The sequence below is a fragment of the Humulus lupulus genome, chromosome 6 (genome assembly GCF_963169125.1).
Source record: "Humulus lupulus chromosome 6, drHumLupu1.1, whole genome shotgun sequence".
Lineage (NCBI taxonomy): Eukaryota > Viridiplantae > Streptophyta > Magnoliopsida > Rosales > Cannabaceae > Humulus > Humulus lupulus.
This window is the reverse complement of record NC_084798.1, coordinates 131,401,679-131,473,767: the sequence shown is the minus strand read 5'-3', so window position 1 is coordinate 131,473,767 and position 72,089 is coordinate 131,401,679. Positions and strand designations below refer to the sequence as shown.

General features: G+C 36.9%; 2 protein-coding genes and 1 non-coding gene across 3 annotated transcripts; 1 reads left to right on the top strand and 2 right to left on the bottom strand.

The window, feature by feature from the left end:
- Positions 1–51,503: 51,503 nt before the first annotated feature.
- LOC133785465 (uncharacterized) lies at positions 51,504–52,832 on the bottom strand. Its single transcript, XM_062224695.1, has 2 exons — positions 52,551–52,832; positions 51,504–52,463 (listed from the first exon to the last, which is right to left on the bottom strand). The coding sequence occupies exons 1-2, from the start codon at positions 52,830–52,832 to the stop codon at positions 51,504–51,506; spliced, it is 1,242 nt and encodes a 413-aa protein (XP_062080679.1).
- Positions 52,833–53,606: 774 nt separating this feature from the next.
- On the bottom strand, positions 53,607–54,767 carry LOC133785464 (uncharacterized). The gene has a single exon (XM_062224694.1). It carries the CDS (start codon positions 54,765–54,767, stop codon positions 53,607–53,609), a length of 1,161 nt encoding a protein of 386 aa, XP_062080678.1.
- LOC133787719 (small nucleolar RNA R71) lies at positions 54,124–54,233 on the top strand. Its single transcript, XR_009872721.1, has one exon. It is a non-coding gene; the product is annotated as a small nucleolar RNA R71 (small nucleolar RNA).
- Positions 54,768–72,089: the final 17,322 nt, after the last annotated feature.

Here is a 72,089-nt window from a genome sequence, read left to right as displayed (position 1 = left end):
TTGAGTTTGTTTTCTGGTGTTTATGTGTTGTGATGTTGTTCATTTCGATGTTTAGGTTGAATTGGGACTTGGGTATACTTGGGTGATGATTTGGGTAAGTTTTGGCTCGGCTCTGTTCGTGTATGAGCGTCACAGCTCTGTTCTTCCGTGCCGTGGCACTGGGTTATATTAGGACAGGGGAGCCGTGCTTGATGTCGCGGCCTCTATAGGGCAATGCTGTGGCGCTAGGCCATTTTCAGGGCGTGGGATTTTGTGTTTTTAGGGTTTTGGCTCAGGGGGCTCCGGGGACGCTTTTGCCACCTTGTGTGGGGAAACGGGAGGTCCCGAGAGCACGAGATTGGTTCCAGGGTACAATTATGAATTGGTTAGTAACGAGAGTTTTACTTGTGTGTTGTGACTAGGTTTTCAGCGAGGCTCGGGTTAGAGGACTTTGCATGGGATTTCGGAGCTCAAGAAGCTTGGGACGCAGGTAAGAAAAATTGTTGTACCCGTAGAGCAGGGCGTGGCCCTGTAGTTTGTATTGTTGGGCATGACCCTATGTGATTGAATTGTAGGGCGTAGGCCTATCATTTATGTTTGGTGTATGTTTAAGTAGTTATTGATATTATGCTATGTATGCTTATTTGTGAATGAACGACGAAGGTCAGAAATGGCAAAGGCCGTGAATGGCAGGAAGCTGGGTACGGCAAGGGGCCGGGAACGGCGTCAAGCACGTGGAGTGCAAGGCCGAGTACGGCTAGGGGCCGGGGGCAGCGTTAAGCACGCATAGTGCAAGCCATTTGGGTGAGACCCTTCTCGGATGCATGAGTCATCCTCCAGTATAGACCGCAAACCCAGGGCCAAGTAAATTGCCTGGGACGGCATGGCTACTATATGTTTAGCCTGTTGGCGAATTTGTTATATGCTGAATGATGGATATGCATATGTTGATTGTTTGTGTTGAGTTTTCTTGCTGGGCTTCGACTCACGGGTGCTCTATGGTTCATGTAAGAGCAAGGGAATGGTCGATCAACCATGAGTACAAAGAGAGTGAAGCGACGTGTACATGTTTGGCCTGCCCGGCTGCCATGGCCAGGGGTATTTTGGGAGATGTTAATTAATAATTAGAGTCTTGTCATTTAGTCGACTTTAATCATATTTTTGAGTTGTAAATATTTCTAAACTGTAATTTTGGGATCCCAAATGTATAACGATTTATAATTTCAATGAATGAATACATTTTCAAATTATAAGACTTTTATTACAGTTTAGTTACACTTTTAACTTAAAACCTTGATTAGCGAGTTAATTGCACGTTTAAAACTCACTAAGTAACGGCTCTAAGGAAGTAGGGCGTTACAAATATCATTTGGTAAAATTAATTTAATTAGTTTTACAACCCAATTGAAAAATATTGATTTTGATAAAAATACAATTTTAAAAATAGTGAGTGGGAGAGGGAATTATGAGAATAAGTGCCATGGTCTCCATTATTAATTTAACACTGAGAAGCATAGGAAGGGCCTCGTGTCGCCTCTGTTTATGGCCTCCCTGAGGAAAGACTTTCGAATATGTTTATTTTATCTCAAGGTTTACTTCTCATAAGAGAATAAGATTAGTGATGTATTTTAAGTTTGACTGACCCTAAGGCACACTATTGAGTTGAGTCATTGATCGAAAAATAATGGGCTCCACTACGAAGATGTATTTAGGCTTTCGAGCACGACTAGTGCAGCTTGACCAAACTAACGATAATTCATAAGTCACAAGAGAAAAAGGAGTTAATAAGTTTTCACTTATGGAGTTGAGATTTGTCTCAAGATTAATTTGTGATTAGTCTAACCTACCCTATGGTGGTCCATTAATTTTCAAATTAATCTATCGTGGACTGGTAACTTTTTTTTTGTGTTATTTTATGTATTGAATTCATGCATCATATTTATTATTCAAAATATAAACTGATATTTATTATATGCATTAATTCATTATATTTTATTTATTTAGCAATATGTCCAATCCAAACCCTATAACAGCTTTACTTGCTAATGAGAAATTGACTAGTGATAACTACATGAAATGGAAATCAAACATGAACATTGTTTTTATATGTGAAAACCACATGTTTTTCCTAATGAGTAATGTTCTAAGGTTCCTGCTCTCACTGTTGCCAAAACAGATAGAGAGAAGTATGACAATTGGATCTTATCTAACAATAAGACCAAATTTTATATGCTTGCTAGTATGAGCGATGTGCTCAGAAAGAAGTTTGAAACTGTTGAAATAGCCTATGAGATTTGGGAATCTCTACAAGGCATGTTTGGCCAACAATTTGATAAGTGCAGACATGATGCTACCACAAGCTTCATGAGCATGAAAATGAAGAAATTTTTTGATGTCAGAGAACATGTCCTAGACATGATCAACATATTGCATGATGCATAAATCCATGGTGCGACCATGGATGAGAGAACTCAAGTGTGATATTTTAATCTCTCACACCAGCTTTTGCGGCATTCACTACCAACTATGTTATGAACAAGGTTGAGTACAACATGACCCAACTGCTGAATGAGTTGAAAACTTTTGAATCTCTAAACAAAAGTTCCACTAAAGTTGAGGAGGAAAATGTTGTTGAATCCAATCCTTCCACTTCATATGGTAATTCAAAGAAGAGGAAGGGTAGCTAAGGAAAGGACAAGAAAAAGGACAAACAACCAGAGAATACCAACAAGTCTTCCAAGAAGAATAATTCAGCAAAGGACTCCAAAAAGAAGGCACTAAAAGGAGCATGCTTTCATTGTGGAGTTGAGGGTCATTGGAAAATGAATTTTCCTAAGTATCTGGTTGAACTAAAAGACAAAAAGAAGGGTAAATTTGATTGCTTGTTTTAGAATCTTGTTTAGTGGAAGGTAATTTTTCATCTTGGATAGTTGATTCAGGAGCCATTAATCATGTTTGTTTTTCTTCGCAATGTCTTAGTACTTCGAGGAAGCTAGGTCATGGAGAGGTGACCATGAGAGTTAGAATGGGATAGGAGATTTCTGCAGCTGAATTTGGAAAAGCTTGCCTAGTTTTTTATAATAATAAATTTATTTTGTTGGACAATGTTTATTTTATTCCTAGATTTACAAGAAATTTGATTTCCTTATCAAAATTGCAAGAACAAGGTTCTAATATTTCTTTTCATAATACTTCGATTGTTATTTAAAAATATGATTTTGACATTTGTTTGCAAAGTCTGAAGGTGGACTTTACAAGTTAGAGTCCAATGTCGAGCATGTTTATAATTCTGAATTATTTAAAACTGCAAATCCTAGATCTATTCAAAGACAAAAGACATATTCTGATAGTGAAGCATATCTGTGGCATTTCAGATTGGGACATATTGGTCTAGACAAAATTAACAGACTAATGAAGGATGGTCATTTAAGAGAACTATCTATTGGTTCTCTCCCAGTCTGTGAATCCTGCCAAGAAGGCAAAATGACCAAGAGACATTTCTCTGCTAAAGGTTCAAAAGCCCCAGAACAACTTCAACATGTACATACGAACATTTTGTTAGGAAAATATAAATTGTCTCAATGGAAATGGTAAGACAATATTACAACTCTATGCAAAATATTACAATAGACAAGGATTGATTAAATAAAGTGTTACAACTCTATAACTGAAAATACAAATAAAAGGAGAAGGAGATGTAAGATGATAGAAATAGAAAGTACAACTCTATTACATAAGGATACAAGTAAACTAGAAGTGTTTGAACAAAGGAAATAAAAGGATTACAACTCTTAAACAAAAGTTCAAGTAAATAGAATAAGAAGAAAAGAAGAAAGAGCAATAAAAGAAAATAAGAACAAGAACCAAAACAATAAACTCTCACTCACACAACCAAAGTGAAGAGTGTTGGGGATCACCAACTTGAACAAGGTTTGAAACCTTTGTCCAAAAGCTTATTTCCCCCTAACTCAAGCACTAAGGGATCTCTCACAGATTATAGGAAATGATTTCTGGAATAATCAAGCCCCAAGGTGTTTCTAGCCAAGTGCTCTAATGGATAGAAATGTTGTGTCTTTCAAGTGAGCTATAGGATCCTATTTATAGAGTTTAGAGACACCCTTTGAATTTCAAATTCCACCAACCCCCATGGCTGTTACCGATGTTTAAATGGATTAATATGGAATTAAAAATGAGATTTGGGAGTTATTTGGGTTTTTTGAGCCATTCAACAAAGATTGAAAAAACTAAAAAATTGGTCAGCTTTGGCCTGTGGCCGCGGCCACCGACCAATTTCAGCACAAAAAATGTGTTGTTTTTCCAAACGGGTCCAAACCCTCCCAAATGATTTTGTAACTCCCAAAACACATTATTGGGATTAAAATCATATCTCTAACAGCCATATCACATATGACTTTATGAAATTCATCTCAATATTGTGTAACAACAATTTTACACAATAAAGGGTAATATTTGGAAGTAACAAATTTGTAACACCAAATGTGTTACATTATTTGGATATATCTCATATATCTAAATATTGTAACTCTCTATTATATGTTACAATATGTGACACACTTTGTCACATTTATTTAATCTAAAACATTATATTATAATATAATATAAAATTACATTATATTATAAAATAATATAACATTCCCCCACTAGATTAAATAGTTTATCTATTGTAACACTTATTTAATCAATCATTATATTTTGAAATATAACATATCCCCCATTTGATTAAATAAGAACTCTCTCTTATAGGAGTCATTGCATTAGTGCATAAAGCAAAGTGTTTTTCAACTTGAACTTTACTATAGTGTAATTATCACAAAATTTGTCGAAAATTAGGTTGCACCAGGCATTGAACCATTTTTTCATGATGACAAATCAGTGATAACACACACACCTTTGCGATGTTCACTTGAGACCTCTATGTCTCGCTTTGCACCGTTAATGGCCATGTGCACTTTCCATTCAAGGGCGTTCTTGAGAATACTCCCAATTCTCATGAGAGGCAGCACCACCCGTAGGTCCATATAGGTAGAATTCTTACAGTATTTCGTTACCAAAATACTTGTCTTTACAAGACTGAATTCTATTAAAAAACCTTTCGGTTTTAACCCTCCACTTGGTAACACACAAGTACTCAATATCTCAGATGGGACTTGTTTTGAGTACAACTAATATTCACTTGATTGACTTGTTGTTACCTATTGAACCTAACACTAGTTGAATAACTAGTGTTAAGATAGGTTACCATCAATCGTGAATCTCTTTAGGGAGTTTAAGTCCCATCCCTCGTGATGATGCAGCCACTAAATCCCTCGTTAGTGGCTTAGTGAATGGATCCGCCAGATTTTCACTTGTTCTCACATAGGATATTGAGATGACTCCTCTTTGAATCAATTCTCTTACATATCCATGTCTTAGACTAATATGTCTAGACTTCCCATTATACACTCCGCTGTATGCTCTAGCCAATGTCGCTTGGCTATCACAATGTATCGATATAGTAGATACATTAACTTTGATTAGGGGAATCTCTATCAACAGATCCCTTAACCATTCAGCCTCTTTGCCGGCAGCAACTAGAGCTATGAACTCTGCTTCCATAGTGGAATGAGATATAGAGGTTTGTTTCTTGGAACCCCAAGAAATTGCACCTCCACCAAGTGTAAATACCCAACCAGTTGTGGACAAGTTGTCCCCAAGATTGGAAATCCAACTTGCATCTGTATATCCTTCTAATATCGAAGGAAATTTGGAGTAGTGAAGGCTTAGTCCTTTGGTTTTCTTGAGATAACCTAGGACTCTTCCAATTGCCTTCCAGTGATCCATACTTGGATTACTTGTAAAGCTACTAAGTTTACTTACCGCAATTGCTATATCAGGTCTAGTACACTGCGCAGCGTACATTAGACTCCTTATAGCACTAGCATACTCCAATTGAGTCACCGCTCTTCCTTCATTCTTCTCTAGTTTTACACTATGATCGAATGGAGTATTGGCATCTTTAACCTTGAGATGGTAAAATTTGTTCAATACTTTCTCAACATAGTGGGCTTGCCCTAACGCAAAACCCCCACTATGTTTCTTTACTTTGATACCGAGTATGGTATCAACTTCTCCAAGATCTTTCATCATGAAGGTTGGTGATAGAAACCTCTTCGTTTCTTCTATCCCTTTCATGCTATTACTTAGAATAAGCATGTCATCCACATATAAGCAAACAATGATCACATATCCCTTACAAGTTTTGGAATACAAACACTTGTCTCCTTTGTTATGTCTAAACCCATTAGACATGATGGCTTGATCAAATTTCTCATGCCATTGCTTAGGAGCTTGTTTCAATCCATATAAGGATTTTACAAGTCTGCAAACTTTATGTTCATATTTTAGTAGGACAAACCCTTCGGGTTGTTCCATATAGACCTCCTCATTGAGGTCACCATTAAGGAATGTCGTTTTGACATCCATTTGATGAGCATACAAGTAGTGTATAGAAGCTAAAGCGACCAAAATTCTTATGGAAGTTATTCTTGCAACAGGCGCATAAGTATCGAAATAATCGATACCCTCTTTTTGCCTAAACCCTTTAGTTGCTAATCTAGCTTTAAAGGTTTGGATAGTGCCGTCAGTGTGGTATTTTCTCCTAAATACCAACTTACACCCAATTGGCTTAGACCCTGGTGGGAGGTCTACCAATTCCCAAGTGTTATTGGAAAGAATGGAATCCATCTCATCATTGATGGCTTCTTTCCAAAATGCACTATCTCTCGATTGCATAGCTTCTCTATAAGTCTTAGGATCATCCTCAACGAGAAGTACAATAGGAATTTTCCTAATGACTTCCTCTCTATTTCCTTCTACCATGTAGAATGAAATTCGTTGAGAATCTATCTCATCCATTACTAGACTTTTATGATTTTTAAGCCTTTGACTTCTTCTAGGTTCAAAGGGTTGCTTTACATCCTTTTGAGAATTTTCTTCTCGAGAATCAACTTTGGGTGTAGAAGCTTGAGAATTGTTCTCATATAACAAATTCTCCTTTAGAGATTTTGAAGCTTGAGAATTGTTGTTGCATAACATGTTCTCAAAGAATTCAACTTCTCTAGATTTAATCACAATATTAGACTCTAAGTCTAATAGCCTATAAGCTTTACTATTGTTGGCATAACCAACAAAAGCACACTTTATGGCTCTTGAACCTAACTTTGTTCTATTAGGTTCATTTTTCTTGCAATATGCAAGACACCCCCACACTTTGAAGTACCCTATGTTGGGTTTTCTTCCTTTCCATAACTCATATGGAGATATCTCATTTTTCTTCATTGGTATTCGATTAAGAATGTGACAAGGGGTTAAAAGCGCTTCACCCCATAAGTTGAAGTTCAACTTAGAAAACACCAACATAGAATTTATCATCTCTAGATAAGTCCTATTTTTCCTTTCGGCAACATCATTGTGTTGTGGTGTATAAGGTGCAGTGCACTCATAAATTATACCATTTTCTTCACAAAATGTATTGAATTCATTAGAGAATTACTCTCCTCCTCTATCACTTCTTAGCACCTTAATCTTTTTATTTAGTTCATTTTCAACTTCTAATTTATACAATTTAAAAATGTCAAAAGTTTCATCTTTATGCTTTAAAAGAAATACATAGGTATATCTACTAAAATCATCTATAAAAGTAAGAAAATACCTTTTACCACCTCTAGTTAAAACACCATTTAATTCACAAAGATCACTATGGATTAAATCTAGTAAATTAGATGATCTTTCTACACTAGGAAATGGTTTCTTAATCATTTTCTCCTTAACACATGTTTCACATTTACCATAGTTTTTAATATTGCATGAAATCATACCACATTTTACTACTCTTTTCATGGTTGAAAAACCTATATGCGATAGTCTAAGATGCCACAAAAATAAAGAATCATACTCAACAATATAGGCGGAATTAGCATTTTTATTGATAACATTGAAAGTTACATCATTGGTGCACAATTTAACCATTCCCTCACAAGAGTACCATTTTCCCAAGAATACATTTGATTTGGTAAGTATAAGTTTACCGGACTCAAAAACGGCTTTAATGCCGAGCTTGCCAAGCAAATCACCACTTACCAAGTTTCTACTCATTTCGGGAACATAAAGTACATTCACTAATGTAACTTTCTTGCCGGAGGTGAAGTAGACTTCAATAGTACCTTTGCCAAGTACCTTGGATTTTCCCTCATTGCCCATTTGTATCTCATGGTTGCCCTTTGACTCTTCAAAGGTCTTGAACAATGATTTGTCATAGGTGACATGGACGGTGGCACATGTATCATACCACCACCCTTTCACCTTGCCTTGGACCGCATTCACCTCACTAAGGGTAGCAACTATGTTTTCCTCTTAAGTTGCGTTCACCTTAGGTCCTTGTTGGTCTTTTCTATGCCTAGACTCTCTAGCATAGTGACCCTTTTTCCCACACACAAAGCAAGGACCTTTCTCGCCCTTAAACTTGTTTGGGTTGGTTTTTGGACCCAAAGGTTACTCATTACCCTTTTTCCCTTTGTTTTTGGGATGTTTTGGTTGTGACACCGCATTTGCTTTGGAAGTCTCTCCATTAGATCCCTCCACAAGTTTATCTCTACATATCGATTCCTCTTCGATTCGAATATGTTTTTGGATTTCCTCCAAAGAATAATCCTGATTTTTATGAAGGATTCTTTTCCTATAGCTCTTCCAAGTTGGTGGTAATTTAGCCACTATAGCACCAACTTGAAAGGCCTCGGGAAGCTCAATCTTTAGCACTTTCAATTTGTTAACAATTATTTGCAATTCATGAATTTGAGGAAGAATAGGTTTATCACCAAAAAATTTGAAATCGAAGTATTGAGATATCAAAAACTTTTTGGTACCTTCCTCTTCCGCCTTAAACTTTTTCTCAAGTGCATCCCATATCGCCTTGCCCGATTTGGTCTCGGTGTAGAGGTCATAGAGCCTATCGGATAGGGCGTTGAGGATATGATCCCTACAAAGAAGGTTGTCCTCCTCCCTCTTCCTTCTCTTCTCCACCTCCTCGGGAGTGTCTTTGTTGGATGGCTCGGCTAGAGGTGCCAAGGATGACTCAAGGATGTAGGCGATTTTGAGAGTGATTAAAAGAAACCTCACCTTGTCTTGCCACCTAGTAAAATTGGATCCATCAAACCTATCCAACCTTACTAGGTCTTGGTTCATGATCTTGATGGTTTCCCCTTCCATTGAAACAAAAAGGGTTAAGCTTTTGAATGTTAGGAAAATATAAATTGTCTCAATGGATATGGTAAGAAAATATTACAACTCTATGCAGAATATTACAATAGACAAGAATTGATTAAATAAAGTGTTACAACTCTATAACTGAAAATACAAATAAAAGGAGAAGGAGATGTAAGATGATAGAAATAGAAAGTACAACTTTATTACAAAAGGATACAAGTAACTAGAAGTGTTTGAACAAAGGAAATAAAAGGATTACAACTCTTAAACAAAAGTACAAGTAAATAGAATAAGAAGAAAAGAAGAAAGAGCAACAAAAGAAAATAAGAACAAGAACCAAAACAATAAACTCTCACTCACACAACCAAAGTGAAGAGTGTTGGGGATCACCAACTTGAACAAGGTTTGAAACCTTTGTCCAAAAGCTTATTTCCCCCTAACTCAAGCACTAAGGGATCTCTCACAGATTATAGGAAATGCTTTCTGGAATAATCAAGCCCCAAGGTGTTTCTAGCCAAGTGCTCTAATGGATAGAAATGTTGTGTCTTTCAAGTGAGCTATAGGCTCCTATTTATAGAGTTTAGAGACATCCTTTGAATTTCAGATTCCCCCAACCCCCATGGCTGTTACTAATGTTTACTTGGATTAATATGGAATTAAAAATGAGATTTGGGAGTTATTTGGGTTTTTTGAGCCGTTCAACAAAGATTGAAAAAACTGAAAAATTGGTCAGTTTTGGCCTGTGGCCGCGGCCAGAGACATTAGTTGCCGCGGCCACTGGTCTCTCTCCCACAGGCCGCGGCCACTGATTGTTGGTGGCCGCAGCCACCGACCAATTTCAGCACAAAAAATGTGCTGTTTTTCCAAACGGTTCCAAACCCTCCCAAATAATTTTGTAACTCCCAAAACACATTATTAAGGTTAAAATCATATCTCTAACAGCCATATCACATATGGCTTTATGAAATTCATCTCAATATTTTGGAACAACAATTTTACACAATAAAGGGTAATATTTGGAAGTTACAAATTTGTAACACCAAATATGTTACATTATTTGGATATATCTCATATATCTAAATATTGTAACTCTCTATTATATGTTACAATATGTGACACTTTGTCACATTTATTTATTCTAAAACATTATATTATAAAATAATATAACACGTTTGTGGTCCACTAAATGTCCAAGATAGAGGAGGTTATGAATATTTCGTCACTTTGATTGACAATTATTCAAGATATGGTTACCTACACTAAATGCAAAGGAAATCTGAGACCTATGATAAGTTTAGCGAATTTTGAGCAGAAGCTTAAATGCAATTAGGTAGATCACTAAAGTAATTCGACCGGATCAAGGTGGAGAGTACTCAGAATATGAATTTGAAGCCCATTTGCGTGAGCATGGAATTCAATCCTAACTCACTACACCTGGAATGCCACAATAAAATGGTGTTTCAGAAAGGCGAAACATAACCTTATTTGATATGGTTAGATCGATGATTAGTTTCTCATCATTGCCTTTGACATTCTGGGTGTTGTCCATATTTTCACCTCCAACACGTGGTAACCCCCAGTGGCTGGCTCGGACGTTCATGAACATCATTCGGGCATGTTTCTACCTGAGGCCTCTAGTCAGAGTAGGGGTCCTCCTAGGTGAGATGTTGCCTCTAACAGTGGGTCGTTGGTGCATGAGTAGATTACTCTCTGAGGTTTGTCCTCAGAGATGGAGGATCTCCAGCTCGAACAATTAAGGCGAGGGCTCTCGTCTCCCAATTATCTCATAGGTCTGAGGTTCTAATTCTCAGACCTAAGGTAAAGTGCAACGTGTCAACAAATGCAGGTTTTCATAGCCGGAAGATCATCTGACAACCTTGATGGGTGATCCATCAACAGCGTTATCGAGTGTACGACTCGACAATTTGCACTCCCACGACACCGCTTGACATGGAGGTAATTACAGCACGTCCTAATAGTAACGAGGGCATGTTCCCTATAAAGTATGTGTTTTTCTGCAGTGGGCCCCACAAATCTCGCTTGGCCTGTGGTCTCTATTCAATGCAGCCAAAAGCATTGAATTGGTATTAATCCCCCAATAATGGGAATAATGTGTATTAATTGTCTAATGATTAGTATTAATGAGTCCCAGCCTCTATAAATAGAGTTGGGAGTCTCATTGTAAAGGGTTCGGTTTTTTAGAGAGAAAACACCCTGTACTCAGAGCAATCTAAACACTGCTTGAGAATACACCATTGGAGTTTGCCATGATAAGCTTCCAATCCTCTTAATACCAGAGACTCGTGAACTAGGGTTCTTTTATAACTTGAAACGCGTAAAAATCTTTGTGTTCTTATTGCTTATTTCTTTAATCTCTCTTCTTAAGGTTGATAGTGAAAAAGTCAGTCAACACTAGGGTTATGCAATAAAATGTGCTCTATACATACTCAATGTTGTTCCATCTAAGTCTGTTTAGAAAACACCATTGAAATTATGGAATGGTACTAAACCTAGTTTATGCCATTTTCGTATATGGGGTTGTCCTGCACACGTGCTTAAGGAAAGACTGGGAAGTTGGAACCACGCACTGAAGTATGCATGTTTGTATGATATTCAAAATAAACAAAAGGTGGTATATTTTATAGTCCTAAAGATAACAAAACGTTTGTATCTATAAATGCAACTTTTCTAGAGCATGACTATATAAATAACCATAAACCTCAAAGTAAAGTCTTACTTAAGGAAATGGTCTCAAATAAACAAGACCAATCCCTAGTAGTGGCAAGAGAAAAACGGCCAGAGGATATTGCCAGTTCTAGTCAGAACAATAGAGAGCTTCGTCGTAGTGGGAGGGTTGGTAAACATCCAGTACGCTATGAACATGAAGTTTAGATGCTTGCGTCTGACACAAACAAAGATGATCTATTGACTTATAGAGATGCAATGGAAGATTTTGACAAAGAAAAATGGTTAAACGCCATTGACCTTGAAATGGAATCAATGTATTCCAATTCAGTCTCGAATCTTGAAGATCCACCTGAGAATGTTAAACCTATTGGTTGCAAATGGATATTCAAGAAGAAAAGAGGAGTAGATGGGAAAGTAAAGACTTTCAAAGCAAGGCTAGTAGCAAAGGGCTAGACACAGAAAGAAGGATTTGATTATGAAGAAACTTTTTCACCTGTGGCCATGCGCAAATCTATTTGCATACTCTTGTCCATAGCTGCATGCATGGATTATAAGATTTGGAAAATGGACATTAAAACAGCTTTTCTTAACGGCTGTCTTGACGAAACCATTTACATGTCTCAACCAGAAGGGTTCAAAGTTAAAGGTCAATAGCAAAAAGTTTGCAAGCTTCTTAAGTCTATTTATGGACTTAAACAAGCTTCAAGATCTTGGAATCTTAGATTAGATGATTGGTTTTGAACATAACATTGATGAACCTTATGTTTACAAACAAATCAAAGATAAGATTGTGGTATTCCTCATTCTTTGCGTTGATGATATTGTACTCATTGGGAATGACATAGAAACATTATCAAAAGTAAAGAAATGGTTAGTTGAGCAATTCCAAATGCAAGACTTGGGAAAAGCAAAATATGTTTTGGGAATTCATATCTATAGAGATCGAAAGAACAAAATTTGGCACTATCTCAATCAACTTATATTGATAAAGTGCTAGAACGCTTTGGTATGCAAAACTCAAAGAAAGGAACTATGCTTACCTGATCAGGAGTTAAATTGTCTAAAGAACAATGTCCACAAACACCTCAGGAAAAGGAAGACATGAGACAATATCCATATACCTTTGCAGTAGGCAGTCTAATGTATGCAATTGTATGTATTAGACTTGACATCTGTTATGCAGTAGGGATAGCCAGTCGTTATCAATCCAATCTTGGATGGAGTCATTGGTGAACATTAAAGAATATTCTCAAGTATCTTAGACATACTGGAGATTACAAGCTTGTGTATTCAGGTGGAGACCTTAACCCTACTAGATATACTTATTCTAATTTTCAATTAGACAAAGAGAGTTGAAAGTCAACATCTGGATCATTTTTCACACTTGGAGGAGACGTTGTAGTTTGGAGAAGTATTAAACAATTTAGTATTGCAGACTCCACCATGGAAGCCGAATACATAGCAACTTGTGAAGCAGCTAAAGAGGCGGTGTGGCTCAATAAGTTCCATATTGATATGGAAGTTGTTCCAGGCATGGATCAGCCACTTGTTCTGTGCTGTGATAATAGTGGGACAGTAGCTAATTCAAAGGAACCCATAATTCACAAGAGGGGAAAGCACATCGAGAGGAAATATCACTTGATCCGAGAGATAGTCAACCGAGGAGATGTTGATGTCTTGAAGATTGCCTCTGAAGATAATCTTGCATATCCGTTCACAAAGATTTCATCTATTAACTCTTTTCAGGGTCATGTAAGAAGCATGGGGTTAAGGGAAATGCCTCATTTTCTTTAGGGAAAGTGGGAGATTGTTGGAAATTGTTCCCTTAAAGCAATTGTAGTTGACAATAGTTTTAATGAAATAAATGAATAAATTGAATTATTGTATATATGCAGCTTATGTACTATATTATTGATAATAATATTAAGTAAATATCAAAAAGTTCCCCAGTTCATCTATGTGGTCTCAATCTCATATTGGTATGAGATGATCGAGATTGAGATAATGAACTTAAATAGTTGGCAGTAAAATAAAGTTATAGAATCTTTAGATTAATTACTGCTAGTACGGTCCACTAGTATTATGAATACATATGACCTAGATCAGGGTTACTAGTGTAGTAGGACACTTTAGTGGAGGTTGTATGCATGCTAAGAGTATGTAGAACTGGACAAGATGTGATTTAAAAATACTTGTTTGAATACCATTTCGTAGTATTGTAAAACACATCAACTGATGATCATATGTTTTAAGGTATTAATGGTGGACCAAGTAAGGGACATGACAAGAAGCCTGCTGTTGCTACTGAGGACGCTCCTAGAGAAGCTAACTTAGCTTCATCCTCGAAGAGCAATAAGAGGAATAATAATAATAACAAGAAGGGCAAGGCTAAACCTACTGCAAAACTAGCTGGAGGTGCTGCAAAACCTGCTGGGGAAAAACTTTCTTCTAACAAAACCAAAGGAGCATGCTTCCACTGCAAGGAGACTGGGCATTGGAGAAAAGACTGCCCAACTCTCAAGGCTAGAGGAACTCAAGGTAATCGTCAATCTTTTGTCTTGGATGCATGTGTTTTGGAAGATGATAATTCTGTATGGATTATAGATTCTGGATCCACTAACCATGTGTGCACTTCTTTGGAGCTACTTAGCAATTGGACGCTAGTAAAGGAAGGCGGGCTGAAGCTTTGAGTAAAAAATGGAGCGTTCGTGAATGTTGAAGAAAGAGGACAGGCTCGTCTAAATTTTGGAAATAAATATTTTGTTTTAAATAAAGTTTATTTTATTCCAAACTTTAATCATAATTTAATTTCAGTTTCTTTATTACATCAACAATATTTTGCCGAACTTTCACAAGTTTTAATATATCAATTTCATTGAATGGATATGAATTGTGTGTTGGATTTATGGAAAACGGGCTATACCATTCATGACCTATTGAACCCTCCGCTTTTAATAATGAGTTATTTAAGGTAGCTAGATCTCGGACCGTCAAACGACAAAAGATCGATAACGATAACATGATGTATCTTTGGCATCTTCGACTTGGTCATATTAACTATGATAGGATCAAAAGACTAACAAAGGTTGGGCCTTTGTGGGAACTCACTGTTGGGAATAGTGCCCTTAAAGTAATTGTATTTGACAAATGTTTTAAATGAAATAAATAATTAAATTGAATTATTATATATAGAATATGTCCGACATTATATGACAATATTAAGTGAATATCATAAAATTCCAAAATTTATCGATGTTGTCTTAATCACATATTGGTATGGGAGGATCGAGATTAAGATAATAAACTTAAATAGTTCGCAATAAGATAAAGTTATGGAATCTTTAGATTAATTACTTCTAGTACGGTCCACTAGTATTATGAATACATGTGACCCAGATTAGGGTTACTAGTGTAGTAGGACACTTTAGTGGAGGTAGTTTGCATGCTTAGAGTATGTAGAACTGGACCAGATGTGATTTAAAAATAGTTGTTTAAATACCATTTCGTAGTATTGTAAAACACATCAACTGATGATCATATACAAATAGATCTTAATCCTGAAGTTACTATGAACTCCTGTATATGTCATTTGATCCTTTTATTCATGCGTTACGGTTTGTCAGAATGATCAAGCTAAGAACTATTATTTTGGGGACTAAATGATGTATATGGATGGGGACAAAGATTAAAATATATGGAGTCTATACCTTCTTATAGATTGAATGATGATTCCTTGTTGGGTTGGCTTTTGGAACTGAAAAGGTTATTGACATCAAATACATAATCAGATTATAAATTAACCTTCACTAGTAAAGTTGATGGTACACTAGGAATCAAGATATAATTAAAAGGGTAGGCGGTAATTTAATTCCCACTTAATTAAGAATAATCAATAGAGGATTAATTTGTATGTAATCATTATATCAATGGACAGTTTATGGTTACAATAAAGTACTCAGTGAATATATGTCTTTAATTCTCAAGAGTTCAATCTCATATCTCTAGTGGAATAATCATGAGATTAATAAATATGATTATTAAATGAAAGAGTTTTGGTTAATAATATTTTATTTATTGAAGCTTGGAATTATTGGTCCATAGGTCCCCGGGAAACTCTATCAACACTAATCAAGGTAAGAGTTGATACAATGGTCAAACTGTGAATGAGCTATTTGAGAGAATATTTATTCTTCAGGATAAATGTGCAATTATATGATAATTGAAGCTGCACAATTTAATATTGCACTTGTTCAATTTTCAAAATTGAGTAGAAATAGAAGAAATTGATTTTAATCAATTAATTTATTTTAGTGTGAATAGATAAATATGGATAGTCAAAATTAGTTTTGATTTTTATATTTATTTTATTAATAATAAGATGATAATGGAAATTCAAATTTTGAATTTTGAAATTTAAGTTGTTATATTTTCCTTAAAAAGATGATACCTTATTTGAATTTCTAATTATTAATTAATTAAAATAAAAAACACATGAAAAATCAAAACCCATTTTCAGGGATATTGCCACACGCATAGGGCTTGGACTGCTCTATGGATGTAGCACTACTGATGTGATCAGTTACTTTTTTTTTTTTTAATTAATTAATAAAACATTTAAAAATGAGTTTTAAAATGGAATGTAAGACTTTGTCTTTCATCATTAGTATTATTATTAAAGTTGATTATTTTTTATTTATTGTTATTATTATGACAATAATGTCTATATATTCTATATGATAGAAAATAGAAAAACAAGTTTTTACAGAGAAGAAAAATTGTCATCTTTTTCACAAAAGAAAAACTCTTTCTCTCTAGCCTATAATCAAGAGTCTCATGTGTTGACAATACTTTTGATTCACAAAATTGATTCTTCTTCTCCATTTGTTTACCCACATCTTGAGGTGTACAGAACGTTTTGGAAGATCTAGGTGTTAGTACTCTAGCGAGGATAGGAAGATCGAAATATATATGAAAAGTTTCAAGGATTCTTGATAGTCTACAAGAGGTAAATCATTTTGTATTATTTTTACATATACATATTATATATTGATTAACATATTGCATACTAAAAGATCATCATATAAAGTTGTTTATATGAAAAAAAAAATTGTTGTATACAATACTACCATTACCGTAATTTCCACTGCGCACTAGGAACTGTTCCTAACAGTTATGACAATAAGTCTCATGGTCTCCATTATTGGTTGAACACTGAGAGGCATAGGAAGGGTCTCGTGTCGCTTCCATTTGCGACCTCCTAAGGAAAGGCTTCCAAATATGTTTATTTTATCTCAAGGTTGACTTCTCTTATGAGAATAAAATTAATGATGTATTTCATGTTTGTCTAACCCTAAGGCACGCTCTTGAGTTAAGTCGTTAATCGAAAAATAATGGGTTACACTCCGTAGGTTTATCAAGGCTTTCGAGCACGACTCGTACATCTTGACTAAACTAGCAGCAATTCATAAGTCAAAAGAGAAAAAGGCATTTTTCAGTTTTCAATTATTAAATTGAGATTCGTCTTAAAATTAATTTGGAGTTAGTCTGACCTACCCCTAGGCTTGTCCATTAATTTTCAAATTAATTTATGGTGGATTAGTATTTAATTTGTTTTGTGTGTGTTTTTATATGTTGCATTCATGCATCATATTTACTTTTCCAAATAATATCAGGTATTTATTATATGCTTCAGTTCATTATATTTATTTATTTCCAACAACAATGGTTAATTCTCTTAATTCTAATCAAGTACTTGAAAACTTGGGAATCGACACACACCCCACTGATAGAATCTTGGAAAGGATTTCATTTAGTCTTAACCGCATAAGAAGATGGTATAGAGGAATTCACATAGTACTTGGAACACAGAACTTGTACGGAGCGATCTTTGATCCACCTTCAGAGGTTCCAAGCTTTTCATCCAGCTTTGATGAACATGAAAAATAATGTGAATGGATGACATTGAATCACCTTACACATCAATGCATGTTATTGACCATGCATGGCAACATTAAAGAAAGATATATGGTTATTGAAACTGCATACGAGATGTGGGCCTTGATAGATAGTGATACTCTGGCATATGCTCAACCTTTAAGATACGGGGTAAATTCGATTAACTCAAAACTCTTCTTTACTAATTTGAATGGTTGATTCAAATTATGCCACTAATATTATTTTTCATTTGTTCTTCTTTTCATGGAAGCATAATTCTTTTGAGAAAAAGAGTAATGGCATTGAAACCAAAGCAAAGAAGAAGTGATGGAGATGATTTAATCAAGAAAAGATTAGTTTAGAAATTTATTTTGTTTACATTAAAACAATTTAAATTTTTTAGTCATTTTCAAATAGTTGATTTTCATTATGAAAGAAACTAATAAGTTCTTTTTTTAAATTGGTTCTATAATTCTTTCTAGAAACTTTATTTTAGATTCCTTTATTGATGAGTGAACAAGTTTAATATTTCTTTTAAATAATAAATTTGGTTGTTATTTTTGAAATATATTTGTTCTTCCCATTTCATCAAATATGAATTATTCATTATTGTGCACATCATAGATTTAATAAATATGACATATTATTCCGACAACAAGAAAGTGAAACATATATGTGAATTATTTTTTAGAATGGTTTATAATTAAATAGATATATAAAAAAAAAAAAAAGGCAGTCTTTTATTATAACCATTTATTGGTTCTCTCCCTGTTTATATAGTCTATTAACTAAAGTTAACCAAAAGAGCTTTCTCTAATAAAGGCTCAAAAAATGACAAAATTGTTTAGCTAATACATAGAGATGTATGCTGAACATTTTGAATGTTCAAAGCTAAAAGAGATAATGAATATTAAGTCAAATATTGATTGACATTTATTTAAGATATGTTTACCTTTGTTGAATGCAAGAGAAATTTCTAGAAATTTTCATGCAACATTCAAAGTAAAGTCACTTAAGACATTTTTTATCTGATCAAAAGCAAGTCTAAACTCGAATTTTGAATTTAAGTAATTTGCATCTAAACTTGGAATTCAAACCCAACTCACATACTACTAGAATGCTAAGCAGCATTAATATTTTGAAAATTGAATGTAATCATAACAGATAAGATTAAATAAATGATGAGTGATCATTATTGTCTTTATTATTTCTATAATTTTGACACTTATTATACTCTGTACATGTTTGATTGTACATCATCAAAGACATAAAAGTTAGGATTCACAAGTAGTTATGTGAATAATTGAATGCTTTCCATGAAGTCATTTAGTGAAACAATTTAATAATCATAAAGAGACATCAAAAGTGTTTGTATCTCTTAAATGCTGCTTTAATGAAGCATGATTATTATAATCACTATATTTCTAGTTAACTTGTACTAGAAATAATGATTATAAGTCAAGTAAGTGAGTTACTGATAATTAACAATGATAAAACCAAAGAATATCACAAATTTTGTAAGGCTTTATTATAGTGGGAGCGTTAGTTAGTAACTACTCCGTTACCAACATAAAGTTCAGTTGGTTGTGTCTAACACATTCTAACTATGTTTTATTCACATACTATTATGCAATGAAAGATTCTAACTGAGAACAATGGTTGAAACACTATAAATCTAGAAATGGAATTTGGAATTCCTATGAAATCTAGATTCTTGAACATCCAACAAAAGTTCATTAAACTTCAATTTGCAACATGATATTCAAGATGAAGAGGAGAATAGAGGAAAGTATAGATTGTTCAAAGTAAGGTTAATAGTCAAAGGCTATAAACAGAAAGAAGAAATTTATTACTCGAAATAAATACCTTCTACTGTAACCAAGTTTAAATATGTTTACATACTCTTATCCATTACTTTTTGCATGGATTATGAGATTTATTAAAATGGATGTCTAAATAGTCTTTTCTGAATGGCTGACATGACAAAACAATTTGAAGATCTCAACCAGAAAGATTCTAAATAAAAGATCAAAAAATTTTTTTTTGCAAGGCTTCTTAAATCAACCATTGGATTTTAACGAGTCATCAGATCTTAAATATCTTGGATTTAATCAAAAATTCTATTGTAATTCTTATTCTTCATGTTGATAACATTCTGATCATTGGGAATGATGTAGAGAAATTATCAAAAGTAAAGAAATGGTTAACTGAACATTTCTAAATATTTGATTTGGAAAAGCCAAATAAGTTCTATACATTGAAATATTTAGAGATTGAAAGAACAATCTTTTGGTACTGTCTCAAGCAACTTATATAGATAAGAAATCTTCCCGGTTAGGAGGGTGTATTATCTAAAGAATAATGTCCATTTATTCTTTTACAAGAAAAGAAGGATATGAGACAATATTCCTACAACTCAGTGTTGGATTGTTTAAAGTATTGAACGTTATGTGTTCAAATTAACATTTGTTAAACAGTGGGAATAGTCAGCAGTTGTCATTCCAAATTTGGATTGAATCATTGAATAATTATAGGGACTTGATTTTCTGAGTATCTTGAATATAATATAGATTATATGTTTATGTATTTAGGCAGTGACCTAAATTCCCAAAGGATGAACTAATTTTCAATCAGGTAGAAATCTTCAAAGATTGCTATCAGAATCAGTTTCTATAACTATGACGGAAACACATTAATCTGGAAATGTGTTGGACATTTCAGAATTGTAAATTCCACCATAAAAGTCGAAATGTAACAGCTACTAAGCAGTTAAATAGGCAATTTGATTTAGTTGAGTTCTTTACCATTCTGGAAAGGGTTTCAGACATGAATAAGCTACTAGTACCTTTTTGCGAAAGCAATGGAGACATTTATTCTAGAATAATTGAGAAATCATGAGAGAAGAAAGCACATGAAATGAAGTAACATTTAATTAGAGACAATTTTACATAACTGATGTAACGATCTTGAAGATAGCTTCAAAACAGTTTCTTACAAAACTGTTTACAAAAATTTTGTTAGAAAGATTCGTTTAGGATAATGTGAGTGACACATTGAGAGAGATGCCTCAATTTGCTTTAGGGCAGTGGGAGATTGTTGGGAATAGTTCCCTTAAAGCAATTGTTGATGACAAATGTTTTAAATGAAATAAATAAATAATTGAATTGAATTATTATTCATATATATAGACTATGTGAGAAATTATGTTGATAATATTATTTAAATATCAAAAAATTCTAAAATTCATCTATGTGGTCTTAATCTCATATTGATATGAGAGGATCGAGATTGAGATAATGAACTTGAAACAGTTCGCAGTAAAATAAAGTTATGGAATCTTTAGATTAATTAATACTAGTACGGTTCTCTAGTATTATGAATACAAGTGACCTAGATCCGGGCCACTAATGTACTAGGACACTTTAGTGAATGTACTTTATATATAGTGATATATAGAACTGAACCAGATGTGATTTCTTAATACTTGTTTAAACACTGTTTCATAGTATTAATCAAACACATCAAATGGCTTAGTGAAATGTCCTATTTATAGAGTTCTGAAATAACACTCTATCTTACTTCCCAAGTGTTTAGAAAATCTTGGATTTGAAAGATTTTAACCCTAAAACCCTAATGTTTCTCTCTAGAACAAACTTAGCAGCTTGGAGGCTCTAAAAAAAATGCTTGAATGATGAAGAAAATGGCTTAGTGAAAGGTCCTATTTATAGAGTTCTAGGAGTGAAACTAACTCCTTTTAAAATGAATAAATAATTGAATAAAAATTGAATTTTCTGCACAACAGATGCCCAGAACTCGGTCAAAAATGTTCAAGAGAAAGTCCAAGTTGTTGAGGGCTATTTCTAGCTTGGATTCCACGGATTTTCAAAAATTCAAAAGGGAGCCGATATATCGCCCCTATAGGAGATATATCGCCTGCCCCATAATCTGGAGCCTCCGTGGTTTCGTTCGTGCTAAGTTTACATGTTTTCCTTATCAATCATAGGCGATATATCGGCCCATATAGCTGCGATATATCGGCATACACATATATATCAAACACGTTTTTGCACACTTTCAGCACACTTGAATTTTTTTAAACCACTTTGACTGGGTAAAATGTGATCCTAATAGCTGAGTAAACATACATGTGACAAGTGTCACATTCTTAATTATTCTATCAAAACCTTAGGTTATAATAAATATCATTTCTAGGACCAACTATATTAATCAAACCTTATGTTAAAATTAATATTTCTAAACTATAGGCTAAACTTATAAAATCCATAACTATCTCTATGAGTTTCCAACTAAATCCCGGCTTGAACCAATAACCACGAAAATTAAAATACTACAGCACAAGCTACTACTATCTAGCTAAGTAAAATTATGAGACGCTACAATTCTCCCTTACTTAAAAGAACTTCGTCCCTGAAATTTTCTTACCAATCAATTCCGGATACCGTGCTCGAATGTCTTCCTCCAATTCCCATGTTGCCTCATGTTCTTTACTATTTCTCCATAAGACCTTGGCTATTGGAATACTCTTAGACCGTAATTTCTTCATCCCCTTCTCTAGGATGCTAATTCGTCGTTCCTCGTAACTCAAGTTTTTCTGAAGTGCTAACATATCATACTTGAGAACGTGGGATGGGTCTGACATATATCTATGCATCAACGAGATATGAAACACATTGTGGCTATCTGCTAAAGCTAGTGGTAGGGATAATCTATATGCTACTGGTCCCACCTTTTCCAATATCTGAAAAGGACATATAAACTGGGGAAATTTTTTGCCTTTCCTCACAAACTGCTTCACTCCTTTCATGGGAGATATTCATAAGAAGACTTGATCTCCGACTTTGAATTCCACATCTCGTCGCTTGGCATCCGCATAACTCTTTTGTCGACATTGAGCAGTGAGCATACATTTTCTAATAAGCTCCACTGCGTCTTGAGCCTCTTTAATAGATTCGGGTTGTCTTTCTCCTACCTCGTCCCAACGTAACGGTGATTGGCATTTCCTTCCATAAAGTAGCTCATATGGTGCCATACTAATCATTTCCTGGTAGTTATTATTGTAGGAGAACTCTATAAGTGGCAAATATTTATTCCACGATCCTCAAAAGTCTAGTACATAAGCGTGCAACATATCTTCTAAATTTTGTATGGTACGCTTGGACTGACCGTCGATCTGAGGATGAAATGTCGTACTGAGACTTAGCCTTGTACCCATGGCTTGCTGCAAGCTTCCCCAAAATCTTGATGTAAACACCGATCCTCTATCGAATACTATGGTCTTAGGGATTCCATACAGTCGTACAATTTCTCGAACATAAATGTCTGCGTACGAGTCCGTAGTGTACATAGTCTTGACAGGCAGGAAGTGAGCTGACTTGGTGAGTATGTCTACCACAACCCAAGCAGAGTCATGTAGCTTATTTTTTTGTGGTAATCCTGTCATGAAGTCCATGGCTATGTCTTCCCACTTCCATTCCGGAATACTAAGCGATTGAAATAAGCCTGCAGGTCGCTGATGCTCCGCCTTTACTTACTGGCATATTAGGCATTTGGACACATACTCTGCTACGTCTTTCTTCATTCCCAGCCACCAATATAATGCCCTAAGGTCGTGAGTCATCTTGGTAGACCTCAGGTGAACTGAGTATGGGGTAGTGTGTGCCTCTTCTAATATCTTCATCTTAATTCCATGGTCATTCAGCACGTATACCTGGCCCTTATATCTAAAGAACCCCTGTCCTGATATAGAGAAATTCATAGTCTTGCCTTCTTTGACTGCAGCCATATGTGATACTAACGTGTCCGCATGCCCTTGATTGATTTGTATATCCTCTTGTAAACTTGTCTGGATGGCCAAGTTAGCTATTTGACCCATGACTAGTTCTATCCCGGCGTTAATCAGCTCTTGCTGAAGCGACCTTTCAATTCTGGATAATGCTGCCAGATTTTCGTAACGCTTCTGTCTTAACGCATCTGCAACTACATTTGCTTTTCCTGGGTGGTATAGGATTGCACAGTAATAATCCTTTACTAGTTCAAACCAGCTGCGCTGCCTCATGTTGAGCTTCTTTTGCGTGAAGAAATATTTTAAGCCCGTGTGGTCCGTATAAATCTCTCACTGTTCTCCATAAAGATAGTGGCTCCAGATTTTCAATGCGAAGACCACCGCTGCCAACTCCTTATCATGTGCTGGATAGCGTTGCTCGTATTCCTTTAGCTGCCTTGAGGTGTAGGCTATCACCTTGTCATTGTACATCAGCACGCAGCCCAATCCTTTCTTGGACGCATCACAAAATACTACAAACTTTTCATTGGGTGTCGGTACGCAAAGTACTGGTGCTGAGCATAATTTATCTTTGAGCAACTGGAAGCTTTCTTGACATTTATCTATCCAGTTGAACTTTTGCTATTTCCGGGTCAGGTTGGTAAGTAGAATGGCTATCTTAGAAAAGCCTTCTACAAATCTCTGGTAATAGCCTACTAGCCCGAGAAAACTTCTAACCTCTGATGCATTCTTAAGTCTTGTCCTATCCTTCACAACCTCTACCTTAGTTGGGTCTACTACGACTCCATCCTTGGATACTATGTTGCCGTGGAATGCTACTTGTGATAGCCAAAATTTGTATTTCTTGAACTTGGCATAAAGTTGGTGCTCCTTTAGTCGCAGCATGGCAATTCTTAAATGTTCCTCGTGCTCGTCTTCGTCCTTGGGGTATATCAATATATCGTCAATGAACACCACTATGAATTTATCCAAGAAATCCTTGAAGACCAGATATATTAAGTCCATAAATGTGGCTGCAGCGTTGGTAAGACCAAAAGACATAACTAGAAACTCGTAATGTCCATATCGAGTCCTAAAATATGTCTTTAGTATAATTTTCTTAGAGATTTGAAGGTAAACTATCTCCTTGTGAAATATGATCAATCTTTGAGTGATTCTTTTTAGCACTCCTATTGTATCCCTTGGCTCTCTAACCCTTTTCAATGCCTTAATGGCTCGGATATCATTATAGGTCAAAGCTCCATTCATTTTGATTGAAAACATAATGACTAAAACGTTAGCTATTAACATAAACATAATATTCATAACATAAACACTTACATTGGCGGTTAGATTCGGAGCTTTTGCGTGCGTATCTAGGAGAACTTCATGCATATGAACCATGGCTCTAATACCAACTGTAATGACCCGACTAACTTAAAGACCTCGGACCATTGAGAACTACTAAGACATAACTACTAGTTTTGAATACAAGCATAAAATAATAGAACTTTATTATAAAAATCCAAAATATGGGATCTTGTTGTTATTACATAAAATCATAAAGAAAAATTAAACCTTTATTTTAATCATTCAAATTCAAAATGCAGAAAAACATAATACCTAATCAAAAAGACTCAAAACATAAACGTCATCATCGATCTTTCCCATCAGTCCATTCATTTAGTCCTCTCCCAATACACATACCAAAGCTGCCATTAATCTGTCCCACCTTCCATGATCTCTTACCTGAATAGTCTAAATAAAAAGGAATGAGCCTAATGCCCAGTAAGGAAAAACTACTAAAGCATATCATAAATCATTAGACGTAAAAACATAAATCATAAAATGTATGACGTAAAAACGTAAATCGTAAAACATAAGACTACAAATTAATGGCCATTAACTCATTGCCGTAGTATGTGATAGAAACCATCTAGGTCCTCTTGCTACTATTTAGAGGTAGGTTTAGACACAAATATAGTATATGATAAACCATCTAGGTCCTCTTTCTACTATTTATAGGTAGGTATAAACATAACTATAGTCTACGATAATGATAAAAATCTTGGGATTTGCTTATTTGTTATCTAAGCAACCATATTTCTCAAGCGACTGCAACATAAAACATATACATACATACATACACACATACATACACACATACATACATACACATAGAATATAAACATAATCATAACACATAAAATCTAACCTATTTTCCTTACCAAAAATCGGGGTGTTAGAGACATGAGCGGGATTAGAAACTCCTAAAACCAAATAGTGAAAATCATAAGTTTCCTAAAGAAAATAAGATGTAGAGAAGATCTAAACCATCAAGATAAGAACTTACCAAAAACCTTTAGTTTCAAAGGAATCAAATACCTAACCAAAAGCCATTGTAAAAAGTTAGGATTTTGAAGAAAATGAAAAGAATAAGAGGAACTATAATGAAATAAACCTGAGGATAAGAGTACCTTAGATAGATTAGAACTTCGATCTACACCTAAAAAGCAAAATAACAATCTATCTTACTTCCCAAGTGTTTAGAAAAAAAATTGGATTTGAAAGCTTTTAACCCCAAAACTCTAGTGTTTCTCTCTAGAACGAACTTAGAAGCTTGGAGGCTCTGAAAAATGATTGAATGATGAAGCAAATAGCTGACTGAAATGTCCTATTTATAGAATTCAAGGAGTGAAACTAAATTCTTTTAAAATGAATAAATAATTTAATAAAAATTGAATTTTCTACTCAACAGATGCCCAGAACTCGGTCAACAACGTTCAAGAGCAAGTCCAAGTTGTTGAGTTGAGGGCTATTTCTAGCTTGGTTCCATGAATTTTCAAAAATTCCAAAGGGAGCTGATATATCGCCTTATATAGGCGATATATCGCCTGCCCCATAATCCTGAGCCTCTGTGGTTTCGTTCATTCGAAGTCGACGTGTTTTCCTTATCAATCATAGGCGATATATCGGCATACACTGATATATCAAACACATTTTTGTAAACTTTCAGCATACTTGAATTTATTTAAACCAATTTGACTGAGTAAAACATGGTCTTAACAGCTGAGAGAAGGTTCTAGACTTCCTAAGTTTATCCTAGATTAATTTATTCATCTAAAATCCTTAAATCCTTGATAAACATACATGTGGCAAATGTCATGTTCTTAATTATTCTATCTAAACCTTAGGTTATAATAAATATCATTTCAAGGACAAGCTATATTAATAAATTCTTATGTTAGAACATAGGCTAAACTTATAAAATCCATAACTATCTCTACGAGTTTCCAACTAAATCCCGTCTTGAACCAATAACCACGAAATCTAAAATCCTACAGCATAAACTACTACTATCTAGCTAAGTAAAATTCTGAGATGCTACAGTGTACCAACAAGATGAGCCACATGAAGATTAAGGTCAGAGACCGTGAAGGACAAGTTATTTATGTGACCGTTAGTGGACTTAAAGTAACAGGTGGAGTGAAACATGAAGTACCGGAATCCGCAGTCAGGGTTGTTGACAAGAGAGAGTTCAACCATAGCTGAAAGACTTCTAAGTGGCATTAGCTCTTGTCCTTGCTCATGGTCAAAAAACAGGGAATGAAAGTGAAATCCTAAATAAATGGAAAATCTATCACCCAATAAAATCTAAATAACATTAAGAAGCATGATGGAAATTGCGTAGATGAGCTTTTTGACAGAGATAAGGTTACCTTAGATGAAGATTTCTTTCACTGTTAAGAAAAAAGCTTCATCGGAGGAGCACTCTATCACTATCATTGTTGATGAAAAAGAAGAAAGCAAATCTCTTGTCTTGGAACTTTGGGGAGCCAAAGCGGCAGGTGGGAGTAAAGGAGGAACTATTAGTCTATTAGGGCTTATTTTTTCAGTAAGAAAATAGGCGGGGAATACAAAAATTCCTAAAAAATTTAATTGTTACAAACGTAAGTGCCATATATTTTTATTCCGCACCCATTTTTGTGTGGTACTTTCAATGACGTTTTTGGAAAATGTCCAACTTCAATGCTATTAATGTATTGTTTTCTTGTGGTGATATTTATGCTTTCGAGGTGAAGGCATATATATTAAGGCATTGATCTTATCTTGGTTCGCTTCGATGCCTCGAGTGTTCACTGTGAATTCTAGAAAATTTCCCAACGATACCCCACAGGAGCATTTTTGTGTGTAGTCTCATGTTAAATTTTCGAAGTATAGTGAAACACTCCATGAGGTCATCTACATGGTTATTATTGTGTTTGGATTTTACGAGCATATCATCCCATACACTTCCATGTTATTTCCAATCTGTTCAACAAACATATGATTCACCAACCTCTGATACCTTGCTCCTGCATTTTTGAGCCTGAATGGCATCACATTGTAACAATATAGCCCCTTATCTGTCATAAATCTTGTGTGCTCTTGGTCAGGTGCATGCATTTCTATCTCGTTATATTGAGACCAAGCATCCATTAACCACATGATGTCATGACCTGACGTTGCATCTATGAGCTAATCAATTCGAGGCAGTGAAAATCAATCTTTCGAGCACGCCTTATTTAGCTCTGAGTAATCAATGCAGATTCGCCACTTATCATTTGGTTTCAGGACTGAAACCGGATTGGCAATCCAATCTGGGTAAAAGGCATATCTTATGAACCGATTTTCCTTTTATCTATCGACCTCCTCGTTCAGGGATTTCTTCCTTTCGTCATCAAGGAGCCTTTTTTTTGTTGCTCCAGGGGGAATTTTTTGTCTATGTGATAGTGCATGGCTTATTATATTGGAATAATTCCAATAATATTTGAATGAGACCATGTAAAAACATCTTGATTCTCTTTTAGGAAGCAGATTAACTACTTTCTCGCTTCCTTGGTGAGGTTCTTCTCTATTTTCACCACCTTAGTGGTGTCTTTGTCCCCGAGCTGAATGTCTTCAAGCTCCTCTATTGGGTTGAGATTAGCCCTATCTTCTCCCATTCTTGGGTCAATCTCACCTTTGACCTCAAGCATGATCTCTCATATTTCCTCAATCACAACTAGTGTTTGAGCACTAGACTATCCTTTTCCCCTCACGAAGATGTTGTAGCACTCTCCGGTTGTTAATTGATCTTCCATTAACGTCCCGATTCTACTTGGTGTCGAGAACTTTAGTGACAAGTGTCTTACTGATGTCACTACCCCTAGCCCAGTCAGGGCTGGTCTCTCGAGCAAGACGTTATAGGCCGATGGGTTGTCCACTACAATGAACTCAAACATTTAAGTGATCGAGACTGGATACTCTCCCAACGTTATTGGGATCTCAATTTCCCTCGTGCTAGTAATCCCTTCTCCTAAGAACCCATTCAAGGTGGTTGCACAGGCTTTTTTAAGTCTCGAATAGACAGACCCAGTCAAGGTGGTTGCAGGTAAGGGAAAGGGAAAGCTTGACCAACCATTAGTTAGAGAGCTTCAGTGGCAACATGTACATATGCGGCTCCCCGACCATAACGGTCGTGGTTATCTCAGAGGAACTAGGGTTATAGCCATATTTTGCCACTTAGGCCGGCTGATGTAACCTTTGTTATGTATTTATCCTTTTTAATAGTTGTGTTGTAATGTTTTGGGATCCCATTTATATAAAACTTTTGGAATAAAAGTTAATGATTCTTTGGAAAAAAAAATTAACCATAACCCTTGCCACTAACCTTAGTTACATGCTTTAAGCCAAATGAATTGATTAGCAGGTCTGACACAATTTTGAGTGCACAGTGTAACAACCCTTGATTAGGAGGGAATTACATGGATAGTCCTCTCAGACTAACCATCAATCTGAGGATGATAAGTTGTACTGAACTTCTTCTGTGTACCCATCGCTCTCTGCAAACTTCCCCAAAATATGGAAGTAAAGATAGGGTCCCTATCAGACATGATAGACCTCGGAGTCCCATGAAGGCTCACTATCTCTCTCACATAAAGATTTGTATATTGTTCAACCATGTTATTTGTCCTTACTGGTAGAAAGTGGGTTGACTTTGTATACCTACCACGAAATCCATAGTGATGTCCTCCCACTTCCACTCTGGGATATCCAAAGGCTGCAATAACCCTACAGGCCTCTGATGTTCTGCCTTGACCTGCTGACAGGTCAGACACCTATCCACGTACTCATTCACATCAGTTAAGAAAACAAGAGATAATTAAAAGGGTAAAATGGTAATTTTATTCCCGATTAATTATGAACCATTATTAGAGGATCAATTTGTATGCAATGATTATATCAATGGATGCTTTATAATTATAAAGTACTCAATAAATGAAATGTGTATAAATACAAGAGTGCAGTCTCATATTTATAGTGGAATAATCATGAGATTAATAAATTAAGATTATTTAATTAAAGAGTTTAATTAATAATCTCAAATTTATTGGAGCTTGTAAATATAGGTCCATAGGTCCCCAGAGCTGCTCTATCAACAGTATTCAAGGTAAGAGTTGATATGAAGGGAAATATAGTTGAAAGACATATTTAAGAAGAAATTTGTTATTCGGGCCAAATATGCAATTAAATGATAATAGTGATTAATTAATTAATTACAAATTAGTTGTAATTAACAAAATTAATATTTAATTATTGTATAATTTTCAAAATTATATTAAATAATTAAATTGATTTTGAAATTTAATTAAATAATTAATTTATTATAAATTTTCAAAATTATATTAAATAAAATATTTATTTTCGAAAATATTGGATTTAATTAATTGGTAGAATTAATTAAATATCTTTATTTGAGTGGGAGTTAATAATCTGAGAAGTTCAAATTGGATTTGAATTTAGAAGATTAATATTTATTCAAATAATTAATTATATTTTATAATTAGTTAAAAAGATATTTAATTTAAATTTGAATTAGTTATCAGGTTGTTAGATTTTTATCTAACAAAGTAGTTTGAATAAATAATTAAATAAAAATAGAAAAACCAAATATCCCTTAAAATAGGGGTGGTACACGTGCACACACAGGACTGTGTGTGGCGTGTACTGCTATTTTTTCAGGGATAGGATTTTCATTTTTATTTATTTCATTAATTAATTAATGGATGATTCAAAAAAATTAGTTTTTGGATATTTTCATTAATAAAATAATTATTTAATTAAAAAATAAATTGTAAGTTGGTTACAGATTTATTTTTTAAATTTGAATATTTTCTTTCAAGTATGACTAATCAGAAAATATACAGATAACTCAGACAACTAAGTCTATTCGCACTGTGAAAAATAGAACGATACTTTTCTCTCCCTGAAAAAATAAAGAACCAATTCTCAGGCATATTCTCTTGATCTCATGTGTTGAGTACATCAAGTAGAATCACAAATAAACTATCATTTATTCTCTAAGGGCCCACACACTTCTTGAGGTGTAGAGAACGATGTGGAAGATCTTGGTGTGAGCACCTAGAAACAGCTTGGATAGGAAGATCGTTCTTATTACGAAAAGATAGCAAGGACACTTGATAGGCTTCAAGAGGTATGATTTCTATTCTTGACTTGCTTATGATTAATGTATGTATATTAATGGATCCGCATATTTAAAGGTAGTTTAAACATGTTATAAAAAAAATTTGTACACTAGGCCAACCCCACCACCATTCCGCTGGGTATTAGGAAGCTCGTTCCTAACAATTGGTATCAGAGCAGCCATTAATCTCTGCATACATTAATTACTGTGTGGGCATAATATGCATTCTTATGTTATTGTAATATATGTAAATGGATTGATGTATGTATGATTATAGTTTATTCTTAAGGGTCGTTAATTATATGGTGTTTTGGGTTTAGGAATTGTTCATAAAATTCTAGATGAAAAATGTATGTCATTTTGGGGCATAGGAATTTCTTGTAATTTTAGTTTCTGCATTAAATTATTTGAAAAATTCTGTAAGGCCCGAGCCTGTAATGACCCACTAATCTAGACTATTTGGACCATTAACGAAACTATACATAAAACTTACATTTTTACAAAAATACCATAATTTTATTGAGTAACTTGTAAAAATAAGAGTTACTTACAAATAAATAGAATACTAAGAAGGATTTGGGATCCCATTGTCTTTAAAAACAAAACATGATTGAAATGAAGTGAATTACATAAGAAATGCGAAAAATACATATAAAACCATATAAGATAAAATGAGACTACATCCTCGAATCGAATAACGCTCGGCCCCTTGATTCCATTCACCATCGATACGCATCCTCTAAGCGTCACGAATCTTACCGCCTCTAAAGCTTATTTCCTGCACATAAACAGAAAGGAATGAGCCTAATGCCCAGCAAGGAAAAATCTAACACATAGTCATAAACATAATTTCATAATAACGTAAAGACATATCATAACACATAATACACTTATTATAATGGTCATTATTACTTGGGGTCCCATAGACTAAACAAGCTTATGCCCATGAGATTAGTGGGGTCCTACCAGCTAAATAGGCATATGCCCACAATCTTTTTGGGGTCTTGTTAGTCAAATAGGGCATAAGCCCAAGCCTACAACAAACACATTTACAACATATTCATAACATATCATAACATAACACATAAGATAACATAAACATAAACAGATAGATTCTAGCCTATTTTCCTTACCAAAGTTACCGGGATATAATGGACTGAGTTGGGACTTTTGGAACACTCCTAAAACCATATGAGGAAGAGTGAGTTTTAAGAAGAAGAAATGAAAATGAATAGGAAGAATAAACCATTAAAAAATATGCTTACCACAACTTATGTGCTTAAGAACATGGATTCCCTAACCAAAATAAAAATGAGGTTAGGAAACTGAGTAGAAGACTAAGAGAAGGGAAACATAACATAAATCAAATGAACTAGAGTTTCGGGTTTACCTCAAAGACTTTCAAGATCAATCTAACCACAACCAAAATACTAACGAATCTCACTTCCCAAAGTGTTTGATAAGCTTATGATGTTTAAGCTTATGATTTTCCCCAAACCAGGTGTTTACACTCTCACACTTACTTAGCACTAGCAGCTTCTGAACTTAGAGTAAAAGGTGAAGAAATGGTTGGGTACTAGGTCCTATTTATAGAGTTTGGGAATGAAAATATCTTGATTTTACTTGAATAAAAATAATGGCTTTTTAGGTGAAAATCATTTGAATAATCGTTCAGCAGAGGCTGAAGACTCGTTCAAAAGATGCTGGACTGTTGAAGGAGTTTGAATGGCTGAAAGGAAAAGAATTCAAAAACGTTTGAACATATGCTGGAGGAGGCGATATATCGCCCCCTGTAGGCGATATATCGCCTGGGCCAGTATGCCCGAGGCGACCGTGCATCGTTTCGTGTTTTTCGTATCTACGTGCTACGATATATCGCCCCCTATAGCTGCGATATATCGGCACACACTGAATATTTAAACACGAAATTACACATTTTTAGCTAAGTTTGAATGGAGTAAACAGCCTTGACTAAGCCCTCAACGTACTCAAAGCTGCTGACTGACCCTATAACATTCAAACTTTACTCCTTATTAAATTTAATCCTCAAAAATACTTAATCCTTAATCACCATTCATAACATGTGCTTAAAATCCTATTGGTTGATGTCTAAACCTTATAATATAATAAATATAATCCTTAATATCAGTCACATTAATCAAACCTTAGGTTATACTTAATATTATTAAACTATAGGTTAAACTTAGAAAATCTATAAGTACTACTATGAGTGTCCAAATAATTCCCAGTCTGAACCAAAAATCCACAGTTACAAAGATAATACTAAACATACTATAATACTACTAGACAATTAGCTAAGTAAAGTTCTTGGACTCTACAATTCTCCCCTACTAAAAAGAATTTCGTCCTCGAAATTTACTTACCAAATAACTCCGGATACCGGCTCTGCATGTCTTCTTCCAACTCCCACGTTGCCTCGCGTTCAGAACTATTGCTCCATAGGACTTTGACTATAGGAAAGCTCTTGGACCGCAGCTGCTTCATCCCTCTATCTAGGATGCTAATCGGTCGTTCCTCATAACTTAAGTCTTTCTGGAGCGCTATGGTATCGTACTTGAGGACGTGAGATGGGTCTGACACATACTTGTGTAACATCGAGATGTGGAAGACGTTGTGACTATCGGCTAGTGCTGGCGGTAGGGCTAGTCTATACGCAATTGGTCCCACTTTGTCCAATATCTCAAAAGGACCTATGAATCGGGGACTGAGCTTGCCTTTCTTCCCGAACCGCTTGACACCCTTCATAGGAGATATCTTCAGGAAGACTTGATCTCCAACTTGGAACTCCACATCGCGTCGCTTGGTATCCGCATAGCTTTTCTGACGGCTTTGAGCAGCAAGCATACGCTGTCTAATAAGCGTTACTGCTTCTTGTGCTTGTCTAACAGCTTCGGGCCCTAGAAGCTGCCTTTCTCCTACCTCGTCCCAGTGCAACGGTGATCGGCACCTTCTTCCATATAGCAACTCATAAGGTGCCATTCCGATCGTTGACTGATAGCTGTTGTTGTACGAGAACTCGATCAGTGGTAAGTACTTGTTCCATGATCCTCCGAAGTCAAGTACACATGCGCGTAGCATATCCTCTAAAATCTGAATCGTACGTTCGGACTGCCCATCTGTCTGAGGATGGAAAGCTGTACTAAGGCTTAACTTAGTACCCATAGCTTGCTGTAAGCTTCTCCAAAATCTTGACATAAATATTGATCCTCTATCTGACACTATCGTCTTGGGGATTCCATGCAATCGTACAATCTCCTAGATGTAGATGTCTGCATGTTGGTCTGTCGTATATGAAGTCTTAACAGGCAGAAAATGATCCGACTTGGTTAGTCTATCTATGACTATCCAAGCGGAATCATGCTGCTTATTCGTCTTTGGCAGACCTGTTACAAAGTCCATGGCTATATCGTCCCACTTCCATTCCGGTATGCTAAGCGGTTGCAATAATCCCGCAGGCCGCTGATGCTCCGCCTTCACTTGCTGGCATACCAGACACTTAGATACATACTCCACTATGTCCTTCTTCATCCCGGGCCACCAATAGACTGCCTTGATGTCATGAGTCATCTTGGTAGACCCTGGATGAACCGAGTATGGGGTGTTGTGCGCTTCTTCTAGGATCGTCTTCTTAATACTCTGATCGTCTGGCACGCATACCCGATCCTTATATCTCAATAAACCTTGAATGGATATTGAGAAATCTATAGTCTTGCCTTCTCTGACTGCATCTGTGTGTGCTGCTAGCGAGTTATCATGTCTCTAACCATTCCGTATGTCTTCTAGCAGATTTGATTGGATAGACAAGTTAGCCAGCTTGCCTACAACCACTTCGATTCCGGCACTGATCAGCTCCCGCTGTAGCAGCTTTTCTATTCTGGATAAGGCTGCTAAGTTCCCATAGCTTTTCCGGCTGAGTGCATCGGCAACTACATTTTCCTTTCCCGGGTGGTATAGGATTTCGCAGTCGTAATCCTTTACTAACTCTAACCACTTGCGCTGCCTCATGTTGAGCTCCTTCTGCATAAAGAAGTATTTTAAACTTTTGTGGTCCGTGTAAATCTCGCACCGTTCTCCGTAAAGATAATGGCGCCAGATTTTTAACGCAAAGACCACCGCTGCCAACTCCATATCGTGAGTTGGATAGCATTGTTCATACTCCTTTAACTGACGTGAGGCGTAGGCTATCACCTTGTCATTTTGCATCAACACGCATCCCAATCCTAGCTTTGATGCATCGCAGTAGACAATGAACTTATCGTTGGGTGTTGGGACACTAAGTACTGGTGTTGAGCAAAGCTTATCCTTAAGTAACTGGAAGCTTTCCTCACACTTATCATTCCAGTTAAACTTTTGTTGCTTCCGGGTCAGGTTGGTGAGTGGAGTGGCTATCTTAGAAAAGCCCTCTACAAACTTTCTATAGTAACCTGCTAGCCCTAAGAAGCTTCTTACTTCTGACGCGTTCTTTGTTCTAGGCCAATCCTTCACGGCCTCTACCTTCGATGGATCTACTGCAACTCCGTCTTTCAATATGATGTGCCCGAGGAACGCCACTTGTGAAAGCCAAAACTCGCATTTCTTGAACTTCGCGTAGAGTTGGTGCTCCTTCAATCGCGTCAAAATCATCCTCAAGTGTTCCTCGTGCTCCACTTCATCCTTGGAGTAAATTAAAATGTCGTCGATGAACACAACGACGAATTTATCCAAGTAGTCTTTGAAAACCCTATTCATTAAATCCATAAACGCGGCTGGCGCGTTAGTAAGACCAAAAGACATAACCAAGAACTCGTAGTGTCCATAACGAGTCCTAAAGGTTGTCTTAGGAATATCTTCTCCCTTTACCTTGAGCTGATGATACCCGGACCGTAAATCGATCTTAGAAAATACAGTCGCGCCTCGGAGTTGATCAAACAAATCATCAATCCGAGGTAATGGGTATTTGTTCTTAATTGTTACCTTATTCAGCTCACGGTAGTCTATGCACATGCGCATACTTCCGTCCTTCTTCTTCACGAATAGTACCGGAGCTCCCCATGGTGAATGGCTTGGCCTAATGAAACCCAAGTCTAGGAGTTCTTGTAGCTGTGTCTTTAACTCCTTGAGTTCCGTAGGTGCCATCCGGTATGGTGCCTTATAGATAGGCTCGGTGCCGGGTACTAATTCTATCGTGAAGTCTATTTCTCTAGTTGGCGGCAATCCTGGCAAGTCATCGGGAAATACTTCTGGAAATTCTTGTATGACTCGAACATCTCCAACCTTAAGTGATGTCTCCTTCTCCACATTCGTGATGCTGGCTAAGAATGCTTGACATCCTTTCTCCATCATTCTCTGAGCTTTGAGAGATGATACTAACGGGGTGCGTAGTCCTGAAGCTTGTCCCATGAAACATAGTTTCTGGCCGTCAGGAGTATCGAATGTCACCTTCTTGCGTCTGCAGTCGATCGTTGCGCCATGCCGTGCTAGCCAATCCATGCCTAGTATGACGTCGAAGTCTTTGATCACCATCTCTATCAGGTCTCCTTCTAGTTCCTTGTCCTCAATCTTGATTGGTACGCCTCGTACAATTCGTGATGATAGAACTACTTTGCCCGAAGGCAACTCGGTTGCAAACCTAGTTCTAAATCTTTCGCTAGGTTTGTCTAGTTTATCTATCATTCCTAACGAAATATACGAATGAGTGGCTCCCGAATCAAATAATACATGACATAATTTATTGAGGATGGAAACCTGACCTGTGACCGCCTTGTTGCTAGCATCCGCCTCTCCTTGAATTAATTGTATGAGCCCAAATAAAAAACTGGGCCTAATAACTTATCGGGCATTAAAGCCCAAGTTAATTATTCTTAAAATTTGTTTAAGATAATTAAAATTTATTTTAATTCAAAATTAAATGGATAAGTGGCTTAATGGATCAAGACTACTTGTGAAGCCTAAAGTTAAAGATAGAGATCTCTTTAGGTCTTATTTAGTTTCTTGCATTTTTTGTGTATAATTTTGCAAGTGTTGTAATTTTTCTAGAAATACCCAAGACACCCGGCCCACATTTATTTATTTAGTATTTATTTATTTAAATGTTTGAATGTGATTAAATTATTTAATACTTTATCATGCATTTTTTGACATGCCATACATATAACCCACACAGTATTTGAAATTGTGCATGCATCTCACATGAGTAAACATGCCTTAGGATTGTCCTATGTGATTATATGATGGACCTTATAATATTAAATCTAGTTTTTAACTAGTTCAAGAGCGGAAATAGATTTTAAAAGTTGTTTAATTTCTAGTATTTAATAAAAAAAAATTATTAAATTATAAATGATATTCTTAGTAATTGTATCAAATTAAAATTGAATTAATTAGGGCATAGTTTTATAATTTTAATTTTGCTTAATTTGATTAGTAATTATTAGAATATCATTTGGTAAAAATAGATCACTTTATTTTTACAACCAATTAAAAAGCATAGGATGTTTTGAGAAAACACATATTCTAAAATAGTGAGTGGGAGAGGGAGTTATGACAATAAGTCCCACGGTCTCCATTATTAGTTAGCACTGAGGTAGCATGGAGAGGGCCTCGCGGCACCACTGTTTGTGTCCCCCTAAGGAAGGCTTCCGACTGTGTTATTCTCAAGGCAAACTTCTTTTTCAAGAATAGGATTTAATGATGTATTTCAAGTTTGACTGACCCTAAGGCACACTCTTGAGTTAAGTCATTGATCTAAAATAATGGGTTACACTCAAAGGTACATTAGGCTTTCGAGCGGACTAGTGTATTCTTGACCAAACAAGCGGTTGTTTATAAGTCAAAGGAGAAATATTAATTTAAGTTTTCACTTATAAATTTGAGAACTTGTCTCAAAATTAATTTTGAATTAGTGTGACTTACCCTAAGGCTGGTCCATTAATGTTCAAATTAATTAATCGTCGAATTAGTAATTATTTTTATGTGCTCTTTAATTGTTGCATTCATGCATCACGCTTACTATTCCAAAAATAAATGATATTTATTATATGCATAAATTCATTTTGTTTATTTATTTATTTTCAGCAATTATGTCTAACTCAAATCTTGTATCTTCTTTACTTGCTAATGAAAAGTTGACTGGGACTACATGAAATGGAAATCAAGCTTGAACATGGTATTGATATGTGAGAACCAAAAATTTGTCTTGACTGAAGAATGTCTGAAGTCCCTCCCGCTACTGCTGCCAAAACTGCAAGGGAAAAGTTTGATAATTGGATCTTATCAAACAATAAAGCAAAGTGTTATATGCGTGCAAGTATGAGCGATGTTCTCAGAAAGAAGTTTGAGAACACTAAAAATGCTTATGAGATCTGGGATACCCTTCAAGATATGTTTGGGCTGCAATCAGACCAGTGCAGGCATGGGGCCACCAGATCCTACATGGCCAAGAAAATGAAGAAAGGAGTTTCTGTCAGAGAACATGTATTAGACATGATCAATATAATCCATGATGTCATTATCCATGGGGCAATCATTGATGAAAAGACTCAAGTAATCATTATACTTTAATCGCTTTCCCCAACTTTTAAAGGTTTCACAACCAATTATGTCATGAACAAATTGTCATATAACATGACACAGCTGTTGAATGAGTTGCCAACTTATGAATCTCTTAACAAAGGTTCTCAGATAGAAGGAGAAGCAAATGTTGTTGATTCTAACCCATCCTCTTCAAAGGCTAAAACCAAAAAGAGGAAAAATGGAAATGGCAAGGACAAGGAGAAAGACAAGAATACAAAGAAGCCTAAAAAGTCATCCAAAGGCAAAGAGAACAAGAACACTAAAAACTCCAAGAAGAAGACCCCAAAATGGACTTTCTTTCACTGCGGAGAAGATGGTCACTGGAAGAGAAACTATCCAAAGTATCTCGCTGACCTCAAAGAGAAAAATAAAGGTAAATTTGATTTACTTGTGCTAGAAGCTTGTTTAGTGGAAGACAAATCCTCATCCTGGATAGTATATTCAGGAGCCACTAACCATGTTTGTTTTTCTCTATAGATTCTTATTTCGACGAGGAAGCTTGCTGATGGAAAGGTGACTATGAGGGCAGGCAGTGGTCAGATTATCTCTGTAACAGCAGTTGGAACAGCCCATCTAGAATTTAAGAAGAATAAATATCTTGTTTTAGAGAACATTTTTTATATTCCTGGATTTTCTAGAAACTTAATTTTTGTTTCTATGTTGCATGAACAAAATTTTAAAATTTCTTTTAATAATAATTCAATTTTTATTTCAAGATATGGTTTTAAGATATGTTCTGCAAAATCTATCGATGGACTTTATAAACTGCAAGCTAAAGATAAATCTGTTTATAATTTTGAATTATTTAAAACAGCTAATCCTAGATCTATTAAATGACAAAAGACTTATTCCAATAGTGAAACATATATGTGGCACTTGAGATTGGGCCATATTGGTCTAGACAGAATAAATAGGCTTGTAAAGGATGGTCCTTTAAGAAAACTATCTATTGGATCTCTCCCTGCTTGTGCATCCTGTCTAGAAGGAAAAATGACCAAGACACCTTTCTCTGCTAAAGGTTCAAGAGCCACAAAACCACTTTAGCTAGCACATATGGATGTTTACAGTCCACTTAATGTACCATCAAGAGGAGGTTATGAATACTTCGTCACTTTCATTGACGATTATTCAAGATATGGTTACCTATACTTAATGCAAAGAAAATCTGAAACATTTGGAAAGTTCAAATAATTTCAAGCAGAGGCTGAAAGGCAATTAGGTAAATCACTTAAAGCTCTTCGATCTGATAGAGGAGGAGAGTGCTTGGATTTTGAACTCGAGGACCATCTACGTGAGCATGGCATTCAATCCCAACTCACAGCACCTGGAACGCCACAGCAAAATGGTGTTTCAGAAAGACGGAATAGAACGTTACTAGATATGGTAAGATCAATGATGAGTTTCTCATCATTACCATTGTCATTCTGGGGCTATGAGATTCAATGTGCTCTATACATATTGAATGTTGTTCCATCTAAGTCTATCCAAAAGACACCCATAGAATTATGGAATGGTTGTAAACCTAGTTTACACTATTTTCGAATTCTTGCACACGTGCTTAAAGGAAAGACCGTGAAGTTGGAATCACGCTCTGAAGTGTGCATGTTTGTGGGATATTCCAAAGAGACTAGTGGTGAAATTTTCTATAGTCCAACAGAAAATAAACATTGGTATCGATAAATGCAACTTTTCTTGAACATGACTATGTTAATAACCACAAACCTCGCAGTAAGGTTGTTCTGGAGGAGATGGTCTTGAATGAAGTTGCAAAGTCACCAGCAAAAACCAATGAAAAACGACAAGAGGAAACTGCTAGTTCTAGTCAGAATAGTAGAGAACCTCGTCGTAGTGGGAGGGTTAGTAAGCAACCCACACGCTATGAACACGAAGTTCAAATGCTTATGTCTGACACAAACAAAGACGATTCATTGACATTTAAAGATGCAATGAATGATTCTGACAAGGACAAATGGCAAGAAGCCATGAACCAAGAAATGGAATCGATGTATTCCAATTTTGTCTAGGTTCTTGAAGATCTACCTGAGAATATCAAACCCATTGGTTGCAAGTGGATATTCAAGAAGAAAAGAGGAGCGGATGGGAAAGTAGAGACCTTCAAAGCAAGGCTTGTAGCCAAAGACTACAAACAAAAAGAAGGGGTTGATTATGAAGAAACTTTTTCTCATGTAGCCATGCTAAAATCCATTCGTACACTCTTATCCATTGCTGCGTGCATGGATTATGAGATTTGAAAAATGAATGTCAAAATAGATTTTCTGAATGGCTACATTGACGAAACCATTTACATGTCTCAACCAGAAGGGTTCGAAGTAAAAGGTCAAGAGCAAAAGGTTAGCAAGCTTCTTAGGTCCATCAATGGACTCAAACAAGCTTCTAGATCTTGGAATCATAGATTTGATGACACAATTAAAACGCTTGGTTTTGAACAAAACATTGACGAACCATGTGTCTATAAACAAATCAAATATGGCGTAGTAGTATTCCTCATTCTTTATGTTGATGATATATTACTGATTGGCAATGACGTAACATCATTATCAAAGGTAAAGAACTAGTTAGCTGAACAATTCCAAATGAAAGATTTGGGAGAAGCCAAGTATGTTCTGGGCATTCAAATTCTTAGAGATAGACATAACAAGACTTTGGCACTGTCTCAAGAAACTTATATTGATAAGGTGCTAGAACGCTTTAATATGCAAAACTCCAAAAAGGGTGATATGCCAACCCGTTCTAGAGTAGTCATTTCCAAGGAGTAGTGTCCCAAAACACCTCAGGAAGAGGAAGTATGAGACAGTATCCCTATGCCTCAGCGGTAGGCAGTCTTATGTACGCTATGCTATGTACAAGCCTTACATTTGTTATGCACTAGGGATAGTCAATCGTTATCAATCCAATCCTGGTTTGAGTCTTTGGATTGCAGTGAAGAATATTCTCAAGTATCTTAAAAAATACTAGAGATTATATGCTTGTATATCCAAGTGAAGACCTGAACCCCACTGGTTACATTGATTCTGATTTTCAATCAAACAGAGATAGTAGAAAATCAACTTCTGGATTAGTGTTTACTCTTGGAGGAGCAGCAATATTCTGGTGAAGTATTAAACAAACCAACATTTCAGACTCATCCATGGAAGTCATGTATATAGCAGCTTGTGAAGCAGCTAAGGAGGCTGTGTGGCTCAAGAAGTTCTATTCCAATCTGGAAGTAGTGCCAGGTGTGGATAAGCCACTAGTCCTATATTGTGACAACATTAGGGGAGAGTAACTAACTCAAAGGAACCACAGAGTCACAAGAGGGGAAATCACATCGAGAGGAAGTATCACTTGGTAAGAGAGATAGTTCATCGAGGAGATGTTGTAGTTATGAAGATAGCTTCGGAGCATAATCTTGCAAATGCTTTCACAAAGACTTTATCCATAAAATCTTTTAAGGAGCATGTAAGAAACATGGGAATTAGAGAGTTGCCTCATTTGCTTTAGGGAAATTAGGAGATTGTTGGGAATTCTGTCCTGAAAGCATATGTGGTAGACATTATTTTAAGAAATAAATAAATAAATTGAATTTTTTATGCACATATTTTATGGACTATATTATTTTGTGATAATATTATGTAAATATCAGAAATTCCTAAGTTCATATATGTGATCTCAAACACGTATTGGTACTGGATGATTGTGTTTGAGATAAATGAACTTGAATAGTTCGCAGTAAAATAAAGTTAAGGAATCTTTAGATTAATTACTGCAAGTACGATCCACTAATATTATGAATACATGTGATCTAGATTCGGATCACTAGTGTAGTAGGACATTTTAGTGGGGTACTTTATATATTAGATAATATATAGAACTGGATCAGATATGTTTATTAATACTTAGTTAAATACTGTTTCGAAGTATTAATTTAATATATCAACTAATAATCATATACAAATAGATCTTAATTCTAAAGTTACTATGAACTCATGTTTATGTTATATGAGTTCTTTGATTCACTCATTAGGGTCTGTCAGAATGATCAGGCCAGAAACTTTTGTTTTGGGAACTCATTAATATAAATGGCTGGGGACATAGTATACAGATATAGAATCTAAACCTTCTCGTAAGAGATTGAATAATGGTTCTCTTAAGGGTTGACTTTTGGGACTGAAAAGGTTATTGAGCTCAGATTCATAATTTTGTTACGAATTAACCTTCACTAGTAAAGTCAATGGTACTTAAGGAAACAAAATATAATTAAAAGGGTAAAATAGTAATTTTATTCCCGATTAATTATGAACCATTATTAGAGGGTTAATTTGTATGTAATGATTATATCAATTGACGTTTTATTATTATTACTCTACTATAAATATGAGACTTCACTCTTGTAATGATTATATCAATTAACGCTTTATTATTATAAAGTACTCAGCAAATGAAATGTCTATAATTACAAGAGTAAAGTCTCATATTTATAGTAGAGTAATCATGAGATTAATAAATTAAGATTATTTCATTAAAGAGTTTAATTAATAATCTCAAATTTATTTGAGCTTGGAATTATAGGTCCATAGGTCCCCACAACGGCTCTATCAACACTATTCAAGGCATGAGTTGATATAAAGGAAAAAAATGGTAAAAAGACATATTTAAGAAAAGATTTGTTCTTCACGCCAAATATGCAATTATGTGATAATAGTGATTAGTTAATTAATTACAAATTAGTTGTAATTAGCAAAATTAATTAATATATAATTTTCGAAATTATATTAAATAATTAATTAATTATAATTTTTGAAATTATAATAAAATTAATATTTAATTTTCGAAATTAGTATTAATTAAAATTAGTTTTAATTAATTGGTATAATTAATTAAATAGTTTTATTTGAGTGAGAGATAATAATCTGATAATTTCAAATTGGATTTGAATTTAAAAGATTGATATTTATTCAAATAATTAATTATATTTGATAATTAGTTAAATAGATAATTAATTCAAATTTGAATTAATTATGAGGTTGTTGGATTTTATCTGATAAAGTAGTTTGAATAAATAATTAAATAATTTTAAAAAATCAAATATCCCTAAAATATATGGTGCTACACGACACACACAGTCCAAGGACTGTGTGCCGCATGAGCCACATATTTTTTGGGGATAGATTTTTCACTTTTATTTATTTAATTAATTAATTAATTCAAAAGTTAGTTTTTTGATATTTTCGTTAATGAGATAATTAATTAATTAAAAGATAAATTGTAAATTAGTTACATATTTATTTTTTGAATTTAAATATTTTCTATTTAAGTTAGACATATCAAAAAATAAAAGATACTCTTTTATTCGCTCTAAAGAAAAGAACGATACTTTTTTATCTCAACCTGAAAAAGATAAAGAACCAATCTCAGGCCTATTCCCTCGATCTCATGTGTTGAGTACATCAAGTAGAATGAGAAATTAACAATCCTTTATTCTCTAAGTGCCCACACACTTCTTGAGGTGTTGATCGTGAGAATATGATACGCAAGTGCACGCAATCGATTCAAGTAATATAGATAGTAAATAGAGTATCGTTCCCACAAGGACTATTGACCAATTACCAATAACTAATTTTCAAATTCTATTTGGTGAATTAAAATTTAGATGAATAATTAAAATTAAAATGAATACTCTAAACTATAAACGTAATTTAAATAACTATAAGCAAAACAATGAATCAACTAATTAAAAATCAATAATAAAAAAAGCCCAGGAATTAATTTCATCAACTTTTCATTCTATTAATTTTACTAATCAATTCTAAATCTCTTCTTCATATTCTAATAGCAAGTTAACATAATCGATTCCTATTCTTTTTCAAGATATAAGATCTCAGCCTATATGCAGGTTTTTTACATCTCTGTGATAAACTTAAACATATAGAAGGCATTAAGCATGGAACCCTAATTACTACACAAGTCATACAGGTACTTTCGTCCAATATGCAACCTATGTCTATATAATGATAGCATATTCAATTCTCATCTTTCGAATTTTGAATCAAAACCATTATATTAAGTAAATAGTGATCAAGTATTTACCAGCATTAAACAAACATCATATAGATTAGACTAGAGAAGAAGAATCAATAGAACATCATAATAAAATTAAATAGAAATCAAAGTGACTACATTAATCCCTAGATAAAGATTTAGTTCACAGCTAACATAATGAAAATAAACTTCAAGTAATTATTCATAGAAAATAACCTAAAGAATTTAGATGAAGAGAAAAATCTAAAAAGTCAGGAAAAGAAATCTAATTACAGTAGCCTTTTCTAAATCTAGGGTTTATCAGACAAAAACTGCCTCATAAATTCGCATAATAAGGTTCCTTAAATAGCTTTCCAACGCTCCCAAGTGAAAAGACCATTTTGTCCTTCAAAAAGTGGCTAAAAATCTGAAAACCGCGTTGATAGCGTTGCAGCGCTAGGTCTTGAGCGCTTTGGCGCTATTGTCAGTGCTGGAATGCCCTAAAAAAATATTTCACTAGCGCTGTAGCCCCCATAACGTAGTACTGTAGCGCTAGTCTTCTGTTCCTGATAGCGTTGTAGCGCCTGCTTTGTAACATTGGGGTGCTACTAACAGATTCAACATGTTCCAATATATCCTTTCTAGCACAGTAGCGCCCCTTTGATAGCGCTGTAGCACTATTGACAGTATCATACCTCGGACATATTGCTCCCGAAAAACACAATTTTCTCCAAAATAACTCCATTTTCTTCCACTTTCACTTCACTCCACTCTTTTCACCATCTTAGCATGAAAACCCTAAAACATGAACAAACGAGCATAATTCCGCAATAGAATAGCCCTAAACTAATGGAAACATACCTAAAAACTAGACTCTAAATGAACCTAAAACTCGTTTATCAAACTCCCCCAAGCTAAACTTTTACTCGCCCTCGAGTAAAGAATCTAACTAGACTCAAACCTAAACAAACCAAATTGACATAACTAACCAATTCCAACACTCAAGACTGCTATGCATATATTATTCTTAGGAAAACAATCATGCTATTTAAAATATAATCTAGATTTTCAGTCAAAATACTTCACTCCTTCACTGCAATCTATTAACACCAAAGCTCTTTACTCATAACGCGCAAATAAAATAATTGAACCACTTTATGCACCTCAAATTCTCACCAACTAATCACATAACCAAGTTATTCCATATGCCTACATTACTTACTATTCTCCATTAATATAAACAAATGCACAAACAAGAATCAATAGGACTTTATAAGGGTTACAATAGAAGGCTTAGGTACAGGTAGATAAAGAAACATTTTTAGGCTTAATCATACCACAAGCATTCCAACTAAACAAACTTTCCTGGAAAATTTCAAACCACTCATCTCTTGTTACTCCTTTTTCTGTGCAATGATTGAGAATTTTTTTTCTTCTTTTCAACGATTGAGAAAACTATGCAAAACCAACTGATTCTTATTTTTTTCTTTCTCATAATACACTCCCCCAAACTTTGATTTTTCAAGAGATAGCTGTTTGGGGGTGTAACCATTTTGCACTTTCTTTTTCTTTTCTTTCTTTAACTTTTCTCAATTACAAGGAATTTTCTTAAAAACACATGATACATAACATCCCATTACACATTCACTCCCCTCACATAATAGTTTTCATGCTCGTGGTATGGGTCAGAAAGAGTAGATGGTAATCTAATTCACAGCTAGGCTCAAAAGAATGTGTTAATAAGAAAATAGTTATAAGGCCCAAAAGGGTTAACTAAGGATAAAATTTAATAGGGTTAGCTTGAAAGGCACAACCAGTTCAAAAAAAAAAATTCCTATATCATTTTCCTAAATGCACATTGTTTCAAATTTCATCTCAAATAGTAAGCATACAGGTTCCTAAATTTATTTCAATATTTTTCAATCCACAATCCAAATTCAACATGCATAAAATAATTCAATTATAACATTTGCAATTTATGAGCAATAGATCTCTAATGTCAATAGATCACAATGAAAAAAAAACAAAGTAATCTAACCAAGCACACAGATTGTTTCAGATGCACATCAACTTTCCTTTGGATTATACTACATAACAGTCAATCATATTAAAATGGCAATTATTATCAACTTAATTTATATTATAAAACATGACTCAATACAACTAACTAAAAAAAAATGGAAAAATGCATCAGAAAACACTAAAAATAAGTCTCTCCTCCAAACTTAAAACCTAACATTGTCCCAAATGTTTAAAATACATAAAGAATGATAAAAGAGACTTACCTGGACTGCCACGTCAATATGGCGGTTGTTGCGGCTGGGACGAAGAACCATCAAAAGGCTGACAAGGCAGAGGTTGTGGTTGATGAAACCTAGCAAATGGCGAAGGCGAAGGTGGAGAGAAAAATGGAGAATACGGTGGATACAATGGTGGTGGTGCAAAATAATTATGATCTGCCTCATTTAAAGACCATCGACTCACCAAGTTATTTAAGCGAGCCACATGGTTCACCTCGTATTCGTGTCGTTGTCCCATATATTGATTCATCATTTGATGTTGTTGAACCATGTATTAATTTTGTTGGAGAAGATAATCCAACTTATCACTAACATTATGCATGCTAGGGTCACTACTACCCCCGGCAACAATGGATCGGCATCTTCTTCCACCTCAGTTTCAACACAGCGTTTACCCTTTTTCCTTGTCTGTGGCACATAAAGAGCAGGTGCAGGATAATCCTTCATCAAAGTAATAGATAAAGGTTGCTGCAAGGACTGATAAATATCAGTAACGAACTCGGGAACTCCAGCTTTATAGCATAACATAGTGATGACAGATCCATGGCCCAAGCCTCCAATGGTATGGCCCTTTTCAATGTACTCTATGTTCTCTTTAATCCATGAGCCCATGTTAACAGACATTCCTGTCATCAGCGCATACATCAAAAGAACTCGATCCTTAGTCATGTCAGACACATGGCTTACTGGCATAAATCAAGCACATACAAAGAAAGCCCAGAATCTGGCCTCAATATTCAATTGACATGACGCGATACTCTTGGGTAATGAGCCAGATAAATTCCATGGAGCACCTTCAAAACATAACTTTTCAGCCACAACATTATAATCTATATATCCTTTCAAATATCTTGTATATTCCTCCTCTTGATCTTTTATGTGTGACACATTAAACACCTTATTAACTGATTCAGCTGTAAACGGCACCCGTTTTCCTCTAACAAATACTTTATCATTGTGTTTAGCCCTTAAATTCGCATAGAACTCATAAACCAATGATACATTCTCCTGCACCAGTTTCGTAACAAAGTTGTCCCACTTCCGAGCTGCGAGATTAGCTCTAACCAATTCAAAAATCTAATGATCGAAGGGTTCAAATTGATATTCTACTTCTCTTTCAGGAATCAACGTTTTTCTCACAAACTTCTCATACTCCTCTTGAGCTTAAAAATTTATAAACCTGGTTTCATCAAACTCCTGCTATGAGCTATCTTCCCTTTGTTGAGAGGCAGAAGCTTTGCCTTTCCCTTTATCCTTCGATTTCCCATCTTTACTCACTACAACACCAAACCCAAAAAAAATTCGACAGCACTTCCCCGTAAATTAAATACGTTCCTTCTTCAAAACCACCCTATAAATCTAATGTCACATAATACAATACCCAAAGACTACATATCACAACAGCCAAAAACTAATTTCTTCCAAAAGACAAGCAACAATTGAATCCAACCCCAAATGCGGAAAAAAAATCTTGAAATAAAAGGGATTGAAAACACTTACTCGCCTTTGAAATGAACTTCCTCTTGCTTGAATGATCAAAGCCCTTTAAAAAATTTAACCTTCTTCAAGAAATGTGAAACTCTTAATTTTAGGGTTCAAAAATGTAATTTGGAAATTGGGATTGGTGGACAAATAAATCAATAGTTGATAGGCTTAAAGCAGATGAAGAAGAAAGGGGGGAAAATAAGGTAGGATTTCTTGGAGGAGGCATTAATGGAGGATCAATGGTGGTTTTGGGTTGTTGGGATAGAGACAACACGGAAGGGAGAAGAAAAAATGAGGGTTTGAGGAAAAGTTTCGAAATCAAGCCCTTTTAAAAAAAAATCTGGGATAAGAGCGTTGTAGCGCTACATATATAGCGTTGTAGCACTACCTGTGGTTTCTGGGAAATATCTATTTCTGGGTATAGCGCCATAGCGCTACTAAGTCAGCGTTGCAGCGTTACGGACCGATTAAAAAATACGCTTTGGTTATGAGATTAGCGTCGTAGCACCCTCTTCATAGCGCTGTAGCGCTTCTGGCTTCAAAAATCTTCCAAACTTCTTTGTAAATAGCGCTATAGCGCCACCTACCCAGCACTGTAGCGCTACAGCCCTCAAAAATAAAATTTTCTAACCCTTTTCTAGTAAAACTCTTGCGTTTTTTCATGTTTTTCACGGTTTATAAAATACATCACAATTGTTCCCAATTAAAACTAAAAATAATCACTAAAACAAATTCCCTAAAATATTGTTCCAAACAATAAAAAAAAAACAAATAACATAAATTTAAAAAACAAAAAAATAAAAATAAACTTAGGAATGCCTCCTAAGAGCGCTGTCTTTAACGTCTTTTAGTTGGACTCTTGTTTCTATTCAATTTAGAGTGGTTCCAAAATCACCACGGACTTGCATTTTTCCACCGAGCCCTCCAAATAATGCTTCAACCTCTAACCATTCACCTTAAAGTGTCACGTCTTATCACTATGAATTTGCATTGCTCCATAAGGAAATGAAGCAACTACTATGAATGGTCCTGACCATCTCGATTTCAATTTACCAAGAAAGAGCTTAAATCTTGAATTAAATAGTAGCACTTTATCTCCTGGTTGAAAATCCTTCCTAAGTATCCACTTATCATGAAAGGCCTTCAACTTATCTTTATAAATCGTCGTATTCTCATAAGCTTCATTTCAGAAGCCTATTTTGTCCCACCATAAATAGGTCAAGATTTAACTTTTTCACAGCCCAGTAAGCTCTGTGCTCAAGTTCCACTGGTAAGTGGCATGCCTTACCAAACACCAATCGATATGGTGACATGTCGATCGGAGTCTTTAAGGCTGTGCGATAAGCCCAAAGTGAATCGTCAAGCTTTTTCGACCAATCCTTCCTTGATGTATTTACAGTTTTTTCCAAGATGCTTTTAATCTCCTGATTTGACACTTCAGCTTGACCATTTGCAAGTGGATGGTAGAATAACGCCTTTCGATGATGAAATCCATAACAAGCACAAAGAGCAGTAAATGACTTGTTGCAAAAATGACTCCCTCTATCACTAATAATTGCTCTTGGAGTACCGAGCCGGGTAGAAATTTTTTTTTTAAGGAATTTAAGTACCTCTTTACCATCACAATTAGGAGTTGCTGCAGCTTCTACCCATTTAGAAACATAGTCCACCACAAGCAGAATGTACTTATTATTATAAGATGACGGGAAAGGTCCCAAAAATTCTATTCCCCACACGTCAAACAACTCAACTTCCATAATACTATTCATGGGCATTTGATCTCTTCTTGATATATTACCAGTTCTTTGAAAACAATCACAACTCTTGACAAATACATTAGCATCTTTAAATAACGTAGGCCAATAAAATCCACATTGCAAAACTTTTGATGTTGTTCTTGTTCCTCCGAAATGACCGCCACAATGCAAAGTACGACAATGAGTAAGATGGATAGCATTTCTTCTTCTGGGATGCATCTTCTAATTACTTGGTCAGCACAATGACGAAAAAGAATGTGCTCATCCCAATAATAATGCTTAACTTCTGAATAAAACTTTTTAAGTTGTTGCCTTGACATATCAAGAGGCACAACCTTCGCTACCAAATAATTAACATAATCCGCGAACCATGGTAGCTTTTCTTCACTGTCTATCGAAAATAATTGTTCATCCAGGAACTTGTCATCAATTTGTACAATTTTCTGATTAGGGTCGTCTTCTAATTCCAATCTAGATAGATGGTTTGCAACTAAATTTTTTGTTCCCATTTTATCACAAATTTCCATGTCAAACTCTTGCAATAATAGAACCCATTGAATCAAGCGAGGTTTTGCGTCCTTCTTGGTCATAAGATACTTAATAGCAGAATGGTCTGTGTAGACAATAAACTTATTACCAATTAAGTATGGCCTGAATTTATCGAATGCAAAAACAATTGCAAGTAGTTCCTTCTCATTTGTTGCATAGTTTAATTGAGATCATTCAAGGTCCTACTAGCATAATAAATTGTTCAAAAAACCTTGTCAACTCGCTGCCCCATAACCGCTCCAACTGCATAATCACTTGCATCACACATCAATTCAAAGGGAAGTTCCCAATTTGGTGGTACCACAATCGGTGCAGTGATCAATTTCTCTTTCAAAGTATTGAAGGCTTTTTAACAACCAGCATCAAAATTAAATTGTACTCCATTCATTAATAGCGTAGACATGGGTTTAGAAATCTTGGAGAAATCTTTAATAAATCTCCTATAAAATCCAGCGTGGCCAAGAAAACTCCGATTACCCTTAACTGAAATCGGAGGAGGCAAGTTCTCAATAGTTGAAACCTTCGCACGTTCTACTTCTATTCCTTTGCTAGAAATCTTAAGGCCCAAAACAATTCCTTCACTCACCATAAAGTGACATTTTTCCCAAGTTAGGACCAAATTAGATTATTCGCATCTTGTTAACACCTTCTCCAAATTATGTAGACACATATCAAAAGATGGGCCAAAAAACTGAGAAATCATCCATAAATATTTCAATGCTCTTCTCCACCATATCAGAAAATAATGACATCATACATCTCTGAAAAGTAGCAGGAGCATTGCATAATCCAAATGGCATTCTTCGAAAAGCAGACGTACCATAAGGACAAGTAAAAGTTGTTTTCTCCTCGTCTTCAGGGGCAGTAGGTATTTGGTGATAACCAGAATACCCATCTAAAAAGCAATAGAAGTGATGGCCCGACAGTCTGTCAAGCATTTGATCAACGAAAGGCAATGGGAAGTGATCTTTCCTTGTCGCCTTATTTAGCTTTCTGTAGTCAATACAAATTCTCCACCCCGTCACTGTACGAGTTGGAATTAACTCATTATTCTCATTTTTTACCACTGTCAATCCACCTTTTTTCGGAACCACTTGGACTGGACATACCCACGAACTATCTGAAATTGGATAAATAACACCAGCAACTAACCACTTCAAAATTTCTTTTTGAACCACCTCTTTCATTGCAGGATTTAGCCTCCTTTGAGCATCAATACTAGCCTTACTGTCCTCCTCCATGAGAATACGGTGCATAACAGTAGATGGGCTAATTCCCTTTATATCGACTAAGGTCCAGCCAGTAACCAATTCATGAGCTCGAAATACTCTTAATAATTTTTCCTCTTCAACAGTAGATAATGAAGCAGAAATAATAACAGGGAGAGTATCATTCTTACTGAAATAGGCATATTTAAGATGATTCAGTAAAGTTTTCAATTCAAGTACTGGTGGTTTCTTTATAGATGGTAGTGATCTCTCGGACACTTGTCCAAGTTCCTTATATTTCTTCTTATAGATAGGTCCAGCGGAGTTTAGCCATTTTACATATTCATGAACCTCAATGCCATCACAATCTTCCACTTCTTGCGAAGTAAGGCTTTTCTCAAGCGGATCTTCAATAAGTTTCCTCTTTCACAATTGCTCCTCGACTATATTCACACTAAAGCAACTATCACTTGATCTAGGATACTTCAAGGCCTTGAATACATTAAATACCACCTCATCACCATGCACTCTTAGCCTCAATTCTCCTTTTTGAACATCTATCAAGGCTTGACCAGTGGCTAAAAAGGGTCGTCCCAAAATAATTGGAACATTTTCATCTTCCTCCATATGAAGAACAATAAGATCAATGGGAAAGATGAAATTGTCCACTTTGATAAGAAGAACTTCAATAATACCCCAAGTGTGTGTCAAAGAACGATCAGCCAGTTGTAGAGTAATCGTAGTGGGCCTAGCTTCCCCCAAACCGAGTCTTCGAAATACAGACAGTGGCATTAGATTAATGCCTGAACCTAGATCACATAAAGCCCTCTCACAATGGAAATTCCTTATGGTACAAGGTATAGTGAAGCTGCTCGGATCTCTCAATTTTTGAGGAAGTTTCTTTTGAATTATGGCACTACACTCTTCTGTCAAACCTACGATTTCATAATCCTCAATTTTTCTTTTATTAGACAAAATCTCCTTCATAAACTTCACATAACTAGGAATTTGTTCAAGAGCTTCCGCAAAGGGAATGTTAATGTGAAGTTTCTTAAATACTTCAAGAAATTTGGAGAATTGCTTGTCAAGATTTGCCTTTCGCAACTGTTATGGATAAGGAATCTTGGGTGTCGACTCGGTGTATTTTGGCATTACTTATTTTGGAAGGTCTTCAGTAACCTCCTCTTGTGTTGGACTAGGTACAGATTGATCTTCAATCTTAGTACCCTTGTTTTCTACTGTACGCCCCTCATATTTAATCCCACTCCTCAAAATAACCGCTTGACATTGCGCTTTTGGATTCACCACTATTGGGCTAGGTAAAGCCCCTTGGTTACAATCTTCCATTAACTTTGCAAGTTGGCAAACTTGTGTTTCTAAGCTCCGAATGGAGGATCTGGTTTCTATCATAAATTGGCTCAATGCATCAGGGGATACCTCTGGTTTAGTCAAGTGAGGGGGTGGCTGTTGATGTTGCGACATTGGTGGCCTTTGAGTATCATAAAAAGGTCTTGGGTTTAGCCCATAAGATGGTCTATGTGGAGGATATTGAGGTGGATTTGGATGTTACTGTGGTTGGTGTGCTTGATTATTACTCCATGACAAATTAGGATGATTCTTGTATGTTGGAGTATAGTTGTTTGGGTATGGGTCATTATTAGGTGGCCTTGGGAAATTACCAATGGCTTGAACTTGTTCAAATAGGATATCATCAACTGAATAAGAACTCGTCGATGGACATTGCTGAAAATGATGAGGGCCTCCACATGTCTCACAACTGATAGGAGCAGGTTGTAGTTGCATCGCTTGAGCTGAACTGTTGTTTTGTTGTTGTATTTGTTTCGTTAACGAAGAAATTTGAGCAATGAGCATAGCAATAGGATCCACTTCTAGAACTCCTACCACCTTCTTATTTTCTCGCTCAGATTGCCAATTATAATTATTCATGGCCATTTCCTCTAAAAGCTCGTAAGCTTCATTAGCGCTTTTGCTCATAAATGCTCCACCTGCTGCTGCATCTATGATAGTTCTTGTGTTTCCCCTCAAACCATTATAGAAAGTGTGCACCAACATCCCTTTCACTATACCATGATGTGGACATTTTCGCAGTAGCTCTTTAAACCTCTCCCAAGCATCATATAATGATTCTCCCTCAAATTGACAGAAATTATTTATTTCTCCTCTAATCCGTGTTGATTTAGCAAGAGGAAAGTACTTAGCGAGAAATTTTTTAGCAAGATCTTCCCATGTCAGAATGGAGTTGGCTTGCAGTAAAATCAACCAACTTTTAGCCATGTCTCTCAACGAAAATGGAAATAGCTTCAAACGGATTGCGTCATTACTCACTCCGTTCATTTTGAAAGTGTCACATAACTCCAAAAAGTTGGTAATATGAAGGTTTGGATCCTCATTAGGTAGCCCTCCAAACTGAACCCAATTCTGAACCATTTGAATTATAGAGGGCTTGATCTCAAAATTGTTTGCCTCCACAGTAGGTGGACAAATACTATAATGTACCCCTATAACAGTAGGGAGTACATAGTCCTTCAGGGGTAAGTTTGCCTCAGCTGCAACATTCCCCACATTACCCTGATTCTGATTGTTGTTAGCGACATTATTGACATTCTGGGCAATCTTTTCAAGTCTTTTCAGTTTTCTTTCTCTTTTGCAGGTCTTCTCAATCTTAGGATCAACAGGTACTAGTATTTTCGACCCCTTACGTCGCATAAAAATAGGTCACCTGAAATTGAGAAATTTAAAAGCAACTCGATTTAGAAAACGTTAAATGAAAACCAAAGTAGATTGAAAAACAATTATATTTGATATTTATTATTAGTCCCCGACAACGACGCCAAAAAATTGATCGTGAGAATATGATATGCAAGTGCATGCAACCGATTCAAGTAATATAGATAGTAAATAGAGTATCGTTCCCACAAGGACTATTGACCAATTACCAATAACTAATTTTCAAATTCTATTTGGTGAATTAAAATTTAGATGAATAATTAAAATTAAAATGAATACTCTAAACTATAAACGTAATTTAAATAACTATAAGCAAAACAATGAATCAACTAATTAAAAATCAATAATAAAAAAAGCCCAGGAATTAATTTCATCAACTTTTCATTCTATTAATTTTACTAATCAATTCTAAATCTCTTCTTCATATTCTAATAGCAAGTTAACATAATCGATTCCTATTCTTTTTGAAGATATAAGATCTCAGCCTATATGAAGGTTTTCTACATCTCTGTGATAAACTTAAACATATAAAAGGCATTAAGCATGGAAACCTATTTACTACACAAGTCATACAGGTACTTTCGTCCAATATGCAACCTATGTCTATATAATGATAGCATATTCAATTCTCATCTTTCGAATTTTGAATCAAAACCATTATATTAAGTAAATAGTGATCAAGTATTTACCAGCATTAAACAAACATCATATAGATTAGACTAGAGAAGAAGAATCAATAGAACATCATAATAAAATTAAATAGAAATCAAAGTGACTACATTAATCCCTAGATAAATATTTAGTTCACAGCTAACATAATGAAAATAAACTTCAAGTAATTATTCATAGAAAATAACCTAAAGAATTTAGATGAAGAGAAAAATCTAAAAAGTCAGGAAAAGAAATCTAATTACAGTAGCCTTTTCTAAATCTAGGGTTTATCAGACAAAAACTGCCTCATAAATTCGCATAATAAGGTTCCTTAAATAGCTTTCCAACGCTCCCAAGTGAAAAGACCATTTTGTCCTTCAAAAAGTGGCTAAAAATCTGAAAACCGCGTTGATAGCGTTGCAGCGCTAGGTCTTGAGCACTGTAGCGCTATTGTCAGTGCTGGAATGCCCTAAAAAAATATTTCACTATCTCTGTAGCGCCCATAACGTAGCGCTGTAGTGCTAGTGTTCTGTTCCAGATAGCGTTGTAGCGCCTGCTTTGTAGCATTGGGGTGCTACTAACAGATTCAACATGTTCCAATATATCCTTTCTAGCACTGTAGTGCCCCTTTGATAGCGCTGTAGCACTATTGACAGTATCATACCTCTGACATATTGATCCAGAAAAACACAATTTTCTCCAAAATAACTCCATTTTCTTCCACTTTCACTTCATTCCACTCTTTTCACCATCGTAGCATGAAAATCCTGAAACATGAACAAACGAGCGTAATTCGACAATAGAATAGCCCTAAACTAATGGAAACCTACCTAAAAAAATAGACCCTAAACGAGCCTAAAAATCATTTATCAATAGAGAACCTTGTGGAGGATCTTGGTGTGAGTACCTAGGAACAGCTTGGATAGGAAGTTCATTCAAATTACGAAAAGATAGCAAGGACACTTGATAGGCATCAAGAGGTATGCTTTTTATTCTTTTCTTACTTATGATTAATGTGTGTATATTAATAGATTCGCATATTTGAAGGTAGTTTAAATATGTTACAAAAATGGTTGTTGCACATTGGGCCAACCCATCACCATTCCGCTGTGTATTAGGAAACTCGTTCCTAAAAAATCACATATATGCACATATATTCCAAATAGACCCATAACGGGCCAAATTACGAAAATTTCCCTTCTAATAAGAAACGGGCCCAAATGCATAATTAATACACCTAAACATGCATATCTAGTCATTTTATCATATAACTCCTATAATTACATACTTACACGCATATATATCACATAAACAAATAATTTTGATAAATTTCCATCCTGGCCCCCTAATCAAGGCCCTAAGCCTTATTAGGTAATTTGGGACGTTACACATTTTCTCCAAAGTCGCCATATAAAGGATGTTCACCGAGCTCCTGTTATCAATCAGGACTCGATGAACTCTCTTTTTGGAAACTTGGATGGTAATGACTAATGGGTCATTTTGGGGAAATTGGACATGAGTGGTGTCCTCTTCTATGAAAGTAATAGGTTGGATTTCGACCCTTTGCTGTTTGGGATCTTGAGGTTCTGGGACATAAGGAGATCCATCTCCTGTTTTCAACTTCTGGACATATCTTTTCTGCTTGTTCCTTCTATATGGGGTCCCTCGACGATGGTTATCACATCTTCTCCATCAATTGGGGGAGGCTGATTATCCTCCCTCACAGGGGCTACGACAACTTGAGGTTGTTGCGCAGGCTGGGACGGTGCTGCCCTCTAGTTAGGCAGAGCTTGCGACTAGTTGTTGTTTCTACTTTGATTGTTATCTGAGGTCGCCTCTCGAGATCAACCCTTCAATTCCATCTTTTAATTGTCTACATTCCTCATTCGTGTGACAGATGTCCATGTGGAACCAAAAATATTTATTTTGATCACGTTTGGGGTGTTTATTGCGCATTGCCTCAAAATACCTGAATGGAACTTGATTCTCATTTGTCACGTATATATTTTCCCAAGTTTCTATGAGCTCAGTATATACAGTGTAAATGGAGTTATATTTATCTCCATTTTTCGTTCTACTCTTGTCCGCCTAGAGGTTATTTCCTTAATTTTTCATCTGCTTGGAAGAATTGTCCCCAAAAGGTTGGGTCGTGGATGGTGCTATCGAGCTCGGGGCTGAGCTAATGTTCGTCATTGTAGTGATTGAGGTCGGAGGCGCTAATTGTAGTGCTGACCTAGCCTCTTCTACTTTGATGAACCTTTGGGCCCGAACGGTGAACTTTGTGATTGTTCGCACTAACTTTCATTGTTTGTCATCCCATATGGGGCTTCCAAGGAAGATTCTAGCTGGAACCGCCATTAGATGGCTACTATCATCAACATTGCAGGCCCGGGCTCCCTCGATCTTGAATCTGGCCATATACTTCTTTAGTGACTCTCCTGGTTGTTGTCGAATATTTGCTAAAGATGAAGCTTCGGGCTTGATGCTTTTTGCAGCATGAAATTGCTTTTTGAACTTCTTTGACAATTGTTCCTAGACGAGATTGAATGTCTTCGGAACTTTTCAAACTAAATTTTTGCAGCTCCTGTTATTGTCATTGGGAATAGCATGCATCTGAGCTCGAGGCCAACATTACTGGCTCTCATCACAATGTGGAATGTGCACTAGAGGCTACTAGGATCAGTGTTCCCATCATATGGTAACACATGGGGTATCTTAAACCCATATGGAAAAGGTGTGCTTGAGATATGAGGAGCAAAAGTGTAACGCTCTGGATAGCCAAGAACGTTACATTGTGTATTTATAAAAGTGCAAGACTTGCTAATCAAGTCATTTAGTTAGAAACGTGTTACAGAAACTATAATTGAACTAGGGTTAAAAGATTTTGGTCACAAAAGTTGCATTTCATATATTTAAACATTTTAGTACATGGGATCCCAAAAGAAATAGTGTTTAAAAGATAGTTTACAAAATTTCAGGTTATAGGTACAGCTACTAGCCACTCTAAGGGCAAAACAGACATTTAGACTATCCCGTTCTGTACCACTCCCCGGACGTGGAGACCGATCAGCTGATTATGTACATTCAGCCTTAAAGCTCTCCCACTAAGGACTGGTCCACTTTACCCTTGCCTTTACCTGCACCACGTAGCACCCGTTAGCTAAGGCCCAGCAAGAAAACACAATAACAGAGCATAATCATCAATCAAACAATCAGATAATTCATACAGTGTAATCATACACTCAACAGTCCAAGACATCCATTTAATCAGGCATTCAGCATACCAATCTTATCAATTATCATTAACAACCAATTCACATATAACAATCAGAGTCGACGCCCTTAGGCCGCACCCCCTATTTATCCCACTGACTTCGGCTCGCTTAAACCGAGCTCAATGAATATCAAGTTGTCCTCAGCTACCAGTGGCCAAGCTGTGCCCTGTGGACAAATATTGATTCTCACACTCTTAGGCCGTTTATCACATGTCCCATGTCATAATAACATCTATGACATCATACATATATAGGGAGCTCTTAGTCCCAACATAATCACATAATCGGGTGCAGTTTTCTTACCATTGAATTCCGATAGCTTTGATCAATGATGACAACCCTCAAGCACGATCCCTTCCAAGCCTTAGCGTACACCTAGTCACGATCATAAGTTAGAACCATTACAAAACTTCAATCCCAAAACCTAACCTCGGGACCAATCCCGAGCCCTCGGGAAGCCCTAATTCCACCAAACGGGGTGGTGGAATCAAACCCCGAGCCCCCGGGGAAAAACCCTAAGAAATAATCCAAAAATCCTCTTCCGGAGACAAGGTAGCGCTACAGCGCCCTAAAGTGGGTGCTATAGCACTACAAACAAAGCCAAAATGCCCAAACATCCTTGGCCTAGCGCTGTAGCGCCCAAAGACTAGCACTGTAACACTCCTCTTCCCAGATTTGTCTCCTTCTAACTTCCTCGAACAAAAATCCACCAAAACTCTTCCAAACCACAACTATACTCCAAAATGAGCTTACCATCATCTATATCTCACCCCACACAACCCAACCATACAGAACTTAGCCACATGCACCCCAAAACAAAGAAAAATCCATGTTTGAGCATGAAGCTCAAAAACCCAACAAAAGAGAACCAGAACAGTCCATAATCCAAGTGTTCAAGCTCATAATTTCTTACCTCAAGTGGGGAATTCGACCTTATGTTGTCTTTAGTATCCTTCCAATACTAAGCTCATCAACTCCTCAACTTTATCTCTCTTAATTTCCACCAAAACCAAGTTTCAGAAACCCATGCTAATAAAACTCAGAAACTAAAGAAAACCTTGAAACTTATCTCAATTGGACTAAATTTTAGTAGAACTCCTAGTTTCATCCAGAATCTCAAGTGCTAAACTTGACCTAAGCCTCCTTTGAACCACAGCTCCAAGAATTCACAAGAAATGGTGCAAGAAAATGATAAATTGATAGAGAGAAGAAGGTAGGCCCCAAGTGTTCTATTTTCCTTCTTTCCCTTTTTGTCTTTTCCCTTTTTCTTTCAGTTTCCCTCAAATTCTAAACATTCCTTTAAGTCATAAATCAGTATAACACTTATCTTTTATAAACCAAATGACCATATTGCCCTCCCAATAATAACTAAACCTTGAAATCATTCTAAGGGCATTTTGGTCATTACTCCCAATTCCCACTAATTCCTCGAGTGTCTCTATTAATTACCGCTTACATCCCAACACCTAACTAATCACCAATTATATTCCTCAATATCAAATGGTCTTCAATATATTTTCTAAATTCCCAGAAATACCCCCAGACTCACCCCGAGCCGGGTATAAATCCCCGCCGTGACTTTTCCTCTACACCACTCACTCGGATCGCCTCGTGTCACAAGTTATAAATATATCCACATAATAATGTGGTCTCAACAATTTTTCACAAATATTTACATTTATGCCCTCAATGGGCCAAAATTACGAATATACCCTTATAGCCTAAACATGGCCTACATGCACACTAATACGCATAGTCATGCATCTCATACATCAAGTAATCATATAAGCATGCTTATCACATAATCATGCATTTAATCATTTAAATCACATATAATCCAGTTATGCTCTCCCGGCACACTAATCAAGGCCCTTAAGCCTTATTAGTAAATTTGGGTCGTTACAACTATCTCGTCCTAATGATAATTTCGTCCTCGAAATTTACCTGAATAACTCGGGATACTGATGCCGCATCGCTTACTCATGCTCCCAAGTCGCCTCCTCGACCCTACTATTCCTCCACAACACTTTAAAAAGAGGAATCATCGTATTGCGTATAACGTTATCCTTCCAATCCAAAATCTAAACTGGTTGTTCCTCATAAGCCAAATCTATCTCCAATTCCAGATCTTCATACTTCAACACATGTGTCGTATCTGAGACGTACTTCCGGAGCATAGAAACATGGAATACGTCATTGACTTCTGACAACGACGGTGGAAAAGCTAACCTGTAAGCCACCTGACCGATCCTTTCCAAGATCTTAAAAGGTCCGATGAATCTAGGGCTTAACTTGCCCTTCTTTCCAAACCTCCTCACCCCTCGTAGTGGTGAAATTCGAAGAAACACATCGTCCCCAACCTGGAATTCCACGTTTTTACGCTTGGGATCAGCATAGCTTTTCTGTCTGCTTTTTGAGGCGAGCATCCTAGCTCAGATCTTCTCAATAGCTTCATTTGTCTTCTGAACCATATCCAACCCCAAATACTTCCTATCACCCATCTCATCCTAATGAATGGGTGATCTACATCCCCTCCCATACAACATCTCATAGGGAGCTACTCCAATCATCGATTGGTAACTATTGTTATTTGAAAATTCAATCAACAGGAGATACTTACTCCACGATCCCTCAAAGTCAATCACACATGCTCTGAGCATATCCTCCAATACCTGAATCGTCCTCTTAGACTGTCCATCAGTCTGAGGATGAAAGGTCGAGGTAAACTTCAGCTGAGTCCCCATAGCCTTCTGCAAACTACCCCAAAACTTGGAGGTAAAGATAGGATCCTGGTCTGACACTATAGACTTAGGAACCCCATGGAGAAGTACGATCTCCTTCACATACAACTCTGCATACTGATCCACAATATATGTCGTCTTCACGGGAAGAAAATGAGCTGACTTGGTGTATCTGTTCACTATCACCCACAGCGAGTCATGAAGCCCTACTGTCCTAGGTAAACCTCCCACAAAATCCATCGTAATATCCTCCCATTTCCACTCGGGAATACCCAAAGGATGAAGCAACCCTGCCGGTCGCTGATGCTCAACCTTCACCTGCTAATAGGTTAAACATCTGGCTACGTACTCCACCACATCCTTCTTCATCCCCGGCCACCGATATAACGTCCGTAGATCCTGATACATCTTCGTGGTACCCAGATGAAGTGAGTACGGCGTCGTATATGACTCCACCAATATCTATCGTCTGATCCCCTCATCATCTGGAACACAAATCTGTCCCTGATACCGTAGCAAGCCAACCTCAGAAATAGAATAATCCTTAGCTACTCCCGCTAAGACATTCTCCCTAACCTCCGGTAACTGAGTGCCTACCGATTGACCTTCCTTAATTTGCTTTAGCAGGGTCGACTGTAGAGTAATATTGGCCAACTGGTCCACCACAAATTATATCCCCGCTCTGACCATCTTATCAGCTAACTCTCTCGAGATCTGGGTGGAACTATATAACTGACCTAGGCCCCTCTGGCTCAACGCATCCGCAACTACATTGGCTTTCCCCGTATGGTAAAGAATATCACAATCATAGTCCTTTACCAACTCCATCCAATGTCTCTACCTCATGTTCAGGTCCTTCTGTGTGAAAAAGTACTTCAAACTCTTATGATCGGTGTATATCTCGCACTTCTCCCCATATAGATAATGCCGCCAAACTTTCAGTGTGAATACCACCGCTGCTAACTCCAAATCATGGGTAGGATACCGCTGCTCATACTCCTTCAGCTGTCGTGACGCATAAGCAATGACTTTCTCATTCTGCATCAACACACAGCCTAAACCCAACCTCAACGCATCACAGTAGACAACAAACCTCCCTTCCCCCAAAGGAAGACTCAACACAGGCGTGGTAATAAGTCGTCGCTTCAATTCTTGGAAACTGCCCTCTCACTTGTCCGACCAGATAAACTTCAAATTCTTTCGTGTCAATTCTATCATCGGTGCCGCTAACTTCGAGAAGCCTTCCATAAACCGTCTGTAGTAACCCACTAGACCAAGAAAACTCCGCACCTCTGAGGCGTTCCTTAGCCTCGGCCAATCCCTAACTGCCTCCACCTTAGATGGATACACCTTAATCCCATCTGCACCAACAATATGTCCAAGGAATGTCATTTTCGGTAGCCAAAACTCACACTTCTTAAATTTGGCGTACAACTGGTGCTCTCTCAACCTCTTTAGAACCTGTCGAAGATGAAACTCGTGCTCTGCCTCTGAACTAGAGTACACTAAGATGTCGTTCATGAAGACAATAACAAGCTAATCTTGAAATTCCTTGAACACCATGTTCATTAGATCCATAAAGGTTGTTGGGGCATTTGTCAAACCAAACGACATGACCAGAAACTCATAGTGCCCATACCTCATCCAAAAGGCCGTCTTCGGTATGTCCTCGTCCTTGATCCTCAACTGGTGATAACCAGATCGAAGATCAATCTTTGAGAACACCGTCTTACCCTGCAGCTGATCGAACAAGTCGTCAATCCTTGGTACTGGATACTTATTCTTGATAGTTAACTTGTTCAATTCCCTGTAGTCTACACACATTCTCAGAGTCCCGTCCTTCTTCTTCACAAACAAAACTGGGGCACCCCATGGCGAGTAGCTAGGTGTGACGAACCCCAAATCCAGAAGATCCTGTAACTGTATCTTCAATTCCTTCAGTTCTACCGGTGCCATTCTATATGGTGCCCTCGACACTGGCTCTATCCCTGGCACCAATTCAATAACAAACTGAATCTCCCTACGCGGTGGCAATCCAGGTATGTCCTCAGGAAACACATCCAAGAACTAGCAAACCAATCTGGTCTCCTCCGGTCTTGTTGGCAAAACCCTAGTGGTATCTACCACACTAGCCAGAAAACTTATACATCCTCCCTATAATAGATCTCTGGCTCTCAGCGCTGATATCATGGGTACGCGGGGTCCATTCACTGCTCCCACAAAGACAAAGGGATCCTCGCCCTCCGGCTCAAAGGTCACCATCTTCTTTCTGCAGTGAATAGTAGCTCCATATCTAACCAGCCAATCCATGCTTAAAATCATATCAAAGTCCTCCACACCCAACTCAATCAAGTCTACTGACAATTCCCTACCATCAACCATCACTGGCAGTGTTATAATCCACCTCCTAGAAACTACCAGTTCTCCTGTAGGCAAAATAGTCCCAAATCCTGAAGTATAGTTCTCACTAGGTCTACACAGTCTATCAATTACCTTACTAGAAACAAACGAATGTGTAGCACCAGAGTCAATCAATACAGTAAAAGGAGAGCCAGCACTAGAAAGTTGACCTGTCACTACCGAGGGACTAGCCTCGGCCTCGGCCTCCGCCTGCGTCAGGGTGAACACTCGAGCTGGAGTCAAGCTGTCCACCTTCCCTGCATCTCCTTTCTTCACTGTTGGGCAGTCCTTCTTGACGTGTCCCACTACCCCGCACACATAACAGTCCTTAGCCCGACATTCATCTGGATGGCGTCTTTTGCACGTCGTGCACTCAGGATAGCTCCTCCATGAATCACCGCCTCCCTCACGGCCATCCTAGGTACCCTGACCCCTCCTATACGGACCGGAAGCAATCGACGTATCAGGGGTCTTCCTCTTCAGATCACTGGGGCCTCCGCCCCTACCAGACCCAGAATATGGAGGCACCGCCCTGCGGCCCTCCCGCCTTACTGCACTCTCCCTCCAAATCTTATTCTCTGCTTCCTCAGCGGTAAGAGCCTTCTCAACAGCTTGGGCATAAGTTGTCCCCCCAGGAACTGATGTAATCCTCACATCTCGGGCTATCATAGCATTAAGCCCTCTGATAAATCTGTCCTGCCTAGCTGCATCAGTAGCACAAGATCTGGTGTGAACTTCGCAAGTCTGTCAAACTTCAGGGCATATTCTATAACTGTCATGCTGCCCTGAACCAGCCCCACGAACTCATTTACCTTCGCTGCCCTGATGGCAACATCATAGTATTTCTGACTGAATAGATCCTTGAATCCTTCCCAACTCAGTGTAGTAACATCTTTGGTCTGTGATGCCACTTCCCAACAGATACGGGCATCCTCTCTCACCATATATGTGGCATAGGCCACTCTGTCATGTCCCTCTACCCTCATGAAATCTAGGATAGTAGTAATCATAGTCATCCAATGTTCGGCCTTCAATGGATCAGGTCCTCCCTCAAAGATCGAGGGTTGTAGTTTCCTGAACCGCTCAAACAACGAATCCCATATATTCCCAACCTCTACTGGTTGTACAACTGGTACCACTGCAGGTGGCACAATAGGGGCAGCACTCCCTGAGGAAGCTTGCTGTCGCAGAATTCGGATCTGCTCATCCTGGCTCTGTAGTCGTGCTTACATGTCTACCATAAGTTGCTGCCAGTTCACAGGGACTGGCGGAGTGGTCTAGCCCTAGTCATCATCCCTTGCCTCAAACCTACTGTCGGTGAGTCGTATAGATCGTCTTGGACGCATAGCTATCCAAGTTAATCTGCAATCAACGACTCGGAGGTCAGGCTACGATGACAGGGTAATAATCCTTAAATGATCCACCATTGGAACTCAAACATTCACAAAAAATCAAAATATAACAGTTTATCCAAGTATTCATCTATATATTCATTCACATGCATAGCAATGCTAATAAGCATTCCTCAATATCCTCACACAATAGTCAAGGGCCAAGCCCTATCAGTATCTCATGCTTCCTATTATCATACAGATATCATCATTCATAATCATTTAAGCATATAATCATGTATACACAATTACCAAACCCTGAGTCGAGCTTGTCTTTCGCGACGAATGTACATGTCCAGCCAGTCTTCAGGAACCCTTAAACCTAGGACGCTCTGATACCAAGTTGTCGTTATATTATTTCATATAATATAATGTTAGATTAAATAAAGTGAGAAAAAGTGATTTGTCACACAAACGTAATTTTTCTCACCTTGTAACATATTATTGAGAGTCACAAAATTAGACACATGTGTGTGCCCAAATGTGACATATTTTGGAGTTACAAAATCAGTTACAAATTTGTAACTCCAAAATATTACCCAATAATGTGTATATTATATGTTACACATTTGATATTGGATTTCACAAAGCCATGATGAAATATGGCTGTTGGAGACATTTTTTAACTCCCAATAGGTGTTTGGAGGTTACAAAATCATATGGGAAAAGATTTGGGACGTTTTGGAACGTTTTTGAAAAATGACTTTTTTGTGCTGAAAATGGCCTGTGGCCGCGGTTAGGGGGACAGAAGCCAGTGAGGCTGACAACCTATATGATTTTTCAATTTTTTCCAAATTGAACGGTTCTAACATCCCAAATAACTCCCAAATCTCTATTTTAATTCCATAAACGTCCAATTAAACATTGGTAACAGCCATGGGGGTAGGTGGAATTTGAAATTTAAAGGGGTATCTCAAACTCTATAAATAGGAGCCTAATGCTCACTTGTAAGACACACCATTTTCCATCCACAAAGCACTTGGCTGGAAAATACACCATAGGGGCTTGATAATTCCAAAGAGCTATTTCCTAGAGAGATCCCTTAGTGCTTAGAGAATAGGGGGAAATAAGCTTTTGGACAAAGATTTTTAACCTTGTTCAAGTTGGTGATCCCCACTACTCTACACTTTGGTTGTGTGATAGTTTGTTTTTTCATTGATCTTTTCATTCTGTTGTTCTTCTTGTATTGTTGGTGTATTGAGTTTGTAATCCTCTACATCTATTTCTATTTACATATTCATTGGTATCTTTTGTTTTAGGGTTTTAGTTCTTATAATTCTCTTCCTTCTCTTATTTCTATTTACTTGTATTTTGAGTAATTGAGTTGTAATATTTATTTAATCAATTACCTTGTCTATTTTATATTTTGCATAGAGTTGTATTTTGGTTTTTAGACTTTTCCATTGAGCAATAAAATATATTCTCTAACAGTTGTAACGCCCTGGATAGCCAAGACTGTTACACTGTGTATTTATAAAAGTGTAAGACTTGCTAATCAAGTCATTTAGTTAGAAACGTGTTACAGAAACTATAATTGAACTAGGGTTAAAAGATTTTGGTCACAAAAGTTGCATTTCATATATTTAAACACTTTAGTACATGGGATCCCAAAAGAAATAGCGTTTAAAAGATACTTTACAAAATTTCAGGTTATAGGTACAGCTACTAACCACTCTAAGGGAAAAACAGACATTTAGGCTTTCCCGTCCTGTACCACTCCTCCGCCGTGGCGACCGATCAGCTGACTCAGTACATTCAGCCTCAAAGCTCTCCCACTCAGGACTGGTCCACTTTACCCTTACCTTTACCTGCACCATGTAGCACCCATGAGCCAAGGCCCAGCAAGAAAACACAATAACATAGCATAATCATCAATCGAACAATCGGATAATTCATACAGTGTAATCATACACTCAACAGTCCAAGACATCCATATAATCAGGAATTCAGCATACCAAGCTTATCAATTATCATTAACAACCAATTCACATATAACAATCAGAGTCGACGCCCTTAGGCCGCACCCCCTATTTATCCCACTGACTCCGGCTTGCTTAAACCGAGCTCAATGAATATCAAGCTGTCCTTAGCTACCAGTGGCCGAGCCGCGCTGTAACGCCCTGGATAGCCAAGACTGTTACACTGTGTACTTATAAAGGTGCAAGACTCGCTAATCGAGTCATTATCTCAAAAAATTGTCACTAAACGTGTAAGAGCTAAGGTTAAAAAGGTTTTGGTCTTAAAAGACTCATTTCATATATTTAAATTGTGGTAAACATGGGATCCCATAAGAAAACAAAGTTAGAATAAGTTTATAGACTCTCAAAAGTACATGAGTATACACTAGCCATACTAAGGCAAAACAGACAGTCTTCAGGTTTCACGTCCTTGCCTAGACCTCAACCGTGGCGGCTGAGCACCTGGCTATGTACATTCCGCTCGCTGAGCTCTCCAGTCAAGGTTGGTCAAGTTTACCCTTGCCTTTACCTGCACCACGTAGCACCTGTGAGCCAAGGCCCAGCAAGAAAACATCTTATACAACTCAATCAATGATAATAGATAATTAACTCGTTATGCATGTATTCCCATCAGGTAACCCACAACAGACATTCAGCACATACCATCAGACTCAAGATACAATCTATCACATATAACACTCATATCACATAATATTCAGGGCCAACGACTTAGGCCGCACCCTCTATTTAACCCACTGACTCGGCCCGCTTAAACCGAGCTCAGTGCATAATAAGTTGTCCTCGGCTACCAGTGGCTGAGCCGTGCCCTGGGCATTAGTGAAACCCTTGGCACGCTTAGGCCGATGGATCACTAAATGGCTTGCATGGCATAATACCATCTTTTCAACCGTTTACAATAGGGAGCCCTTAGTCCCGACACATATATTCAACCAGGTGTAGTTTTCTTACCTTTAGTTTGTACAGTTATTGACTACGAGCCACGCCCCTCAAGCACAATCCGTTCCTGGGCCTAGGCCTTTATCATCTAGTCACAACCAAAGTATAAGGTTCCATTAATACTAGAATATAGGTTCTGGTTATAAAACTAACTCTCGGGAATCCAAATTCCACCAAGCACAGTGATGAAACAAATCCCGAGTACACTAGACCACCTTCCTGTGCCTAAAACCCTCAAAAACTCATAAGTGCAACCAAGGGCTGGGGCCCTTGAAGCTTAGCCGTGGGCCTAGCCTCAAAACAGAACCAAGCCTATCCTGAACAAGACACGCGCCGCGGCCCTTGCCTTGGGCGCTGCGGTGCCTCCCATGGTCGAGCCTCCTTGGCCCTTTTCCATCCTAGGGCCGCAGCGCTCTAGAACAGAGTCGCGGCCCTTCCCTTCGTGCCCAGAAAACCCATCATTTTAAAGCCCAAAACCTCAACCAAAACCACCCCTAAGCTTCCTACTTCAACACCCAACATATCCCCAACTCATGCTACACAATTTCAACAGAAATTTAGCACAATAAACCATAGAAGATTCACCTCCAATCCTTGAGATTCTAAGAACACAAACACCCTGTTATAACCAGTCAAAACTCAACTCAGATCATCAATTCATAAAACAAAGCTTACCTTCTTGATGGAACTCTTCCCTTAGCCAAAACCCAGCTGATTCCAAGGATTTCCCCAGCTCAATTCCACCCTAATCATCAATTGAGTAATACCCTCAATAATCCAGCTGAAGCTTTAGGTTGAATTTCAGGAAAAACAAATGAATTAAACCATTACCTTGATCTTGATTTAGTCCTGGTTAACTCACTAAGCTAAGCCTCAAGATTACTCTTGAGTCCCTCTAAACCTCCAGTGATTCCTCAGCTCCAATCTCCAATTCCCTTGAGTGCTTCTAGTTAGTTCCCTTTGTTTTTTCTTAAGAGTGAGAGTAAGAGTAACCAGCTGAGTAGAATTTAGGTCGGTTTATATTTTCTAAAGGCTTCCTTATATCTATCTTACCCATTAAGGTAATCCCGAGGCTCGGTGTGCCGGAACCGTCCCCGAGGCCAAAATAGTAAAATCCCCCAATATTCCCGCCTAGACATCCTAACCTCAAATATATCTCCATATATTTATTTCCATGACCCGATAGTCCAAATCGCTACCCGATACCCAAAATACCCCTGACTTGTCCAAAGTCTCATCTTAAGCCCCGTTGTGACTTTTCCCCCGCTATTTGACCCTAGGATCGTCTTGAGTCGTGCCCTACAAACCTACCACATAATAATGTGGTTCTCACATTTATCACATATATATACATATCACATAATATCATCAATTGTCATATAAACATTACTAAACATATAATTACTCATTTAAATCACAATTATTCCATTAATGCCCTCCTGGTACACTAATCAAGGCCCCTAAGCCTTATTAGCGATTTTGGGTCGTTACACACGCCCTGTGCACAAATATTGATTTTGGCACTCTTAGGCCGTTTATCACATGTCCCATGGCATAATACCATCTATGACATCATACAGATATAGGGAGCTCTTAGTCCCAACATAATCACATAACCGGGTGCAGTTTTCTTACCTTTGAATTCCGATAGCTTTGATCAATGACAACAAGCCTCAACCACGATCCCTTCCGAGCCCTAGCGTAAACCTAGTCACGGTCATAAGTTAGAACCATTACCAAACTTCAATCCCAAAACCTGATCTCGGGACCAATCCTGAGCCCTCGGGAAGCCCTAATTCCACCAAACGGGGTGGTGGAATCAAACCCCGGGCCCCCAGGCAAAAACCCTAAGAAATAATCCAAAAATCCCCTACTGGAGACAGGGTAGCACTACAGTGCCCTAAAGTGGGCGCTCTAGCACTAAAAACAGAGCCAAAACGCTGAAACAGCCCAGGCCCTATAGTGCTATAGCGCTAGTTACAACACTCCTCTTCCCAGATTTGTCTCCTTCGAACTTCCTCAAACCAAAACCCACCAAAACTCTTCCAAACTACAACTATACTCCAAAATCAGCTTACCATTATCTATATCTCACCCCAAACAACCCAACCATATAGAACTTAGCCACATGCACCCCAAAACAAAGAAAAAGCCATGTTTGAGCATGAAGCTCAAAAACCCAACAAAAGATAACCAAAACAGTCCAGAATTCAATTGTTCAAGCTCATAATTTCTTACTTCAAGTGGGGAATTCGACCTTATGCTATCTTAGTATCCTTCCAGCCCTAAGCTCATCAGCTCCTCAAGTTTATCTCCCTTAATTTCCACCAAAACCAAGTTTCAGAAATCCATGCCAATAAAACTCAGAACTAAAGAAAACCTTGAAACTTACCTAAATTGGACTGAATTTTTGTAGAACTCCTAGTTTCACCAGGAACCTTAAGTGGTAAACTTGACCTAAGCATCCTCTGAACCACAGCTCGAAGAATTCACAAGAAATGGTGCAAGAAAATGATAAACCGATAGAGAGAAGAGGGTAGACCCCAAGTGTTCTGTTTTCCTTCTTTCCCTTTTTGTTTTTTCCCTTTTTCTTTCAGCTTCCCTCATATTCTAAACATTCCACTAAGTCATAAAGCAGTATAACACTTATCTTTTATAAACCAAATGTCTATAATACCCTCCCAATAATAACTAAACCTTTAAATAATTTTAATGTCATTTTGGTCATTACTCCCAATTCCCACTAGTTCCTCGAGTGTCTTTGTTAATTATCGCTTATATCCCAACACCTAACTAATCACCAATTATATTCCTCAATATCAAACTGTCTCCAATATATTTTCTAAACTCCTAGAAATACCCCCAGACTCACCCCGAGTCAGGTATAAATCCTCGCCGTGACTTTTCCTCTACACCACTCACTAGGATCGCATCGAGTCACAAGTTATAAATATATCCACATAATAATGTGGTCTCAGTAATTTTTCCCAAATATTTACATTTATGCCCTCAATGGGCCAAAATTACGAATATACCCTTACAGCCTAAACAGGGCCTACATGCACACTAATACGCATAGTCATGCATCTCATATATCCACGTAATCATATAAGCATACTTACCACATAATCATGCATTTAATCATTTACATAACATATAATCCAGTTATGCCCTCCCACCACACTAATGAAGGCCCTTAAGCCTTATTAGTAAATTTGGGTCGTTACAAAAAGGCTCGAGCTCCTCATCTAAATCGTAGGTCTTTTCTTTATCCTTTCCATCTCAAAGGATCCTGAACTGCTCCTCGAGCTTATTTATCCTTTCCTGAACTGGATTTACCACAGGTGGAGCCTGCACTACTGTGGGTTGGTTATTGTTCCAAGGAACTTCAGCCCCTTGTTGTAGTATTGGGATATAATTTTTCCCATATACAGGCTCTAAGGGCTCTCTTTGAGCATTTAGATGTGCCCATAAGTTCGAATTTTGCTGGTTGTACTGTCCCCAGCTCTAGTTCGGGTGGTCTCGAAGATCGGGACCATTGTTAGGATAATTCTCATAATATCTCGGTTCGGTGTTATAGACACTCACCGACCTACTATAGTCTTAACTACCGTCGAGAAAACTTACAGTCATTTGCTGTTGTTGTTGGACGTCGTTTTGAGGTGGATTTTCCACGTGCACTCTAATCCCAATTTCCCGTGACTTCGACATTTATCTCCCAGACTAGTGGGGTTTTCTCGCCCGTCTATGCCCTTGGTCTGCCCCTATTGGAGCCTCGTGTTTACTCCTTTGCTCAGGCCAAGCCTGAGAGTTCCTGTCTCAACTTGCACTCCTTACACGAGTAAGCCTCTTAGATGCCCCTTCTTTAGCTCGAGGTCCACTTGGGGCCTGTGGCACATCTCGTGTTGGTGATGGATACCTTATGGGA

Coding starts and splice junctions, on each gene's coding strand:
- LOC133785465 (XM_062224695.1), bottom strand. CDS start 52,832: ATGCCACTGTCTGTATTTCGAAGACTCGGTTTGGGGGAAGCTAGGCCC. Junction 52,464..52,550: donor GAGTGCATGGTGATGAGGTG/GTATTTAATGTA, acceptor CAATTGTGAAAG/AGGAAACTTATTGAAGATCC.
- LOC133785464 (XM_062224694.1), bottom strand. CDS start 54,767: ATGCGACGTAAGGGGTCGAAAATACTAGTACCTGTTGATCCTAAGATT.